The sequence below is a fragment of the Seriola aureovittata genome, chromosome 19, assembly GCF_021018895.1.
Source record: "Seriola aureovittata isolate HTS-2021-v1 ecotype China chromosome 19, ASM2101889v1, whole genome shotgun sequence".
In the NCBI taxonomy this organism is placed as follows: Eukaryota; Metazoa; Chordata; class Actinopteri; order Carangiformes; family Carangidae; genus Seriola; species Seriola aureovittata.
In genome coordinates this window covers 7946231-8015838 of record NC_079382.1, presented here as the reverse complement: position 1 = coordinate 8015838, position 69608 = coordinate 7946231, and the positions used below count along the sequence as shown (strand labels likewise).

The 69608-nt window shown below is 41.4% G+C and overlaps 6 protein-coding genes across 15 annotated transcripts; 4 read left to right on the top strand and 2 right to left on the bottom strand.

Annotated features, from left to right (window-relative positions):
* Nucleotides 1-2238: 2238 nt before the first annotated feature.
* Nucleotides 2239-7681, bottom strand: LOC130187204 (homeobox protein OTX2-like). 4 transcript variants are annotated; one of them, XM_056404609.1, is made up of 4 exons: nt 7584-7681; nt 4796-4893; nt 4246-4397; nt 2239-3719 (listed from the first exon to the last, which is right to left on the bottom strand). In XM_056404609.1, exons 2-4 carry the CDS (start codon nt 4890-4892, stop codon nt 3090-3092), a joined length of 879 nt encoding a protein of 292 aa, XP_056260584.1. In that variant the 5' UTR covers nt 4893; nt 7584-7681; the 3' UTR covers nt 2239-3089. The 4 variants fall into 4 exon arrangements, with proteins under 4 accessions (XP_056260584.1, XP_056260583.1, XP_056260586.1 ...); XM_056404608.1 differs by having other exon boundaries at nt 4796-5005; nt 7584-7674; XM_056404611.1 differs by lacking the exon at nt 7584-7681 and adding an exon at nt 7241-7441.
* A 14638-nt stretch (nt 7682-22319) lies between these two features.
* Nucleotides 22320-30295, top strand: naa30 (N-alpha-acetyltransferase 30, NatC catalytic subunit). Its single transcript, XM_056405515.1, has 4 exons — nt 22320-23453; nt 24308-24431; nt 24704-24759; nt 26337-30295. Exons 1-4 carry the CDS (start codon nt 22587-22589, stop codon nt 26472-26474), a joined length of 1185 nt encoding a protein of 394 aa, XP_056261490.1. The 5' UTR covers nt 22320-22586; the 3' UTR covers nt 26475-30295.
* Nucleotides 30296-30401: 106 nt separating this feature from the next.
* On the bottom strand, nt 30402-39023 carry LOC130187690 (mucin-2-like). 2 transcript variants are annotated; one of them, XM_056405513.1, is made up of 8 exons: nt 38705-39023; nt 36543-37477; nt 34807-35208; nt 33938-34087; nt 33643-33801; nt 33427-33458; nt 32555-32689; nt 30402-32414 (listed from the first exon to the last, which is right to left on the bottom strand). In XM_056405513.1, the coding sequence occupies exons 2-8, from the start codon at nt 37456-37458 to the stop codon at nt 32340-32342; spliced, it is 1869 nt and encodes a 622-aa protein (XP_056261488.1). In that variant the 5' UTR covers nt 37459-37477; nt 38705-39023; the 3' UTR covers nt 30402-32339. The 2 variants fall into 2 exon arrangements, with proteins under 2 accessions (XP_056261488.1, XP_056261487.1); XM_056405512.1 differs by having other exon boundaries at nt 32540-32689; nt 38705-39019.
* Nucleotides 39024-40717: 1694 nt separating this feature from the next.
* actr10 (actin related protein 10) lies at nt 40718-49045 on the top strand. Its single transcript, XM_056363317.1, has 13 exons — nt 40718-40913; nt 42146-42218; nt 42319-42401; nt 42619-42727; nt 43222-43329; nt 43688-43755; nt 43920-43999; nt 44725-44760; nt 45716-45795; nt 45924-45997; nt 46255-46336; nt 47494-47695; nt 47887-49045. The coding sequence occupies exons 1-13, from the start codon at nt 40837-40839 to the stop codon at nt 48066-48068; spliced, it is 1254 nt and encodes a 417-aa protein (XP_056219292.1). The 5' UTR covers nt 40718-40836; the 3' UTR covers nt 48069-49045.
* Nucleotides 49046-52293: 3248 nt separating this feature from the next.
* On the top strand, nt 52294-60316 carry LOC130187215 (vascular endothelial growth factor A-like). 5 transcript variants are annotated; one of them, XM_056404634.1, is made up of 7 exons: nt 52294-52514; nt 55072-55105; nt 55188-55384; nt 55505-55578; nt 55688-55717; nt 55796-55861; nt 59608-60316. In XM_056404634.1, exons 1-7 carry the CDS (start codon nt 52449-52451, stop codon nt 59642-59644), a joined length of 504 nt encoding a protein of 167 aa, XP_056260609.1. In that variant the 5' UTR covers nt 52294-52448; the 3' UTR covers nt 59645-60316. The 5 variants fall into 5 exon arrangements, with proteins under 5 accessions (XP_056260609.1, XP_056260608.1, XP_056260607.1 ...); XM_056404633.1 differs by having other exon boundaries at nt 55793-55861; XM_056404632.1 differs by lacking the exon at nt 59608-60316 and adding an exon at nt 56042-59598.
* A 945-nt stretch (nt 60317-61261) lies between these two features.
* On the top strand, nt 61262-69266 carry cipcb (CLOCK-interacting pacemaker b). 2 transcript variants are annotated; one of them, XM_056405667.1, is made up of 4 exons: nt 61262-61584; nt 62333-62491; nt 62579-62763; nt 63610-69266. In XM_056405667.1, exons 2-4 carry the CDS (start codon nt 62383-62385, stop codon nt 64573-64575), a joined length of 1260 nt encoding a protein of 419 aa, XP_056261642.1. In that variant the 5' UTR covers nt 61262-61584; nt 62333-62382; the 3' UTR covers nt 64576-69266. The 2 variants fall into 2 exon arrangements, with proteins under 2 accessions (XP_056261642.1, XP_056261641.1); XM_056405666.1 differs by having other exon boundaries at nt 62313-62491.
* The last annotated feature ends 342 nt before the right edge of the window (nt 69267-69608 follow it).

The window sequence follows — 69608 nt, the reverse complement described above, 5'->3', positions numbered from 1 at the left end:
CTTTGAGCTCAGTCGGTTAAACACTGATAGACACAGTAGCCTCTTATGTAACTTGTTTTGGCTCGTTATTATGACATAAAAACATATGACTATCTCCTCTCGTTTTATGACTGTATAACCGGCCGGGCAGGAGTACCGAGTGTTGCGGTCTCTGAGTACCGGGTCTATGGCCGTGGAGCAGGAGCGAGACGCCCCTCCAGTGGAGCTTGTGTCCCCTTCTCCGCCGGTGGGGAAACCTGGAAATCCCTGGCCGCGGTGAAGTGGTGCCTCTTGGGGGGGAAGCCCTGCCTCAAGACGGCGGTCGACAAAATGTGCGGTCGCCTCGGCCAAGAAGAAGCTTCCCAGGCCCTTTTTTTTATTATTATTATTGTTTAACATCCTCAAATGCGATGAGAGGATTAATGAAGCGCGTCTGCCGGATCCATATGTCCCCTTTAGTGCCGCTTGTGCTTAATTAAAACCGAATAGATACTCGGGGGCCCCGGGTCCTCATGCAGCAGGACGACTGACTTACTGCTCTCTGCCGACGTTTATTACTGAAGCTCTTGAGGCTTTGAATATGATTCTGGCATCAAGAAAAAGAAAATATTTAGAGGACAAAAAACATGCAAATTAAACAAAAAAAAAATACAGACTTCAGTTTATTTAGGGGCACGTTTTATTTGACTGTCACTGTGATTTTTTCATCCCAGAACTTGTCACGAATAAAATGTAAGAACTGTAATCTTTATGGACACATTGATCTGACTGTGTTATTGTTATTCATCTACAACCACTGGACAGGACTGAAGGATTTCTCCCCATAAATTATAGCCGATCCAACATTGCTCATATATGTAGTTTTTCATATGAATCATTGTATTCTTCTTCAACTGCACATTAGTTTTGCAGCAGCTTTATCGTAAGGGTTTTTATTTTTATTTTTATTTATTCATGTGTCTTATTCTTTTCTTTGTGTTTCTTTAGGTCAAGATTTTAGGTTTTGATTTTCAGCGTGATTTCACATGTTCAGACCTGTGTCAGCTCCGAATCTTCTGATTGAAGCGATTAAAAACGCATCAGGCCCATTCAGTGTTACACATCAAAATAAAAGTACAATAGGCTCAGTTCACACTGGCGTTTAATGGACTGCACCCTTCAGACAATAGTCAGCTGTGTGCTGCTCTGTAATTGTTTGCGTTATTGGTGCTAATTGGGGGTCAAATGCGCAACAAAGCGCTTCAACGGCAGCAAAAAGTCACGGCAGAGTTTTAAGAAGCCTCGTGACATCTCTTGTCACATCCTAATTAGACCGATAGCACGAGCCTCCCTCTTCTTCTTTAATCCATGCACGATCCCCTGGATCATACAGCTGCTCTCGCCTCTTAAATCTCAGAAAGGTGTTTGGTTTTTGGTTTTATGTCCCATTCACAAATCTGTGCCAAACAGGACTGATCACAGATGCCTGGTTCTGACAAACTGATTTTGATAGAGTTTGTTGCGTTGACTCCTTCATCACGCGTGGATTAAAAATAAAGGCTTACAAAAACAATGTGAAGCTGAATATGATTTTAATATCATCAATATATGATCATTGATATAATATTTCATTGATTTTTATATCTGATAGCTGCTGTTTCATCTCAATCACTTCGTGTTGTCTTTATTGACGTTTTCTGAAAATATGTGGCTTTAGCTGTAGTTTTTTTCACACTATATGATCACAAATGTACCCAGCACGTGGGCCTCAGCAGATATTGTTTCAACGTTTTGCCTCTGTGCTGTTTCCTTTTGTATTAACCTGACTTTAAACTCGTGTTTGCCTGTGGACTCTGAAGCAGCAGAGCTCATTTCACATTTTCTCCGTGTGAACCGGCCTCAGTGTGCGCCCTCAGTCAAAGAGCAAAATTTTGGATTATCCTCTTTATGAGGCGGGATTAACATAGCTCTCCCATAATTCACATTCCTGCCGGCCCGGGCACATGTGTCAGAAATCATGCACTTCGCGGGCAGTGATGTAGCGGTTAAACGGGGGGGAAATATAATGACATTTTAGTGATGATCACAAGCGAAATGATTGACCTTTTCTCGCAAAGCATCTAATTTGACACAACCGACACTTTTGATGTAGGGCTGGGTCAAAAAGATTAATGCCGAAGCAAAAACTGTGGAACATGAGGGTGAACTGCAGCAGGCGTGTTGACATGTTGTGTGTAGTGCAGGAATAAACACAGAAGATTTGCAGATGCAGCCACAGAGTTGGGTCAGGTCAAGTGGTCTTTATTGTTATTTAGTGTTTGTGGCCTTCTCACCGCACTTTACAAATGAACTTTGCTTGCTGCTGGCTTAATTTACCCTGCACTCCCTATTCCATTCAACTAATATGTCCTTATAATAATTTATCATTTAACACCCGAGACATGGAAATAAAATGATCAAATTCACAGCTGGGTTTGTGGCGCGAAGCAAAATTGCATACAGGTAGGCTAGTACAAAGAATCACAATAAAAAAAAAAAAAACTAACAGGGGAAAATTAATCATCCAAAAACACATAAGGGACATTTATGAGCACACGCAAACGGACTGATTGTCTCTTATAACTAGTCTTAAACATATTTCTCATAAATTAAATAGTGCATCCACGTTCATGTCAGAGCTGCCCTCTCTCACACACACACACTCTCTCTACAACACACACACTCATGCACAACGCTTTGATCAAAGGGGTCCTTCAGCGTGCCAACAAAATTAAAAAAAAAAGAAAAAGAAGAGAGGGGAGCCTTTAAGGAGCTTAAAAGAAAAACCTGACCTATTCCTCAAACTCAACCAAGTTAGGCTTGGATCTTTTTCTCTCTTGATCCTTTTTTCCTTTTGGTCAACAAATTTGTTCCGTGTCCTTGATCAAAGTTGGGGAGAAGTCAGTCTGAATGTTCAATAAGTTAACCCAACCAGTGAGACAACAGGCTGGCAGCCCTGCTCTGCTCTGCCCGAGGTAGAAGTTTGGGCCTAGTTGTGGAAAAGCGCCGCACTTGCTGCTCCAAACCTCGGGGCTTTTACTTGCCTGTAAAGTCTGCAGTTTATGAAAATTGTCCCTTTTAATTCTTTCCTCTCACAACACTTGAAACTTCCACGCTGCTTGGTCTTTGTAATCCAAACAGTCCGTGTTGAAACTGAGCTTCCACGATGAGGCTGTTTGGTCCTTATAGTCCAGGCAGTCTGCAGCGCCGCTGAAGCCCAGCCCCGCCGCTCCGTAGGCCGACGAGGAGAGGGAGGACGCGGGGCTGAGGTGGCTGGATACCCCGTTGCTGCCCATGGGGCTCATGGCGGTGCCCGCGGCGGATAGCTGGTGGTGCATAGGCGAAAGGTAGGAGCCGCAGTCCATCCCGGTGAAGTACGACGACGAGCCCGTGTAGCCCTGGTTGTAGCCCGAAGCCTGGGTGTAGGTCATGGGGTAAGAGCGCTGCATGCAGGAGGAGGAGGAGGAGGTAGACAGCGGGTCAGAGAGCGGGGAGATGGAGGCCGGGCTCCAGATAGACACCGGCGCCGCGCTGCTGCTCACAGCCGGCAGTGAGGTGCTGGAGGGCGGCGTGAACTGCCCGCTGGCTCCGCTCTCTGAGCTGGCCTCTCTGACCGGAGAGCCTTTCTTTTTCACCGGCCTGCTGACAGTTTTGTTCTGGACTCCACTTTGGGTTTGCTGGGCCTGCTGACGGTGTTTGGCTCGTCGGTTTTTGAACCATACCTGCAACGAAAAAATGCGTTTAGATTAATGTTACTGAGCTGTAAGACAATTTAAGGTTTGTAAATATTATTTTTACTGTTTCTATAATTAAAGATGTAGGGGCCTACTCCACAAACCCTGCAGTGTAGCCGGATGATGAATGGAAAAATAGCTGAGTTAAATATTCCAGTGATAACAAAGCCAAATCAAATAAATATTATTATTGATCTCAGAAAATTATGTTTTTTTTTTTTCAAACTATATTCATTGTTTTACAATTAGTTTACAGGCTACATACAGGCTTTATAGTTTGTCACTCTATGAATATATTCTGAAAGTAGAAAAGTGGGTTATTTATAAAGTGAGTTCATAACCTAATTCACATGGGACTCAATTAAAACGATGAATGATGTGACTGTTATTAACACTTCCCCTGAAGAGGACACTTTGCCCTGAAGTGGACTTCACCTCTCTGCGGGGCAAACTAACAATTAAAGACTTTCCATGAATGGACTGTGTGGTTCAGGTATTTGTGTTGGACCCTCACCTGCACTCTGGATTCCGGCAGGTTGATCTTTAAGGCCACCTCCTCTCTCATGAAGATGTCAGGGTACCGAGTCTTGGCGAACAGATTCTCCAGCACGTCGAGCTGGGCCCGGGTGAAGGTCGTCCTCTCTCTCCTCTGCTTGCGAGGGGTTGCTGAGGAGAAGGAGAAAAAGAAGAGAGATTAAAAAACTGTGATAATGAAAATAAGACATCTTGCAGCGTCAGCTAATTTCAAATATACCAACTTCTGTAACTTGATTCTAAACAATTGTCAGATATAATCTTAAATGTGTGAACCTGCTTTATAAATGACACAAATAAAGGCTCTACAAGTTATAATGAGGCCTTGGTTATGAATAATTTAAGCCCTACAAATAGTCATTTATAATTCAGTAGGCCTGGTTGATGTGATACCTGTGTTGATCATTGCAACTAACTGCATTTCTGCACACCTCCAGGTTATTTACACACATACACTCATAAACTATCCAGACAACCTGGTTTCTGTTTGTATTTGTCTGTTTAGGTGGTTGCAGCCTGCGGTGTATTACCTTGGTATCCGACTGAAGGATGCAGCAGGTCCACTCCTGAGGTAGATAAGCTCAGTCCGTTCACGGTGTACGGCGGCTGCTTCAAATAGGACATCATGCTGGCGGCCGGACGAGGGGGCACCGATGAGAAGAAAGAAGAAAAACAGGGCAGAAAATAGCGTTTTAATCCTCTCGCGTCTCCGTTTGGTGAATCACCTGACCCAGACCGAGCTGAAGCAGGGCACAAAACAGGGAAAAGAAAAAGTGTTGGATTTTCTTTTAAAAGATGTTCAGGTTTATCTCTGTCCGCTGATTTTTACGCGCAGCCTTTACGCACCGCGGTGGGTTTACAGAAGTGGGCGTCCTCTGACTCGCAGGGCTCTTAAAGCCGAGTGGAGACCCCCAGCTGTCCCTGCTGGACTCAGGATGCTCTGTCTGGCTGACAGGCGTTTACGCCATCACCCCCCACCCCCCTCCCCTCACACACACACTAACTGCTACTATAACCCCGCCCCTTCTTACCCCCCAACACACTCCTCTTCTAGTACCACCAAAACAAAACATTGTCGTTAAAATGCGCACACTCGCTGGGCCCCAACCGGGCTCTCAATTAGCATATCCTACCCACAGGTTAGGCGAAGCTAAATAGACAGCTGATTGGGGGGCCATTTGCAGAAACAAAGCCCACTGTTGACGGATAAGTAATGCTGATAACAAAAGACCTTAGGGAACAAACAAAGAAGCCAATACTGCAAACTGAGCGCTCATTCAAATACAACTCAGCATCTTCATTTCTATATCTCGGGCCTTTTGTTTGTTTCCACCGAAACCCTTGTACATTCAAATGTAACGACATTATAATACGAAGGACAACTTTACCAAATAATTAGAAACATGGAGGCATTCCCCCAAAGTGAAGGCTAATGCTGACATATTATTGACACTCCTTGGGGCGATTCCCCCTCCTTCACTAATGAATCGCTCCCGGTAATTAGATTTGGAAGGTGAGACTGTCGAGAAGTGTTGATTAGAGAGGAGCACTTCATCTTAATCTAAACAAACAAGGAGATGGCCACTAAATCTGTCTCCAGGTCCTGACATAAAACTTTACAGGAAAGAAGTCTCAGATTTAACCTGAGAATATATTCTGCTCCATTAGTGAACGCTGTATCTGAACGAGGTGTTATGGACGTCTTATTAAAATAACAGCAACAATTCAAACTTTTACACTGAAAGAAAAATAAGCGATGCAGCCTAAATTACATTTACTAAGACACAGAAAGAAGCGATATTTTGTTCCTATAGAAATATTATAAAACATTTCATCCGTAAATCTAGGACAATCGGGACACTGCAGTAGCAGATGTAGCCTAAATTAATACATCATTTGAGAAGAATGTGTAAGTTTATATAGAAATATTATATAGGCTAAATATATATGTAGCATGTATCATAAGATATTAATCAGTAAATGTTTTACAAGTATAAGTAGGGTAGCTACCAGAATCATACGCAATTTTAAATATACTGAACTAGTTTTCTTCAGAGGATAAGGACATTGTTAGGCACAATAATAGGAGAAAAATAAAACACAAAAAATATGTTTATTTTTTCTTATCTTATTTAGTACTAACCCTTTTTTTGTAATAGCTAATTAGGCTTACTACCATATGCTGCTGTTTGAGGCCTCTCGTAACGTTTTCCAGTGACACCTACCTGTAGAATAAAGTTCCCAGGACCCCAGGGTGCGCCCCTCTCTAGCCTGACCCTTCGTTTTTATAGAGCCAATAACGGACACTCCTATACTCAATCTGTCACTTTTTTCACCCCCGGCTACCGGTTGCTCCACATCCGTTCAATAATAAATACCCTGCCCAGCCATTAATTATTATTGGCTACAAGAGATTTTTTTTTTTTCTTCTTCTTCTTCTTTCTGTAAGAAATTAACGAGATAATCCGGACGGCACGCGCTGGCCTGATTACAGGACGCCAGCCACGACTCCGCATTCAGGCCTCCTTAATTTTCTGCGTCACGAAAATAAAACAAAGACTGGCATTGTATTTATCAGACCAGCTGACTGCCAGACAACCCCCCTCCCCTCCCATCCCACCCCCCAACCCCAACACAACCAACCCCACCACTCACTTTCCTAAACTGACACATGCACACTCATATGGACTATCAAAAATATTATTAGTAGTAGTAGTATTAGTATTATTATTGCGGTCCAGGGACCTATTGTATGTGTGTATTGCATTTGTGAACGTTTAATATTAATTTAAAAAAGATTTTGCTAATTCGTTATCCTCAAAATTCAGCAATGAATAAAAATCGACAAGCTATAAAAAATCAACACTGAACTCATTTGTAAAATAATATTAAAGAATATGAACATTTTTTGAGCCTTTAAACTAATTTAAAATTTAAATACAGGCCACGACTTTATATTAAGCAAATCGGTCAACCTGCAACTTGACTTCAGGTGGATTCACGCCCCTCCTCGACATGCTGAGTCTGTAGTCAAACATCCAGCAGTTAGAGTGTTTTATCTGAACTTGTGGACTGCTCCACTGTCCCGCTATTAGCCGGTTGAATGCACCTCAGCTCCGCTGTGCAGCCCACGGAGGCGAGAGGGAGAAAAGTTTGCTTTTAAACACGCCTCCTCAATTACCTCCCTGTAGGCTATCTGCATTTCCATCTACACAGCTCCCGTTGGCTTCCACAGTCCATAAAAAAAAATCTCCTAAATATAAATCACAGGAAAAGTATCAGAACAATTAAACAGCGAAAGTGAAATAAGTAACTTACTTGCGTTTTTAAAAGCCTTTTTTTTCCACCCAAACGCCTCAGTACGGCAGAGCAGAGAGGTTTTATGAAGCGGCTTTGATTAGTTTCCTCCGGGTAAGCTTGTTGGATGCGGATAATACTAAGAGATGCTCGGTATTTATGGAGAGAGAGAGACTGTGAGGAAGTTTAACAACCAATGGAAATGAGAGGAAATATGATGGGCAGAGGTGTGAGAGGAGGCTGCAGCTGGAGGAAACATCAGCTCCAAAGCATCAGTGGCCCCTCTGATTGTAAAGAGCTAACATGTCTTATTTAGGGACAAGATAAATATTTAAGTCATTATATTCAGCAGCAATTAGGCTATGAGTATGTACATTTTATTTTCATCAGAAGACCAAGTGTTTACAGTCTTCTTACAGGCCAATATGCAGGTGCAGGTGTGTTGCAACAACCAATCACAACCGAGTCTGCAAAATCCAAATAATTATTTTCATTATTGTATTTTGACAATCAACCCAGTAGTTAAGATGAATAATGGGCCCAGGTTTACACCAAGAAAACAGCACGAGTCAAAGGATGTTAATCTGCAGCTATAGCTACGGATTGTTTTTGACAGAATAAGCTGAGCAAGCAAAACTCAAGCAAGAGGTGAAAATAACTTGGAGATCTGTCACGGTTTGATTCTGTGTAACCCTGTAAAGGAGATTTAAGAAGAAAAAAAAAAGTGGCCCGTGAAGCTGTGCACCCCCCACCCCCACCACAAGTAGGCCTGTGTGTAGTTTATCAAAATGTCTGGGCTCCACCATGAACCACTTGAAAAAGTATTTACTTTCATGTAGATTTAGCGACCACTCACCCTTACACCACCTCAATTTGTGTCCAGGGAGCTCTCTCCATTTTGGGATTAAATAAAAAAAAATCTGTTCTGGATTAGCAATAGAGCCAATTCTGCTCTGCTCTTTTCGCTGAAATCATCCCAGTTCAGTGTGAATGTCATTTTCTTACCGGTCTATGACCATTTTTGATGAAACTCTGGCCTCATCAGCCCTGACTGCAGGTTTTGATTGATGCTCCCAAACAAGCAGCAGGTTAGAGACCTAATTAGGAGTCTACATGCCAGATGAACAGACTGTGAGGCTGCTGGGTCGTTAGACAAGCCTGAAATCAATACCAACTATGGACTCCATACCATGGTATTTATGTGGAGGCTACATCTCATTATTGTTACGTGCAAATACATAATTTGATTGCATGAATAGTTGTTTTCGTTAATAAGGACCTTTAATTTTGGTAAGGGGTGGACTAAAAGAGTTTTCTCAAAATAAATAAAAAAAATAAAGATAAAAAAAAAACGATGCAATTTTACTGTAAGTGGAGTTTTCCCATTTTCCCTCAGCGATCATACTAAAACAAACAGCCTGACAGGGCTTAAGTATCTGGTCCCCTTGTTGTCCCACAGCTATGTTCTTGGCTCACGCGGAGTCCTTTCATCTTCAGCTCTGATATATAATTCATCGGAAGATATCTAATAGCCCTGGGGAGCATTTCAGCTAAACGGGGCCGCGGTTGTAAAAAGGTGAAGTGGCTTGTTAATGTCTGTGGCAATATGCCCTCCCCATGTCTCCGGGCCAATTGACGAAGTCACGGTTTCTCCTGCTGCTGCGGAGACGAACTGAAGCCTAAGAATCGTGGGACCGAGACACTTCTCTCTCACAGGACTGGTTAATATGGTTATAGACCACAAATGATAACAAAGATCATAAGAATAATTTGTGGCTATTTGGGATTTTATCTTCAGAATTTTTTCTTAAAAATTCATAATTGGAATCACATATTTATAAGTTATTGACAGTCTGAGTAAACATTCACTCTATTGACTGTCCTTATAATACAGGCTGCAATGCAAAGAATAGCAGCACTATCTATCTATCTATCTATCTATCTATCTATCTATCTATCTATCTATCTATCTATCTATCTATCTATCTATCTATCTATCATCATTTAACATCTAAGCATGTCATTTCTGAGTTTTCCTAGATCCTCATTTCTGTTCAGTTCATCTGTCCATCTCAAGGTCAAATCAATGACTTGGCCCACTCAACCCACCCCATCTGTTACACACTGATACACACATACAAACATGCACAGAACCACACTGAACATTACGACTGTTTTTTGCCATCTGCACTGTAAACCTCACATTGATAGATTTATTGATAGGCTTGGCAGAAGAAGCAATACATGTATTGACGATGCTACAAGATACCAAAGCGAGCGTCCATGGATATTGAACTATTGTGGAGTCTATGAGCTTTGAACAGCAGGTTTTTCTGAGCACAACAACTGAGACAAAGCTGGTGGTTATTTTTGCAAGACACCATAAAAACTCAGTCACACCAGAAAGAAGCACAACGATATAATGCTGGAAGATTTGTGACACAGTGACTAGCAGCTCTGATGATGAACCACTGTAACTGGTTAGTTTTAGCTAGCACACTAACCATCTGCAACTTGCTAAAACTACTCAGTCATAAGCTTCTTTCTGTTTTCTCACTACTGTGTAGTTTAACCCAGGGATAGTTTTTCCTCAGAATTGTACATTTTATTTAACAAGGAGTATTTAAAGAGAGGAAAAACAGTGCTATAGCACTAAGCTCACAAGCTTATTGTAGCTACAATAAGTTACAGTAACACAGTTAATTAAAGGAACTATTTATAAGTTTTGCTATTACTGCATAGCCAGCATTAGCATTAAGTTATTTACTTACCAGTTGAGAAGAAATGTTGCGAGTTCAGTATCAAACTTAATTTCTTTACTCACAAAGAGCTGTCTCAAGCTGTGGAAAGCAACACCATTATTAATTCTTTTCTCTATCACATCTTTTCTTCTGCTGAAGTCATCATGCTGCTAATAGGGCGTTTTATACCCTCTTGTCTTGTAAACGCAACAATGGCTATACATAACAACACAGTTCAATAGCTATAGATTCTTCCTTTTTGAACTCTCAGCTGTCTACAATGAGCCAAAGTAAAAACCAATCTTCCAGTTTCATGTCCAGAAGTAGAAACTTCATGCAAAATCCCACTGACATTTGTAACTTTGCTAATCGCTAGAAATCCAGCCTTGGAACAGAGCTTTTCTCAACAGTATGTTGTGTCACTCTTGATAAAGCTGGTAGTTTTTTGAAAAAATGATCTAATATTGTTTATTTAATATTTATGTTCTTTAGCAGCCGTTAACCCACACCATTTCCCATAAGCCTTAGACCTTCGTGGGCTAAATGTCACAGCTCAACTACAGAGGCAAGTCCATGAGCGAGTCAAAGGGTCACGGTTTATTCAAACAGGTCTGTAACAACAGCTGGAGGAAGAGGAGTGAACATTTTAAAAATTCTTAGATCACGGCTAAAAACTGACTGGAGGAATAACTTTCTGTGATATGGAGAAAACCAAGTTTCAATGACGTAAGCACCCACAGTGCTGGGTGCAGTACTTTTTTTTTTTCTGTGCTCACAAAGACATCTTGAAATCACAGAGGTTTTGATTTTTAGTGGCAACTGCTTTATTGGATGCAGATTTGTCTTGGGATAAGGGAAGTAAACTCCAGGAATATGCTTTATTTTTTCATAAAGACCGATGAAAGATATGCTGAGAGATTCATCATGACTTTGGTTCTCTGTTCCTTCAAAAGTAATCACTGTCCAGATGGCTTGCTATTGCTATTTATCAGTGCAGCCAATGTATTCGCCAAATTTCACCAAGTTAAAGCCAAAAGTTTTTTTGGATCGCAAAGCAAACCGATGATTGTTTTGATTCCATTGAAATTACTTGATTTTGCCGATTGATTTTGCTATTTTAGATGTTGTTTGGCTTTGATAGCTGAGTGTCAGTGTAATGTGTTTTATAATGCACCTGCAGTATTGTTACAGTTTAACCCCCTTTGTGCCCACTACTGCGGGGCTTATATCATATCATATTCATGCCCTTCATTGAGATACATCCACCGCTTGTGGTTTGCCCATGGGAGGGTTGAATGTCTTGTCCCTGCTGGTACCTCGTTAACCTCCCACGGCCTGCGGCTAGTGTTAGCCAAACTGAGAGGACTCATACCTGGGTATTGGTCAGCAGGGACCAGCCCCAGGAGCCCTGGACCCCCCACCAGGCGAGGGGAGGGAGGCAGGCGGGACAGAGGAGGGCCAAACAAAAACACAACCTGGCATCCCCACGGCAAACAGCCCACCTACTGTCAGCCAGCATCTGGGCCACAGCACACAGCCCCTCTATTCACATTCTGATGACTGCAAATACTAAGCAACACACACACACACACACACACACACACACACACAGACACACACAGTGGCTGGGTTCATTCGGTAAGAGGTAACCTTGCACACAAATTCAACAGCTAAAAAGTATTTTGAAATGACCGAGTTGTTACACTGTCTATCATTGCAACATCAATGTTTTGTGAAGAAATTACCAAAAAATCTGATTGATGTTACTTTTTCTAAATGCTTTGAATTGTTTAACTATAATTTGAGATAATGAGGTGCATGTAGAGAACAAAATTCGGAAATTGCAAGATGGAAAGAATGACAGAAAGAGATTGACAGAGAGAGAAAAAGAGAGAAACGGGGAGGAGGAGTGTAAAGTTAATCCTGCCTGAATCGACGGGCCCGGCTGCAGGAGTGACACTGAAAACAGTTTTTCTTTTCTTTCTTTTCTCCGCAAATTTGCTCTCCCCTCTCCCTCTCTCTTTGCTTCCTCCCGTGCCTCTCGCTATTTTTCTGCCTTCTTATCCTTTTTAATTAGAGGGGCTATTCTGCTGCACAGAGGACCTTAATCCCCAACTGACCAACAATGCAAAAAGCCAGCCTTTGAACAGCCGACCTGCACCCTTCTTGGCCCTCAAACTTCCCCACCACCACCAGCACCACCAATCATTGCACTGCCCAAACCCTCCGCTGCTCCCACCATTGGGAACACCAGGCCGTCTCCCTTCTCCATTTTTTTCCAACATCTTGGACAAAGCACTTGAGGAACCACTGCAAAGAGAAAGTGTCTGAAAGAGTATTTCAATATCCGCCATGGTTCTCAGAAAGCTTTTGGTTTGTACTGGGACAAAGTTGAGGTCAAATGGCAGGTGACTCTGACTGAATCAAAGTTATTAAAATGACTGTCTAACAAGGCAGAGAGGCATAATAGGAAAACAGAAACAAGTAGAGTGAAGGTTGCTGGCTATCGTTTTATTGGTAGTGGATACTCACATACGAAAAGGTAAATTCAATTATACAGTGCATGCATACTTACAAATCTTACTTCCTTTTTGAATGAAAAAGAGACTAAAGTCACAGATGTGTTATAGCTGCCATCTCTCCATCCAGTTGGAGAAAATATCTTGTAAAAGGACTGTTCTTCAGCAGAAGAGCAGGTTAGAGTGCAGGGTAAGAAGAGCAGAAGCTGCAAAGTGGATGCTACAAATTCCCCCTCTGGGCCTCATTTCCGTATGTAAGTCCAAAGTGGAGTCTATTAAGACAAACCTGTGTTGTCTTGTTAAATGATTATGTAAAGCCATTATTAGTGGATAACTTGCAGATTGAGGTAATAAGTCAGGGTCAGGGCGGAGAACATACTGAGGGTTTGGGTAAATTACTTATCACAGATAAAAACACAAAACCTGGGTAATAATGACTCACCACTCACATGCACCAGCCTGCAAACCTATGGCTACCTCTGGCAGCATTTAATCATACTGTATTTTCTTTATTTTCCTGTATTAATTCAGGCTGACAGTTGGTAGTCTAGACTGTCTGTCCAGATATGTAAATCATAAGGGGGCAAATAATTTGTCTCATAATGATGTCAGTGCTAATAATAACAATACACCAACTCTGCCTGAAAGTAACTGAACTAATTTTCCTGTAATTTTGTTCAAGTGGATTTTCTATCCACATTTCGCCAACATAGCAGTCTGACAAATTGTCACTGGAACACAATAAAAGTCCTCACACTTTCAACCCTGCCTCGCATGCGAATGAGTTTCCTTTCACCGCCGACGACCGCAGTTTCCTATTTTTACGCCCGGCGTGCTGGCTCGACACTCCCTCACACAGAAAAGGAAAAACACAGGCCAGCCAAGCCTTCTGCCTGGCTAATCACAGGCCCAATATTTCCATAGCAGGCAATTAGCATCTTGCTTTTATGTGTGAAAATGGGTGAGGCGAGAGAAGGAGCGAGTCGGGTAGAGAGGCACAGTAAAAACAGAGAGAGAATAAAAGAGCAATTAAGATGTTGGGTGAGCGGAGGACAGAGACAGGCAGTCTGCTGCCGTGTGATTTGAGGCTTGCAGGCCCAGTAATTAGCCCTTCATTGTGAGATAATGGACTTGGCTGGTCTTCTTGGTTCCCTGGGCTGCCCAGCCCGACTCGACCCATGGAAGGTCAAAGGGCACAATGTGCAGTTTGGCTCCTATATGCTTGTGTGTGCATGTGTGTGTGTGTGACTGTAAATGTTATTGACTAAACCATTTTTCAAGACTTGCATCATCTAATATTAATGTTTGTGTCAGAAAAGCAATGCACAATAAAAGCAAAGACGTCTGCGCATTCAGGTAAATGAATAAGGTTTTGGATAAACCCTCAGTCCACTTTAGCCCTTTTGAAGAAGAGTGTGCCAGTGAAAGCAGCGGCCGGCTTTGAGGCGTTGGAGTCATCACTGTCCTGGCCTATCACTCCCTTCTCCCACCATCTTTAGAAGAGCAGTAATCTGTGAACCCTGAATCATAAGCTTTGGGTAAATCTATGTAATACGGGTAATTCGATGAAGCAGTATTTTCCTGGTGAGAGGCAAAATCCTGTTGACTATTCAAGGATTGAATCATCCAACAGTAATGCCATTAGACCAGTGCCACGGATTCCTCGGAAAATGCTGTTTAATTGCCAGTAACCAGCCATTGTTTGGTGACGGGTAAACACTAGCCGAGAGGGAGTGGGGGGGGGGGGTAGGCGAGTGAGGAAGCGTGTGAAAAAGATGGCCCCTTCGGCTTCAGCCAATCGCCATTGAGAGACGGATTTACTCAGGCTCGATGAAGCCCGCGCTGCAAAGTGGCAGAGGCACTGGCTTAACTAAAGTCTTCAAGAGTATAAATGCAGAGTAACTCTTTCCTTTTAATACAGGATTTGCTCAACAATGCGATTTAGGGGGGTGTCTATTCAAGATAGACATTTTTTTTTTTGAGTGGCGAGGTTTTTAAGGATCAAGCCTTGTTGCTCACGTTTATTAGCACAGGGACACCGCAGCTCAGGGATTGTTGGTTGTTGTAATCGTCGAGCAGTTTATCCATGTTTGTGTTTGGCTTTATGTATATACACCCTGACACTAAGTCCCATTCTTTCCGTATGTATTGAAAATCTTTAAGAACAATAACCCTACCTACACCCAGCCATTTATCATACATCATACTTGTGCCAACTCTTCAACAATAAAAACTGATATTAACTATAGAAAATCAACATGAACTGATATAAAGCTACTTGAAGGGTGTTTTTTTTTTTACTTTTACTAGCTAATCCAATTCTCACTGCACGAGGATTTTTCTATGAGAATTTGACCATTTGAGGTGCATTGTTGTCCCTCCCTGCAGCCTCCTGCTCTCAGGCCTGTCCTGGAGGATGCAGATTGGAAGTGAGAGGTGTGGCGGCCGAGGCTCGCCTCCATTGTGAGCCGGTGCCTCGGAGACGAGCAGCACTGGCAAACCAGACACTGATTGGGTTTGACACTGCGTCCAGGAGGCGAGAAGAAGCTTTTCTTTTGCTCTTTTTTTTTTCCTTCTATAAGTAAAAGAGAGCCTTTTTTGTATGAAAGGCCCCTCCTCTCCTCTCTCCTCTAACTCCCCCCGGTTCTGTTGTGCTGCTCGCCCTCCTCCTCGGTTCTCTTTTTATCACTCCTCTCTTCACGTTCCTATATTGACTCCTTCATTTTTTATTCTCAGATTAAAACCAGTGGACTACTGTTTCTTTTGTCTTCCCCTTTTATTGCCCCTCTCACTTGGACATTGACCAGTAAATTTGCTCCTCTGCATTACACCATCAAAAAATTACTTTTGTCCCCTATTCCTATAAGCAGCAGTAGTTGTTCCAGTAATTGTAATTGCAAACACTGAGGGCTACCAAATCTATCTCATTCAATAAGCCTGTGCATATACTGATTCTAGTGCTACGTCCATGGGTGGACACTTTGCCCCATGCGCACTTAATCACCATGCCTCAGGCTACGATCTCACACTGCTCAACACTTGGCTTTTACACAGGATTTATTTTTCAATTTACTAAGCTCATGATACTTCTTATTCACAGAGGGCCCAAGTACATACATGATAAAAACATTGCAGCCAGCCTTACAATGTCATTTTAAAGGGATAGTTACAGTTACTTTAGCTTAGCGTAAAGACAGGAAACAAGGGGAAACAGCTAGCCTTGCTCTGTCCAAAGGTAAAAACACCTCTAGCGCTCACTAATTAAAGGTTACATTTGGTAAATACGCCTATTTATTTTCTTTTCGATTATTACTAGTGAACACGATATCACGTTTGTCCCATTTGTACACAAACCTGAAGTGTAAAAACAACACGTGATCAGGCACATAACCTTTGTGTAACAGCAACACACTATAATAAACATATAATATACAGACAAGAAATAAAATGTTAATTAGTGATCTTTGGGTGCAGAGCCAGGATAGCTGTCTTCCCCTGTTTCCATTCTTCACGCTAAGCTAAGCTAACATCTCCTGGCTGTAGCTTCATATTCAGCGCACACGATATGTGAGCAGTATCGATCTTCTCATCTAACTCGAGGAAGTGAAGAAGCATATTTTACAAACTCCTATACTATTCCTTTCATGAAAAAAATTTCAAATAAAAACGCAGTACTTTCAACCCAGAGGATTATGGGTAAGTGAGCTCAGATATTGCCACACAACCTCTGCACGAGCGATGAAGAATGTGGGAAGTGAGTTTTGTTGGAATTGATTAATCTTCCGGGCTGATCACCAAAGGAGAGCACAACCCTCTCGATCCGCTTAATGGAGGCACTAATGACGAGCTCCATTAGTTTAATATATGCTTTTATCGCTGTGCCCTTAGATGACTGTAGCGTTTCATTAGACATGTCTGCCTCATATCTCACTTTGCACCCAGAGGAAACTGTGAAGGGATTAATTTTATGATGGACCCCCTGCCTCCTCCTGCCTCCCTCCTCCTCATCCTCCTCCCTCCTTACTCCTTCCCTCCCTCCCTCTCCCCTCAACTCAGCTCCCAGCCACAGCCAGGGGACCCAGGAGGAATAGTGTCTTTGTCGTCCTGCCGTTTTTCGGAGTTGAGGAACAAGAGGAGTTTAATCCTCATTGTCCAGGAGACTGCAGAGGGTGAGGGGGGGTCCTTCGGCTGTAAAATGATCCAACTGGCCTCAGCTAATCCCCTCCTAACCCCCACTCTTGGGCCTGACCCCCCTCCCGGCCTTAATTCATGCCCCCGTACTACCACAGTATCACACTATAAACACAGACCCACGCACGTAGAGCAGGGCTTGAATTTACACCTTAAAAACACAAAAATGGTTGAACAATGACACAAATCACCTACTACATGACTGTCAGGCTTTTTCTCTATCTCACACACATACAGGAGAAAAATGTCATTCATAGTTACGCAGTAAGTGGTTTAGGGGGTATGTTTAAGTGGGATTTAACTTAATCACCTGCACATGAGCTTAATCAACTAGTATCCCATCTTCCACTCTGGGGATCCTCCCCACCAGAAGAGGTGTCTAATCGACTGAGACACCCCCACCCCCCCCACCCTAACACACACTTTTTTGTGGCTTGTGTGTTTTGAAGTGTTTAGAAAATGAAAACAGTAAACAGCCTAAATTTTGTAGCTATCACTGACTATGGTTGACATGTGTGAATATGTGTTTGTAAGTGACAGAAAAAAAACAACAAACAGCCTCATATCATCATTAGCATGAGTAGCCGTGATGATGTGAGTGTGTGTGATGTGTGTCCGTGCAAGACTGCGTGTGTATATGTGTGTACGAGAGACGTGGGTTGACAAAAATAAAAAACAATAAATAGCCTGGTTTTATTGTTCTTCTCATTAGCTGTAGGATTATTTCAAGATTAGGCAGGACAGGGCTGGACATCTATTTGACGTTAAGTCTTTCTCTAACAAGACGGATGCTCTACAGTCTGCGCAAATCTTCTCCTTTGAATTTTCCTACCTTGCACATACCCCTCCCTCCCTCTCCATCTCTCTCCCTCTCCTGTTCTGTCTTTATTTCTCTTCTGTTTCTCTCTCCCCTCCTCTCTTTCTTTTTCTTCGCACCTCCCTGAGTGACAGCTCAATACCCAGCTCTCCCAGGCTTATCTAGCCTCAGCAGATGGTTGACTTGGATCACTGTTCATACGCCACGATCTGGGCTGGTGATAAAGACTGTTACAGAGGGAATATAAACTATCTCTCTCTAGCTTGCTCTTTCTTCCTTTTACTTCTTCTCCTCTCACCTCCTATTGATCTACACTGTCGTTTTCTGCCTCTCCGTCTCCGTCTCTTTTCAACTGTTTTATTCAGCGGCTCTTTCCGTCTCTACCTGGACCTTTCTACCATTCTCCTTGTCGCGTCCTCCACCTTTCTCAACAGCGCTCTTTGTCCCACCACCCACTCCCCCTCAATCTTCCCCTCTGTTTCTCCTCATCTCCCTCCATCCCTCCATCTCCGTGTATTGAATCTGGTGCTGCGTGATTGTCTCTGCTTCCCTGCTGGGCTGGCGCCTGTCTAAAGGGCCCCAGGACCCTCACACACTGAGGGGGCTCCAGCCATGCCAGAGATGCCCTCTCTTCCTCTCCTCTCCTCTCCTCTCTGGCTCCTATCACTTTATCTGGACTCTCTTCATCTCCAAAGGGTAAAAGAAAAGGTCAAAAAGGGTCTTTTTCAGCTCTTTTCTGCTCAAGGTTACACGTGTTGTCTGCATCAATGTACATATTTGACATATGACTACCACTTTAATATGTTTCAAAACTGAAAATATATGCAAAACAACAATAAGTAAACAGGTAACCTTCAAAGTGCTGCTGCCTCAAGCTTTTCTCGACTCACATCTACTGTTTTCATGTGTTTCATTTACGTGATCACCGCATTTAAACAACTGATGTACACTTCACAGACTTGAATTGCGCATTTTATGTATACTTCACTTGTCTGGAGTGGTCATTTGATGTGCTCCTCACATTTGTTTTTTGTTTTTTTTTACTTCACTCTACACAGCCAAACAACAAAGCAAAGCGAAAGGGTATAGCTGCCACTCGTAGATGAAAAAAGGGACTGAGTGCTGGGAGCGATATGAATGAGAACATACAACACATTACCTTGTATGGCAGCGGGGAAACAGACTGGCAAAGACATCACATGCACACACCATACATTAGATCAGCTCTGTGTGATGTGTGCCAGTGTAATATGAGAGGGAAAGGACATGAAAGGAGGCTGTGAGTTGGTTTCTTGTGAAAAATGTAAAGATAAAATGTTCAAATCTATCGAATAATAAGTGCAATGATGCCAGCATGTGAACAAGAAGCTGCCATCCCATATGTGGTGGAAAACCTCCTCCCCTGCAATTCACTAGTGGCTCTCTCTCTCTCTCTCTCTCTCTTTCCAATACTCCAGACAGTTTGCAGCCATCTTAATCTGAACGGTGGAATCTGGCAACCACTCCGGAGCACCTGCATCCGTCCAGCCTGACCCGCTTTTGTTCTGGTCCGACCCCCTAACTTTAGCCCCTAATTAACCCAACAGAAACTAATTAAATACAGCTCTAGTGGACCAGACGCCAGACAAAAAAAAAAAAAAAAAAAAAAAACGAAGAAGGAGGACACAGAGAAGTGAGCAGAGTGCGGGGAACGAGCCAACATGATAGGCAGGAGAAGGAGGGGGGGGTGGGGAGTGGGGGGTGGAGGATGGAGATCCAAAGCTTGGCCTCCAGCCCCTGAGACCAGTTCAGACGGACAGAAAGACAGAGAGAGAGATTCAAAGGAGGAGGGTATTTAGGTGTCAGTGTCAGCCTGGGTCGTCCTGCGCATGTTGTCGCTCTCTACTAAGCTCCATACTGACCTTAAACTTCTTTACATGCCGTCTTTTTCAAGGTATTTTTGGTTCTTCCTCATAGATGGGTATGGGTGCCAACTGCTGTAATCACAAGCACACCAGTCACATGACGCAACTGACGCCCTGGAGATATTTGGAAAAGGGTAGAGACAGGATGGGGAGAACCACGGAGAGACAAGAGCAGTGTAGAATGAAAGGAAAGAGGGAAAAAAAAGGAGGAGGAGAAGGAGGGGGAGAGAAAAGGTATGGGACAGGATTGTGCAAAAGAAGATATATAAATATGGTTTCAAACCAGCCAAGTGTCTCTGGCAAGACACTGCTGCTCCTAGTCCCAGGCACAGCTCGCTAAGTGATAGAGAAAGTAATTAAGAGAAGGCTGTTCAAGTAGATAGGCCTGTAAAGGAGATTTGAAGAGGGGAACTGATTGTGCATGTCTGATTCCAGCTCTTCAGAGAGTTCTCAGCCCCAAGGCTTAGCTTTCAAAGGGCCGTCTCTCTCCCTGTCTATCTCTCCGTCTCTTTCTCTGTGACATATATTTACTAACAAAATATGATGCTCCTTCTATCTGTAGAAAACTCATCATGGTAGTTGAATGTAGGACAGAGAAGAGAAAGCAGAAGGTGTCAGCATCTCACTTACTGTACAGTTTTACAGAGCATCTATCTATCTATCTATCTATCTATCTATCTATCTATCTATCTATCTATCTGACAGATGTGTCATGTTTTCCCTCAGAGCTTGTAGCCATGTAGAGGAAACGAGTCTCTTCCTTGGACTTGAAAGTTCACACAGTGTCTTTTCCAAATAGTGATCAGCCTCTGAGAACATGGTGCATGAACCTGCTTGAGGACATTATAGAGCAACACTGCCACCTAGGATGAACTAGATCATCCTGCAGATACGAAGTCTGTTGGGGGTTCAGTCAAGTCTGACATGAGTTGCATGGTTTACATGTCATATTCAAGTTCCTTTCTCACTGTTGTAAATATTTAACAGAGTAACAGAGTAAATTTGAAATATCCAAAAACATCCATCATTAATTTATTTTTTCCATTAAGAGAAAATTTCCCAGGTAATGCTATGGTAAGCTACGTACACTTTGTAGCTATAGGGGCACAGACAGGCACATCCTTAATAAATATGGGTTTGGTATTATTTATTTATTCTATTTCATGTTGATAATGGGACTCCAGCACTGAGAGGACACAGGTTTCCTCCCTTTTTAAACCTCTATTTTACTGTACATGATCAATACAAAAAATATCAGTAGATGAAAACTGTTCTGTCATCTTTGCAGTTACTACACTGCGAACATTTTTTTTGCATGAAAGATTTCTTTCTTCTTGTTTTATTTTAATGGACAATGTTATTGATAGTAGCCATATATAGCTATGTATTATGATGAAAATATCCTGTTTATTTCACAATGCAAATTCATTTTAATTTAAATTATTACTTGAGAGATTATAAGCTTTTTCACTGAGATCGTCCTTCCGCAGAGCAGCTGCAGGCGAGAGTCCTCCCTCCCAGAATCCATCACTCTCTCTGTTGTTTGTTAAATCCATCATCCAAGGCCAAAACCACACTACACATACTGACCATGTATGTGTCTTTGGGCTGTTGAAAACTTGGATTACTGCAATGATTTTGTCAGAAACCTTGTTAAGACTTGAGGGCAGTTGCCTTTGTTTGCTCTCTGCTGTCTAGCAGTGCTGAAATCATGTAATCCCACTCAATGCAGAGCAGGGGATTAAATGAATTGACTGTTGAGACATGTTTTACACCTCAATCTACAAATAAAACATAGATACAGCTTTCAGATACAGTACGTGGAGAAGTACAGAAGTATTGAGTCTCAGGCTGGATATTACTCAAGATAAACTTACCTTAGACAAATTCATACTACTTTACAGGAGGATGCAGTAAATTGATATGGGGAGGAAAATAATCTACTGGCGACATCTACTGGAGAAACCGCTGTGACGTTGCAAGAGAAAAAAAAGATGTAATCTAATAATAAATGCTCACATTGGTGCCCTCTGCTGGTAAGAAAATAGACAACTACACAGATCTTGGGCATGTAGTTCAATCCAAAATCACCTCTGATTATTTTCATGCACACATTTAAAGTAGTCCAACATGTATTCGGTTGTAACACAAATTCCAATTCAATATGCTCATCTTTCGACAGAACTGAAATTAATCATCTGTCTCCCTTTGACAAGAATTTATTTATCTGAGTAAAATCCTGAAATCATAAACCTGTAACCTGAGACTTTTTTTGAAAATACAGGAAAAAGTTGACAGAAAATAAAAATTAAAGTCTATACATCAATGTAAAAATCGTGTCGTGTCATCATGTGCCGCGTTTGCCTTGCTTTTGTTTGTTTTTCTTTTCTTATTATCACCTGTTAGGCCTAGGCTACATGAAGTTCTAGAGATTTTATTCCCATTCTTGATTTGAAAGTCCTGTAGTACCTATACAAGGGAAAGGAAATAAATGTAAATAAAAACTAAAACGACAGCATACGGAAAATTAGTTGATTTAAATGTAAATTAAATGACAGTACCTAAAATGCGCGTGTCTGAAAAAACCTCTGTCATGCGTTACACCACTGTCGTAAAACGTCTCTGTATGCTGTTGCAATGGCGTTTGCTGCGACAGCACTTTGCGGCAGCAGGGAAACCGAGGAGAAAGCAGCGACAAACGTCGCCAGCGGATACGCTATCGCCTCAAAAATCCTCGGATTTACGCAATATTCGGTGAACTAACTTGTATATTGTTTGTATATCCCTTCGCCTTGTGGATGAGATTGTATTCGAAGTTTTTCAAGCGTGAATCTCCACCTTAATGCGGTGGGATGGCCACAGTGCCGCCTGGGCCTAGTAGCGCACTGCCTGCATCCCCGGCTGAAATTCCTCCTTTCCCCGGGGCTGGAAGCGCGGAGCCGGCGGGGGGAGACGGAGAGGCGGTCTGCCACAGGGAGGACTGTGTACCCACCGCTACAGGGAAGACGTCTCAGCCGGTAAGCGAAGTGAAAAGGTCGGTAAAGAAGAAGCAGAAAAACATGCTAACGCGAGCTAGCCCGGCGGCGTTGCACCTTAAAATGCAAGCGCGAGAGCAGCAGCAGCTAAACGGCTTGGTCAGCCCCTCAGAGGACGCTAACAGCCACCAACACACAGGAAACCGACCTGACAATCCGAGACCGTCCGTGGACAACTGTGACAGCAGCAGCAGCGGCAGCAGTGAGGGGGCTCCGGCCGCTAGAAACAATAATGAGCATTGCCAACACGAAGGCCACAGCCCCTTCTCCAAAAACGGCAGTCACTCTCCCCTGGTTAACAATAGCGTGAACGGGATGCCGGGTTACACAAGAACTGAGGCGGCCCACAGCCACCTTGGGGACGAAGGGAAAGAGGAGTTTGACCACACGGAGCCGCCGAGACCGCCGAGCGACGAGCCGCCGGACGCTGCCGGGCCCGGCGAAGAGGACAACCCTGCTGACCCGGAGCAGCAGCAGCCGCCAGCCGCAGAGCTGGCCCGGCTCGACCTGAACAGCTCCCCGGGGCGAGCGGAAGAGGAGAGTCACGGCATCCGATATGTCCGTTATGAGTCGGAGCTGCAGATGCCGTGGATCATGAGATTGATCACCAAGGACTTGTCTGAGCCTTATTCAATTTATACGTACAGGTACTTCATCCACAACTGGCCGCAGCTCTGCTTTCTGGTGAGTATGACACTGAAACCCTCTCAATGTGAACAAAATGCCTGTATTCACCCAGTAACTTTTTGTCAATCAAGTTAAAATATAGTGTGAGCTACCCCCCTCCCTCCTGTCCCGTGGTCTTTGGTTACCTGAATCTGCATAGCATTGTTGGAGTTGGGTGTGACCACATACTCATAGCTTCCCATCACCTGTCAGTGTGTCTCAAAGGCAGCCAAACATAGTGCTCCCATGTACTGAAGACAAACACGCTCTGCTTAAACACACACATGTAAATATCTCACTGATAGCACGTTGGAGTTTGTATAGTCCTAGCATTTGTGATTGCAAGGTACAACAACCATTTTTCTGTCACGGATCCTTGTTAGTTTTGTAGATTTTAGTCTGAGTTGATAGTTGTCAGATGAAGAAACATTCAGCTAACATGGCACTGTTTATCACTGGTGTTAGGGTCTTTTGTCCAGACATCTGTGTACAGGAATTTAGGCACAGATGGCTCTTTATAACCCTTACTTTTTTAATAGAGACCAATGTGCTTTAAGTCAGTGTTTCCTCTTGCACCTACAGTATCCAGTCAGGATTTTTTTTTTTTTACTTTGAAAAAAATTGTCCTTTTGTTGTTTATCTTCTGAGCCTCAAGGTCGTAAACTTCCCAGTTTCAGTTCGTCTGGTACTCCGCATGTGACATAAGAGGAAGTGCTGTGAAATAAAGGTCAGAGGTCAGCTCAGAGAGCCAGCAGAACTGGCAGGTTGACAGGAACTGCAGAAGAATTGTTGCTAGGCTTTCAGCAGCTACCCCAGTAGACACTCAGAGGACCTAATTGCTGTGTTTGCTTTTGTGTCTGTGTGTGTCACAGGCCATGGTGGAACAGGAGTGTGTTGGAGCCATCGTATGTAAGCTTGACATGCATAAGAAGATGTTCCGTCGTGGCTACATTGCCATGCTGGCCGTGGATTCAAAACACAGAAGGAAAAGCATCGGTGAGTCTGACCCCTCATAATACAGAGCATAGACCAAGTTTTGTGGACACGTCTTTCACGTTTTCTTTGACAACCAAATCTCTTATGCAAATGTGACATTTAGGTAATATATACACTGTGTGATGATGTGTACCTCTATACTTTAAATTTCAGTGACATTGTTTACCCTTTGCCTTACTTACACCATCGGACGTCAGGCTTGAAAAAGAAAAAGAAAGTCTATGTGTTTTGTTTAATCACTGATAGTCACAGACTTCAACTCCCTATTTCAGGTACTAATCTGGTGAAGAAGGCCATTTATGCCATGGTGGAGGGTGACTGTGACGAGGTAAGACCAGTTCCCCCTGGAGGATGCCTCAATCACTTCACTTTTTGATTAAAGCCTAAAACACACTTAATGTATGTGCTCCATGCACAGGCTTCATACCTGACATTGACACACATTTGCAAGCTCTGTGTCAGCTTTTTCAATCGCAATGCTAACATATGCAATAGAGGACAGTCTCACATTTACCAGAAGAGATCGTTAAGAAAAAGAAGAAACCAATAATTCCTATTAAATACAGGTTATACATAAAATGGCGACACGTTGGAAAATGATTAAAATAAACCATATGTGTACTGTTGGCATTTGGTTCTTTGTTTTCCTTTTTTAGGTTTGTGTTGGCCCAACTCCAGTGCTACAGAATGTCTTTCCCTCACAGTTAGTCTCGATGACTCAAGATCGAATGATTGATTTTCCAGGCCACCACAGGTTTATAGCTTTATTGGTGCTCTCAAGCACCTGTAGTCATTCTGGACAAATAATTTCCAATTGTCTTCTGAGTTTGATTTACCAACTGCTTTGCTTGTAAATGCATTTCAACAGCTGACTCTTACAACTCAGATAATGGACCTTCTTTGAGTGCACCAACAAAATACCTCGCTAAACTATCTCTTTTGCATCTGTATTACTACATAAAGACAACATATCTTTGTCTGAAGTTCACTATTGGATGACGTGACGTACATCCATCCATCCATCCATCCATCAATCATCCATCCATCCATCCATCCATCCATCCATCAATCAATCATCCATCCATCCATTCATTCATTCATTAGCTATACCACTTATCCTTTTGAGGGTTGCTGGGGTACACCCTGAACAGGTTACCCACCTATCATAGGATTCATATATAGAGACAAACAACCATTGACGCTCGCATCACCTTACTAAAGCATGTTATCATGTTCTGTCACTGTACAATACTGAGTCACAGTGGTTGTAATACATTTTTTGCATCATTCATTCATTTTGTTAATTTATGAAGTATTGACTTCATAAAGGGTTTTTTTCCACATTGATTGAAGTCTTTCAGTTAATCTTTGTCAAAAAACAGTTTCTGTGTTTTTCAACAAAATCTTTTTTACAGGTAATACATGATTTGTATGTACAAACATACTCCAAACGTTTAGGAAGTTTTGTTATTTGCTATCTTCCTTTTGAGTTTTATTGAGAAGATACATTTCAATTTCATATGTTAAATACAGCTGTTCGCCTACTTTAGCATTAAGACTGGAAGCATGTGGAAACAGTTAGCATTAGCTACCACAAAGATTACATTACAGCAACTTAAAAACTGTCCTGTTTTCCCTCTCTATGTGTGTATTTAACCCACATAGAAATAGAACATGAGATATTGTGATGTTATGAGCAGTTAGCTTACTCACTGGGGCAATTTACTGACCAACAACAGCTGAGCCCCCAAACTACACGCAGCATCTAAGAAGTCAGCTGTCTCAAAGCTAATTTGCTGGCTCACAAACAGACCCGAACAAGCAAATGCAATTTGCAACAGCCCTGAAAAAGCAGGGAATGTTACATCAGTCAGTCTGTTCACTTTTCCATCCATGTGTTCCCAGGTTGTATTGGAGACTGAGATCACCAACAAATCAGCCCTGAAGCTGTACGAGAACTTGGGTTTTGTCAGAGACAAGCGACTGTTCAGATACTACCTGAACGGAGTGGACGCGCTGCGGCTCAAACTGTGGCTCCGCTAAAGGAAAGAAGAGGGGACGGGGGAGGACGGGACAGCGGGTGCTGTTCACCTCCTACAATATCAGCTTGACAGCCTCAGCTCTGCCCTGGTCATTTCACTCTTATCTACACAAACACACACATTCACACGCATTACACACATTACACACACACACACACACACACACACACACACACACACACACACCTGTGTACAACCATAAGGAGTATGCACATAGGTATGCATAGACATGCAGCCACACCCTCTTTTTGTCCTTGACTTCTGAACAACTGTTTAGGCAGAAACGGACTTAAATCCCACCTGATGTTTTCATGAAGGGGCCCCTGATACTTTCTGTGACGAGGAAGGGGTGAGTGAGGGCGGTCTCTGGGATGACCTTGACTAGGGACTAGATGACCTTTTGACCTTCAAGCATGGATGCTGCGAGAGGACCCAGCACCACACCAGATCCTTCTCCAGAACACAGGACAAAACAGGACTTTAAGAAAACAACACCACATGAAACAAGGAAGCGGGGCGGTATAAACAGACTGGGAAGAAAATATTTGTGGAGTTTATTTTTGTGTTTCTTTTTTAACCATGTAAGTTGGACGGGGGATGGAACAAGCTATAGTATGACTGCGTGTTTGTGCCGCCTCATGATTTTTTTTTTTTTTTTTTTTGTAAAGCGAGCGAGTGTTTGGCTTGTTTTTGTGTGCATGTGTATGTGGTGTGTTTGATTTCGCTGTGAGCAAGTGAAGGTGTTTGTGTGACTGTGTGAGCGCATGCTTGGTTGGAATTGTACGTACTGTTGTGTGTTTCTGTTTCCCATCCTGTCCAGTGGGCGCAGCAGCGGCTCCCTGCTGCTGTCTCCATCACCTGCCTCAGCGTCCAGGACTGAAGCCTGTAAAGATATGCATGCATTTATTTTAATGTGAGTGCGGGAATAAGCGTGAAGAGTGTGTGTTGATTAACCAAGTCTGAGGTTAACCCTCCAACCCCTTCCTCTGTTTGGTGTAAGCATGTTGGTGCAGAGCAGTTGATCGAAACAAATCACTCCATTAGCACCTCAACCTTTGCCCAGCCGGTGGATCTGCCACCTTTTTTTGCTTCATTGTCCTTCACTAAATCTCTCATTATCAAACCCTGACAGAATATGGGTTTATTTTTATCTTCCTATTTTTGCAAATCAGAACTTGTTTTCCCCAAATGCACTGCCAGCCACTGCAAAATTCCCAAAAAGGAGAAAATGAAGTCTTTCAAAGACATTTCTTGCCAATGATGGTGCAGTCGAACTTTCCTACCCGTCTCGGTTTACTCCTTTATATTATTTGTCAGATTCTCCTCATTGCAAGTGCCACTCAATCCATCAGAGCTCTCAGCCACAACTGCAGTGATGTGCCTGCTAACAGGCGACACACCGCAGCCTTGGCACACTTCTGGTCTGCCACTCAGCACCAGACCGGAGGCAAAGTGTTACATATGCTGGATTCCTGTTTGAGTATGCTGTGTGCGTGTGTGTGTGTGTGTTTATCTCTCGATAAAAAAGGAAAATAGACAAGTATTCTTAGCAGATTATATTTTATTCTTTTGTTTGCTTTCAGTTCATCTAGATATACTACTATACACCTGTATAACCTCACGCTGCGGTAAGCGGCTGAGTCCACAATGCACTTCCCAGGTGCCCTGACTCGATGCACAACCAACCTCGCTAACATTTTAAGATCTGCAGCCCAGAACACGTCACAGAGGCACCTGGACGTTTCAATCCACACTAAATATGGCAAAGAAAGTTTGCTTCAGTCGCTCTTTTTTTTTTCTTTTTTTCTTAAAAGTAAAATGAACAAAGATCAGATGCACTTCTTTGGAAATTGCTGCAGTGTGTATGTATACGTATGAATGTGTCTGTGCGTGTTGTGTTATTTTGACAACGGTGTGGATCTGTTCTGATAGACTTATATTTCTCTACTTTCAGAGGCCCCCGCACATAAAAATCAGAGCCTTTTATGGTGCTGTGTTTTGTTCCAGCCTAATGAGGACAACAGGACTTGTTAGTAATAGGAGGGAACAAAAGCGCACGTTTTTTTTAATTTTTTTTATGTCCTTTTTTGTTTTTGTAGCTTTCCAGGATTCGAGTTAGTGCTCAGTGTTATACAGACGGCAGGAGACAGAGTAGTTCATAGTTAAAGGGGAATAAACCTTAAATCAGCTTGGACTCTTTTCAAAGTCAAACAGAATGTTTTTGTTTTCCTTGTAGTGTTTCAAATTATGCAATTCGACATCTGTGTGCTTTTATCCAGCCTACAATATTCAGAGTAGACAGCACTACCAAGACACTGCCATGTGGCACAACTGAAAATCAGACTACAATCTGCTACAAATCTTGACTACACAACAAACAAAAGTCTCCAGCTTTATGATGAATGATTTAAGGACAGATGAGCTAGTCTCTATGAATGACACTACAAGACCTTGTTCATGTTTTGGGTTTATTTCCCCTTTCAGCTGAGACATTTCATCCCAGGAGGCCAGGACTGGAAGGGAGAGTAGATGTTTACAGAGTTGCCACCCACATAACAGCCTGTGTATGTAAGTTTGTGTCTGTGTGCATTTGGAACAATGGATCAGATGACCTATTTTCTTTTTTCTTTTTCTTTTTCTTTTTTTTTTTTTCAGATTTGTATACGAGTGTTGTTCTATTCATGGGATATATTGAGAGCATGTTTTCTTTGGTGAATCATCTTTTGGGAAAGGGGGCGATTTGGGTTGATTTATCGGATTTGAGTTTTTATTTTTAATTTCTGTGCTACTTTAGCCCATCCAGAAATGTAACAAGACTGATGAGCATATGAAAACCACCTAGACCTTGAACGCCAATTATTTCCTTTGCTGCTCGTCTTACACCATTTAGGTTTCAGTGATTACCCTGTACAAACTCCTGATTTATTCTGGAGGTTTAAATCTTCTGTTCCTGTCGACACTTGTTTCCACATTCTTCTGTGTCCTCTCACTGTCCCGGCTTTTTCTTCTTTTACACTGACTACTGATGGATGAACAGACTGGATTTGTTACACGATAACAAATTAACCCATTTTGTTCTTTCAGCATGAAGGTGTCTTTAGATTTGGAAGGAAAAGGGTCTGTTAACTTCTTTTCGTTTAAATCCTGTGAAACTCTGGCAGTTCCATTAGGTATATGGGCATTACAGCCTGCCACAATGAGCCAAAGGGCTCCGTTTAGGTCATCACAGACTGAAGGGCTTTGTCATCAATATCAGTTTGCAGCCTTGGCTTGTGGTGCATAGTTTTACCCAGCGCTCTCTGACAATGTCTTCTCTGCATCCGGAATCAATTTTGATTTGACATGCCAGTTCAGTGTTCACAGATCGTCAGAAGCATTTTTTTCCCTTGGCCCTGGACGTCCACCGTGTTATCCAGGTTGCTCGTCCTAACAGTCCCAGCCCCACTTCTATGTCCTCACACAAGGCCACATCTGCTGTTCTACATATACAATTATAAATTCCCCCAGAAACCAGATTGTTGGTCAGATAATTAACATTTGTATTGGTAGTCATACTGCGCCACAAATTGCTATGGTCCCCACAACCAACCACAGGGGTTTCCTGCAGTCTTTTCAGGGTGGCCAGCACCACCTCCACCGCCATCCATGACGTGTGCAAAGGGGAGAGTAAAAGGTTTTTTTGCATGTCGGATTTCTGTTTCCCCTGTTCCTCTTCCCTGTCCCCTCTCTTGATTTTGATCTGGAAATGTCCGATAGCTTTTATTTAATGTGGAAAAAGAACACAGAAATAAATTATTTGATTTTTTTAATGCTGTAAACTGGGTTATCTTGTCTGCTGTCTGTCTTTTTTTTTTTTTTTCCAAAACCTTCCAAGTTCAAAACCTTTACACTTTGAGATTATGACAGGTATAAGAAGACAGAGTCAGAATCAGACATCTAAAAGATTAGTTTATTTGATCACATCAGGTTTCATGTCTACATAAAGAGACAAAAGGTGTCACTATTTTACATCACACTTATCCTAAAACAGTATTATTGCATATAAACAGGCAGTTGTATATTAAGCATATCACATATGAAGATACAGAAAATACTTTTTCTGTAAACAAAAGACAAGACCTAGTTTTTAAGTCATTGGTGTTACAAACATGGCTCATATGACCCGTGTTCTAATATTTCTTGCATCTTTTCTGGACTACAGCAGAGGAGTTTTCTATTAAAGGATTCCTCTTATTTTCCTCCACGAAGTAAGGACTCAAAACTTAATCCGAAAACAACATATTGTGTCTCAGCAACAATGACACTGGGCTACACTTGATGGCCAAAACGTCTCATCTTCTTCATCTGCCATTGTCTGGACCAGATTTACAGACACAAAAACCACTTTGGTCAAATTGAGCTGGTTTAAAAAAAATCTTTGACTTCTTAAAATATTAACCTCTGCCTCAGTGTTTCCAGTGTTTGTGCTTTACCAGCCAACAGAAACACTTTATTAGAAAAATGTCTGCAAGGGGTGTGGTGTATGAATAGACATCATGCACTTAGAAACAAACATTTTACAAGTGGCAGAAAAATGAGTTCATATCAGAGTTGTACTGTACATCAAAATCAGTTTTATGCTACATACTTTTAGGATGATGGTATTTTGTATGTGTTTCTCACAGTAGCTCTTATGAACAAATTACTTTGAATAAAACATTTACATTTCCACAAAATTCACATTTAAACTAAGTATTAATGCAAATGACTTGTACGTGAAGGTTTTCTAAAATGTCTGGAAATCTCGTTCTAAGCAGTAGTTCAGCATTTTGAGAAACACAATCGCTTCGTCGAGAGTTAGATGAAAACACTCGCATCTGTCAGGAAAATATATGAAGCTGGCCAGGAGACACTTAGCTTATTTTAGCTTATCTGAGTTGATCTTTTTTTATCTTAGCTTAGCTTAGTTTAACATAAAATCTGGAAATAGGGAGCTGCTAGGCTTTGTTACTCAACAGCACCTCTAAAGCTCACAAATTCACACGATACAACTTCTTTGTTTAGCAATTAGCAGTTGTAATGTAACAAGTAGAAACTCCGGTCTTTTTTTTGTACAAATTAAATAATTAAGACATAACATGTTTATTAGTGAGGTTTAAAGGTGCTGGTTGGTAGAATTTCTGCCAAGCTAGCTAGCTTTATGCTAAGTTAGCTAACTAGTCAGCTGCTAGCTGTAGCTGAAGGACAAATATGATAGCAGTATATTCATCTTCTAATCTGCCTCCATGCCAAAAAGCAATTAAGTGTCTGCTTTTCACAAAATGCTGAACATGTTTAGCAATAAATAAAACTTTATTTACACTAACATGACTGACCCCAAGTCAGCTACATATACAGTACACATATTTACATTGTTTATGTAATGTCACTCTTCTACAGCCCTTTTATTACTCTACAGAAAACCCGCTGGTCCGCACCACTTTCCCCCTCCACTCCACAAAGCCGAAATCTTTATTTCCCAGCAACACTTTCATCTAGCCAATACACTGCGAATATATTTTTCTTTTTTCAAGCAGCAATTTTTTTTTTTATGTCAAAGTGCATCACACCAGCCCTGCCAAGCCATTTAACTCAACATCACCTGACAACATTCAGAGAGGTGCCCACACTGGTACTTTTAGAAAGGGTGGGGGGGATACAAAGCTGACCTTTGTGGAGCTTGTGCAAATTGTGTCCTATACTCAGTCACACTCTGTGGATCAGATGAGTCACAGCCAAACAGCCCAGGGTGATTGGAGATGCTTTAGTCATAGCAATAGTGATGTTCGCCTCCATTACAGGAGCATCGGGCATTGGTCACCAACCAAAGGACCCCAAAAGAGTCTCATCAGAATTCATCCTCGGAGCTGTCGGCCAGCAGCATGGCCTGGTCCTGACGGCTTGTGCCAGGCTCTCGAGGTTGCTGGGGAGGAAAAGATAAACTTAATGCATTTGAGACCAACGGTAAGTGACCTGTTGGATGCATTGTGACTACAAGATTCAGTGACAAGTGAAACTCTAGGTGATTAATACAAGAAGGGTATTGACCTCTGGCTGTCTGACCTTCCTCCTCTGGTGTTTGAAGCTGTTCCTCCTCTTGCGGTGAATCATCCTGATGCTGTAGAGGGCACCAACGATTAGCAGGGCCCCTGTGATGCCGATGCCCACAGGAGCCAACATTCCAGACACATAACCCGCCTGCCGACAGTGGAGACACAGAGGTCAGAGGTCACAGAGTGGTCAACATATCTAATCCAGGTAAATCCATTTAATCTCTTTTATACCCCAAATTACAAAACGTATCAATGGTTAATTTCCTGCATGAGCAAAGATGACTAATTCTATATTTATGTCATTGTCAACAAATCTTATCCAAAGAATGAGTAAGTTCGTCTCTGAATAACTTCTGACTTCCTGTCTGTGGTACTCACTTCTCTTTCCGTTAATAACTATGAAGACGTAATCTTTACATGTTACGCATACATATTTCAATTTTTAAAAAGACTCACTGATTTCTTAAAACAGCTGGGCACTGTAGTTCTTACAAATTTTTATCCAAAAAGGAATTAATGGTTCCATTGTTATGAACTATTTTTAGCCACGGTTTAATACACATTTGACCCAATGAGTAAATTAGAATAAGTAAGAATAAGTTCCCATGTTTATAGCAATGAAGGAACATGTCTGCCATTGTAACAGCAGAGCTCACTGATCCATCATTTTTTTAACAACAATGAAGACATATCATATAGATAGTAAGATTAATTATATGTTGCTTTTGGTCTTTTAGTGAGATACTGTATGTCGACAGTTAAAAAAAAGAAAACAGAATACTGTCAGCTTGAGTCCAAATGCCACTTAATGAAGGAATGAAGGAAACTGCCATTTTTGATGGACAGATAATGCTTTTCAAGGACAGCAGGTGGCAGTCTTACCTTTTCTCTGATCAGCTCTACCCAGCTCCGCACTGGAAGAAAAAAGCCACAGATTTAACAAGACAACATACGTCAAGACTGTTTATCGGTTGGTTTAAATATTTCTGTTTTAGTGTAGTCTGGTAGACGGCAACGAGTAGTTGTATAAGCATAGAATACATGCTACTATGTTCCAAAGCTGATTAAAAAGCTGATTTAGAAAGCATATGTTCATACTCAGCCCCTGGTTGCGTTGTACCCAGACAGGAGGAGGAGGGATGAGGCTGTATGGAGGCTGCGTCGAGGATGTTTTAGGTATTTCTGTCAGGTCCTCTTCGCTCTCTTCTTCCACTGATTCCTCAGAGTTCTCATCATCCTCATCCTCATCAGGCTCCTCTGTGGGGAAGAAAATTATCTACTCAGCAGCCAAGAAGAAAGGTTCACATTTATGACTGAAAATAAAAAAATATATCAATTTAAATGGCAATTTTAAATTAAATTGTTTTGCCCTGGGTAATAAAACTCATCTTACCCTCAGACTCCATCCCCTCTAACCCTGATCTAGATTTGTGCACAGGCTGATGGGCTGCCATGGTAACTGTTGTCATAGTGTGCTGGAAGGATGAAAGGGAGGGGCCAGTGGTGGGCAAGTTCTCTTCAAGGTTTGGTGTCCTCACAGCAACTACATGTCCCAAATCAAATACCATGGGGAGAAAGCAAGAATAGTGGAGGTTTGTATACATGTTGAAGGGTTGAATCCATGTACAAGGTGCCTCATTACACCTTTGGTGAACTTAGAAATGCATTTGTTCTATTTACAATATCCTAGTGAGGTAATGGTGATGAAAACAGTAGCATCATTTAAGAAATGTAAAGTTCAAAAGCCAAGCAGCACATTGTGTTGGATAAATCAAAACAACAATCAATAAGCAAACGTTGACATGATGAGATTTGTAAAGAGAGTGTGGAAGCTGCATTAATGAGGTTACTATTAAAATCTTTGATTGAGAACAAAATGTTCAGTATGAGAAGTTTTAAAGTCTCCAAAAGTTTAGTGCCGAAGCTGCCTGGAAGGAAAAATACGTTGCTCAAAATGAAACTAAAAAGATTAGTGAATGCCGCGCTATTACTTACTGCACTGTGCACTGTGCCATCAGGATCTGTTTTGGCACCATCATTCCAATGTGTATTCTCATGCAGCTTTAGCATACAGTACTATTTCAAGCTATGACCCCTACTATGGTTTGCTTTGGAAAATGTTTGGAGTACATGTGATATGTAGGAAAGAGGCTAAACTGTGTAAAGCAGCAGTGTGGTTCATTAGGGCATGATTCCATACAGCATCATGTTTGCTTTGAGGCTCATTTGTTTATTCTGGTCCAGCCACATCACCTCTCTCACCTCTCTCTGAACGATCCTCCGGCTCAGTTCCGGCCTGCTGCTGCGAAACAGACGGAACTGAGGAGCCAATTGGTTCCAGGAGCTCGGCGCCGGATGTCTGCCAAGGTGACGTCCAGTCTGGCATCAGCAGAGATGGGGCATGCGAGGGACTGTCACTGTCTGTCTCCACGGTTACCAGCTGGTCCAGGTCCACCTCTGACAGAGGCATTACACCAGTCGCCATGGCAGCGGGAGGCTGAGCGCTACCGGGCACCAGCGTGACCACTGCTGCTGGCGCTGGTGCTGCTGCTGCTGCCCCCTCTGGTGTGACGTCTTCAAAAGGCTCAAAGATGAGAGGGAGAGCCTCTGATGACATGGTGCCCTCTGTGGCCTCATCCTGAGACAGTGGGACCATGGTGTCCACTGCAATTTGTGTTAACACAAACACAGAGGCAGAATGAAGGTCAGGATATACAGCATGGCAATTTAATTTCCAGAGGGCAGAATTGTTTGGACTTTATGGTAAAAGTCAGTGAAATGCTGCAGCCAGTTGATGGATTCAGTAAGTAAACTAGGGCAAATGAATAATGACAAGTTGAGGGTCTTGCAGTTTCTTTAGACCCAGCTGTGCTGACGGATAGAATGAAAAATGTATGTTTTCTGTTGCAAAGCAGCAACTGTATACAGCATATAGCTTCTTCAGTATTTATGACAGATACAGCTTTTTGAAACAGCTACCTCTTTAGACATGCAGTTTTCTCATTAAAAGCACTTGCACTCTCGGAGCTGAGTTCACAGTGCAGCTAAGACACAATGAAAGGAGGATTGGAAAACGGCTCTTTTTAGATAAGAGACTACCACAGAGGGGGCTGTCACAGGAGAAACTGTTACTGAATATCTCTCAGGCATTTCCTTTAGTCCAAAGCATTTCTAAAGTAGGCTGAAAAATGCTTATAAAGACTGCAATCCTTTTACATAATGCCATTTTGAGAATTTAGTTTTTCTTTGTCAGCTTCCTTTTCTGTTGGGAATGAAGCTTCATCAAACATACAATCCCCATACGGACGGCAGGAACACATATTGGCTCAGACAGACTCCTTTAATCCATTTCCCTCTCCTGCCTCACTGAATAATAACCTGCTTGGTTCTTTACAATGGTCTGGATTGGGAGTGTGAAGGGTGGGAAGGAAAAGAGAAGAGTTTTTTTTTTTTGGGGGGGGGGGGTTGATAGCGATAGAGAGAGAGAAGGAAAGAGAGAGAGAGAGGATGAATCCTCCAAAGACTTGTATAACACACCCTGCCACCAACTTTTTGCTGGCAGTTGTGTGTGTTCTCTTTTTCTTTTTTTCCAGACTGGAGTCAGGAATAGAAAGTAATTAGACTGCCACGGGTCCCAGCTGGGGTTCAAAGTGGAGCGTGGAAAAGCGGGCGCCTTCTTTGCCAATCATCAAAGGCAATCTCTGCCACTAGACATGTCGTTTTCATTTCCGCCGCACTTTTTAATGAAGCCTCCTGAAACCCTGCAAAATCCAGCACGCCGGAAAATACAGCTTGTTGTGGAAGGAATTCTTCCAGGGTGACAATGACTGCAGAGCATTATACCTTACAGCACTTTGAAGGCATTCTGTGGCGGTTGAGTTTGAAAATGTGGAATTAATGACCAATAAGGGATTAGAGAAAGTTTTGCCCCAATAAAAACCCACAGATGTCCATTTTTCACCAACATTAGTTATTCATTTTTAACTTTTCTCACTTACCTCCACCAGGTCTCAATGCCTCAGTCCACAGGCTTTCTGGTCCATCCTCTCTGGGCATCAGGTTCGGCCCGATTTCAGGCAACAAGGGGTCAGGCAGTGAGGATACTGTAGCTCCGTCATGGCCCCAAATTGTCAAAGATGTGGAGGTCCGAGGGGAGACAAAGACCGAAGAGGGGATGGGACTGTGAGAGGTCAGTCTCTGGATCCGTGCTGAAGGGTTTGGAGGTTCTGTAGAGGATGGCGTGCTTTTTTCTGGGTCTTTATCCTGAAGGGAGTCACCTCCACCAGGGAGCCTTGTTCTGTCCGCCCCACCTTGGCTGTCTGAAGGCTCCAGCTGTGGTGGCGCTGTAGAGGAGGACAGAAGTCCACCTGGAGTCAGTCTTGAAGTACTCATGTGTACTGTGTCCGACTGCTTTTCCCCACCTGTAGAAGTAGATTCATGCTCATCGAAGACAGGTATGTCCTCTTTGGTACTCTCTGACTCCACAGACCGCACTGAAGTTGCCTCCGACTGTCTGTCAGCATCTCCCGTCTCAGATGAGCTCCCGACATTCTTTACCTTACCGCTTTGGCTCCATGCCTCTCCACCAGCCTCACTCCGCCCAGATCTTCCATCAAGGCTGCCCTCGTTTTCTGTCTGCGTCAATGGAGCTATCCCCTCAGGTTGTCCATGTGGGCCAGCCCCTCCTCCTGCACCTACATTCAGTATCAGGCCAGTCACATGTTCTGTATCAGACGGTTTAGACTTCACATCTGTGGTGTCTGTTGACCTGACGGTTTTTACTGAGCTGGCACACTCTCCATCACAGCCGCTGTCCTGCGTGGGAGTGAAGTCTGAGAGGTGGACAGGGGTTCCATAGACACAGAGACAGGTCCCGGCCAGGAGGAGGCGATGGAGCATCCCAGACATCAGCATCTCTGTCTCGTCTCAGTGCCTGCAGAGAGTGGACGCAAATGACAAATGCTAATAGGTTTAACTGAGGTGTGAACGGTCCCTGCATGCAACGTCTACGCCTTGTCAACCGGCAGACATGTGGACAGAGAGACAAAGAAGAGGTGGAGGTGACTGGGAAGGAAGATAGGTGACAAGGCACATTACAAAGGTGCTCAACTGCAGATTAAAGGGCTAGAATGCAGAGTATATTTCATTTGAGAACTTCATATAGCCCGTGATAACCACAGAGAACAGGATTAACTCTGCATGTATTGCCTGCTTTTGCTTTGATGCTGTAGTTGCACCGTTTTGAATAATTTGGATGAAATTCCCTTTCATCTCAGACTCCTCTGTTCATTTTGAATAAACAGAAAGAACACACACACAGAGAGAGAGAGAGAGAGAGAGAGAGAGAGAGAGAGAGAGAGAGAGAGGAGAGAGAGAGAGAGAGAGAGAGAGAGAGAGAGAGAATGACAAACAGAGAGAGAGAGTGGGAATCTGACACAGCAATCCTTAGCACCCCCCCCCCCCGCACTTCACCTATAAATAGCACCAGGTTTTCTATCCTCTAGGATCCTCTACAGATGAATCCATGAATGTTACGTTTTTACATTACACACAGTTTGCATACAGGATATACCCATGACTAAATAACATGTTAAATGGGATTAAAACAAACTAAACAACTCAGTGTGGCGCATTTGTTGCTCCGCGTGATTGGACAGCAATAATCACCCAATAATCAATCACCTCTGAAAGAGACACGACACGTCTGGTGTTAACAGGGTGACACCCTTACATACTGCCTGAGTCAGACAAGCGTCTGAGAGAAATCATCCTCCAGCCGTGGTGATGCACAGTCCAGCAATGTCACAATACAACCCACTTCTCTGCCTGCGCACCCCCCCCACCCCCCCACAACCTCCCACCCCCCAACCCCCCTACGATCAACACAGTTCATACTCTCAGCCAGTCTGCTCATGCAGCCCGCCACCTGACAACATAATGGCTCGAGCATTTGGACTGTAAACAGATTCACACTGCGGTGTTGAATCACGTTTCTCCAACCTGACCGCGCAGATACCTGAGCTAGTCACAGCCTTACATACACTATAATGCACAAAAAAAAATAAAAAAATCGCATCACCCATCATACCCAGTCACTGAGAGCGAAATTTACATGGTAACAACTGAAGTCGCATATGGCTAAAAATAAAACTGCCTTTACCTTCCAGAGTTCATGTCGGATTTCAGTGCCTGAAGGACGCAGAAGCTTCTCTTTCAGAAATAAGGAAAAAAAAGAAATGCAGTTTGTATGAATGCAAATTCAAGGTAGACTAGAGTGGAAAGCAAGCTGAAGGAGAGGCTTGTTGTTGTGCAGCTCAGCGTCACTGACTGGAGATCTCAGTCTTCTCTACGTATGTCCGCCTGCTCCTGAAGTGCTGCCACCAAATGCTTCAAATCTGCAGCATTTATTCAAACGAACGGCTTCAGCCTGTGATTTAGGATCACCGCGCTGCTGCCCTCCAGTAGATCTGTTCAGTTTTACTCTGTACTGCCTGCTTTTATTGTTTGTTTGTTGTTGTTTTTTTTGTCACCACCAAAGAGTCACTTCAGGGTCTTGATGGTTAAGATCCTTAACCTCCAGTCAAAGGTCCCCTGCTCCTCACACAGAGCAGAGAAGGCTGTGACAGTTTTTCTAATTTTTGTCATTTACTAAACAACTTAAACAGGGAGTCACTTTCCTATGCTGTAACCTTAATATTTTATATAAGACTTTTTTAACGGATTGATTTAAATTTAATCACCTCAATGTATAATGTTTAAAATGAATGTAATGCATAAATTAAATTAAAAGCAGTATTCAATATAAATTAATACTATATTTTAAATGGTTTATTAGGCCTATATTGACAGTAATGTACTGTAGGCTTTATAATGGCTCAGGCCTACTAGATGTGATGGTTGGTTTCAAGTTTGAATTCTTTTGAATCACATTTTGGGTCATACATGTACAAGCTGGCCTTCACAGTTAAGTGTATCTCATATAGGAACCAGATCTTCACTATGTCAAATGTTGAAGTGACTGTGGTCTGTTTGGTGTAAAAGAGCTCTGTGTTATAAAACAAGGAGTGAACACAGAAGATGTCAGTGATTATGCGCGTGTTCTTAATTAATTATGCACTCTGAGCTTTTATATGCCATGTTATTGTGAGCAATTGTGGTAAAGAATTGTTTTGTGGATTTGTACCTGAATGACCTCTTCGCTCCATGCAAGTATCTTAAATAGCATGACATACAAGCAGGTGCATACATGAACAATCAAGCAGTAACAATCACAACAAACGAAATGAAGTTACATATCCAGCAGGTCTGCACAGCTGCATGATCTGAAGTGTGCTCTACTGTCTCCCCAACAAGTCAGCTCTGAAACAGTCTTTGTGACACTGAAAGTTTCAGTGCAAGATACTCGACTCAAATTGTTCACTGCCAAAGAGGATGAATGATGAGGTAATGGTAGCACTATAATTGTATAAGAACTGATATAATGTTGCTTGTATTTGCATCAGAGAAACTGGATACTAGTGGGGGCAGATTAGCTTTAACAAGGACCTTCCATGGACAGCATGGCAAAGGGCAAATCTGGAGTAGGCTTATAGTGATGGCGGTATAGTTTTAGCATACTGAAAAAGTTCCAGTGACCCCCTGTGGTGACACAGTGAGGTTACAACATTAGCATACATGTATGGAATCCTATAGGCACATTCATGGGTTAAACCTATGCATTGTTATTCAGAGGGACAATCACACAAAAATGTTTTAAAAAAAAATAGCAGATAAGTTTAGGGACATTTTTTCCCCTGTTTCTAATCAATTGAATCTAAGGCGTCTCACCTGTTCACTGTTACTTATGTCCCCTAGAGTACAGAGACTGTTAGTGCTTTGAATAAAATGTAAAAACACAACATAACACAGCACAATAATATATCTGCAATATATGAAAGTAAGAAAATGACAGTTGTAAGCTGATAGAAAACGTGCTTTGATCATGGCTGGCAGGTCTATAACTGTAGGCTCTTTCTAAAATGTGTTGTATTTTTTATATTTGAAGAATCTACATTTACTGCATGTGAAATTGAGTGGTTAATTATAAGTTTCCATTCATCTGTTCATTTTGAGCAAATTTTGATCAGGCACCCCCCCACCACCACCACCAACACGTGACGTCATCACGTTTCTGAAGACCCAACCCAACCCAACAGGAAGACAACAGATTTTTGATACGATGCAAAATTGCGACTGTGGCTCAGACTGCTAATTACGGACATCATTTTGCACAAAGACGAACAAATTAGTAAAATGCCATTATTTGATGGGTTGGGAAGTGGAGGAGAGAAGACTGCAATCGTCATTGATTTAGGAGCAGCATACACAAAGTGAGTATCAGTCGTTAGCATGTCTCGTTATCGGTTAGCACAATATGCTAATGTACCTATGTATTTATTTTATCAACCGCCCGTTTCTTGGTACTTAAGCTCTAATACAGACGTGGAAGCGCACAAACACGTGATTTATAACTGTTATACTGGCCACCATGATACTGGTAGTAAATGTTGTAGCGGTGTTAGCTACTTAGCCACTCAGTCAGAGCTAACTAGGCATGTCAATGTTTAGCCAGCGTTAGCTGATGCCAAATTAGAGCTAAGACAAAATCCAGTTCAGAAAAACAGTTGTGTTCAACGGCAGGGACATTACAGTCAGCTACACTGCCAAGTCGCAGTGTCTGAACAGCCCACATGTTCGCATTTGGGTAGATTTTAGACAATGACCTAATTCAAAGCTAAGATTTTTGAGGTTACATGTATTGAGATGCGTTTTATAATATTTTGGGGAAATTAGATGAACCAGGACCAACTGAACATCAAAGCCAAGTTGGTTTCATCAGACCAGACCACCTCCCTGCCAGTTGCCCATTGTGAGATGAAAATTTCCCCTTACAATGACTGCTGGTTTAGTGAACCAAGGAGTTTAATCTTAACATCTGGACATCTGAAAGCTGTCTGGTACTAGAGGTTATTTCACTTATCATTATACCTTACAGATCTCCTCTCTTGCTCCATTTACAGCAACCACTGAGACCACTTTCCTACTCACTTGAATGGGAATGTGGTCTCAGACTTTTGGACCCCAGTGTATGTAATCTGAACAAGATTTTAGTCAAAGGGGTTTTTATAGTAAAGATGAAAAACTGGCCTGAAGCAAGTCACATGAAGATCAAGAGAACAGTTCTCTTCTTTTTTTAATAATGAAGTCTTTGTGTGCAGTTGCAGTACCACAACATTTGACAGAGCTGCACTGTTATCTTATTTATGTGCAACTGTACTAAAAAATGATTTTGCCTTCTCATTAAATGATTATAGGGGCCTTTGAACTAAGCGTCTATCCCTCAAATAAAAACTATAACTCATTTGATTCCTCAAACAACAGATTGCCATGTTGGGATGCATCATGTTTATAATTGTTCTGTTTGTACGCAGTTCACTTGCATTGTTTCTATGATTGTATGTTTAGAGTCTTTAAAAAAAGTTACAGATTGAATTCAGTTGTGCTAGTAGAAGTTCTCTGCGTGGCATCCAGCAGCTCGGCTGACAGTTTTATTTCTCTGCAGATGTGGCTTTGCAGGGGAAACGGGGCCCAGGTTCATAATTCCGAGCGAGATCCGGAAACCAGGACAGCAGCAGGTGAGACGCACCGCTGTGCTTTACTGAGTGTGATCCTTTGGAAGGATGTTTGGAAATTGCAAAATATATCTTAATGTGGTATGTGGTTTCTTACTTTCAGGCCACCAAAGTGGTTCAGTACAACATCAACACAGAAGAGCTTTATGTCATACTCAAAGAGTTTATCCATATACTGTACTTCAGGTGAGACTCTTGCGTTAGTTATTCTTTGTAAGTTAGTGTTAAAAAAAAAAGAAGGTTATTATGGTATGTGTGCAAGAACTAAACAAATGAAACATGGTCAGTAGTGATTTGGCCTCATAAAAAAAAATGCTAAAATTTTGGACCATGTCTCATACAGAACATATACAGCTTTGAGCTTCTTCAAATCAAAAAATGTCCTTCTGTTTGTCTTGATCAGACACCTGCTGGTGAACCCTCGCGACAGAAGAGTGGTTATCATCGAGTCCATCCTTTGCCCGTCTCACTTCAGGGAGACTCTCACCAAGGTTTTCTTCAAACAGTTTGAGGTACCACAGTCAAGCACATCAGTGTTTTATGAAAACTGCAGACCTGTTTTTAAGAGGTGTTAATGTGACGTATTGTTTTAATAACAATAAACTCTTATTTTAAACTGAATGATTACTCCGCTGCTCTAAATATTTAATTGATTTGAAGATATTGAAAATTAATTTGTATGCAGTTAATAAAAAAGGTTTTTAAATATTAACATTCTGCAGGTGATAAAATGATCATTTGGATATTACTTATTATTCAAATGTGTCTCTTACATTTTAACACATAAATCTCAGCCTCATTTTGGTCTTTATTTTGTATTTAAAGGTCTAGTTAAAAATCTACATGTCTTCAGAGATTTTGAAAGTTGTGAAGGACAGCAACAGACCAGTCACACAAAAGTTATACAACACACTTGTAACTTAACAGATATTCTCCTAATGATAAGAGGAAATTGCGGTGTGTAGTGGGTGTTCTGAGTTTGCTCTGTGTTTTTGGTGTTTCCCAGGTGCCCTCTGTGCTGTTTGCCCCAAGTCACCTTATGGCCATCATGACTTTGGGCATCAACTCTGCTCTGGTGATGGACTGTGGCCACACAGAGACACTGGTGTTGCCTGTATCTTTTTTTTGTTATCTTGTAATCTGTAATCTTCTCTATTCCTTTTTCTGCATTTGTAAATGATGCAAAGTGTAATTGTTGGAAGGGACCTGTGGCAGAGGTAGATCAACTGTTTACCCTTTATTAGCTAAACATCCCTTGGACCCCAATCTCTCACTGTGAAGCTTACCTCACCATAGAAGAGAAGAAGTAGCTTCATCGTAGAAAATGACTGAACCACACAAAAAGCTGTCTCACTATTGATAGGTTGCTGATGCCATCTTTTATTTTAGTGTGATATTTCTGAATTTGAACATGCATTGATGCATTAACATTTACTTGGATATTCATTTCTTACCTTAACTGGTGAAATCAGGTTTATGAGTGCACTCCTATTCTGCCAGCTTGGGAGGCTTTGCCTTTGGGAGGGAAAGCCATCCATAAGTAAGTAGCTCTAACAGATTGTAGAGGAGAGTGAGACTTTGCATGTCATTGTACTATTTTGTGACCACTTTGCTTTATATTGAAAATGCTGTGACTGCAAAATGGAACTTTATGTTTGTGCTTGTGTTTTCTCCCATAACTGAACATGTCTATATTTATTGTAGAGAATTAGATGGACTTCTTGTGGAGCAGTGCACTGTGGACACAGACACGACCACTGGGCAGAGTGTACCTGCTGCCATTGGTAATTACAGAAAAATACCATACGCCATCTGTCTTTATCTCTTAAATGGATAAATTTGTAACTCTGATATGGACTGCTGATTCGTTTTACAACGACGCGAGCAAGAGAATATTATGCCTTTGACCTATTATGTGTCATTGACTATTCATAAGAGGAACTTGTTTCTGTGACATTTGAGTGAATCCCTTTCTGGAAGTGTGAATTATACATATGCATACAGTCTATTTTAGAGTTTTCTCTCCACATTATTTCTTGATAGAGGAAACCGAGTTTAAGTGTTGCGCTGTGAGGTTTAGAGCTGCATCAGAGTGAGAGAAGCTACACATATATACATCAATAATTAAGACAGACAGCCGGTTGACTCACAAGACTGGACTGTTGGACGAACTGTATTTCTGCAGTAAGCACTGTGATTAACCCATAACACATGATTCTGAAAATGTGGTGCACAAAATCTGAAGTCCATACAGGATTTGACAAAACACCACAAAATGCTGCTTTTGCAACAATGTTTTTTTCTGAAGAGAATCATAATGATTTGTTTTGGGCTCAATACTTGTCCTTTGCTGCAGTGTCGGCTCATATTTTTCCCAAATGCTGATTCAGCCTCATCATAAATCTAATTTGGAAGTAAAATAGGGGGAAATGGCTGATTATTGCATAAGTTAACCAAAGAAAATTAAGTTTAACTTCATTTATTATATTTCTTTTTATATTTTCCTCAGGGACCATCCCAGAGGAGACTGTGGAGGACATCAAGGGTCGGTTTGATTAAGTTGCTTTTGGATTTAAGATCTAAACCTGTCACTTTGCTCCTGTGAGGGATCATGCTTTTATTTACTGCCAACAGGCAGCATTCCTAAAAGAAAACAACATAAATAATCCAAACTTCGTCTAGAGTTCTGTCACAATATTAGATTTTGAATGAATTCACAATAACGAATTTATCACAATATCTATAGAAAATTTGAATAATAATAACAATTATAGTGATAATGCTATCAGTCAAATTCATCTTAAACTTTGTTTATTGTGTTTTATCTCTTTTTTGACAAATATATTAGACACCAATACAAGTGCAGGGAGGTGGAGACAGAGCCTTTAACCATAACTATGAAAGTGCACAAAAAGAACAATTACACTCAATAGACAGTGAAAAGGCAACTGGGTGAACTGATAAACAAAAGATCCACAAGGTCTGACATCTGCCATCACAATATTATCATATGTGTATTATTAACATTATATCAATATTTAATTTTTTAACCATTATTGTCAATTCTGGTATAACATGACAACCCTAACTCAGACTGTGGCTGCTCTGTCTTCACTATTTCGCCACTGGAATATTATATTTGAACGAACCTGACCTGCCATAATATTATCAATAAGGACATGAAGCGAACCAACTGTGTATAGAGCTCCTGAACACATAGATATGTTCATTTTCTTAAATAAAAGCTTTATATATACTTTACTGTTTTCAGGATACCCGGCAGCCTGTTGTAGTTTTCCACTTGTTAACCCCCATGTGTTGACACAAGGATAGGTTTTTGTTTCTCATTTAATTTCTTGTATAATTAAAAATCCCGTAGGTTTGCACAGAACTATGGTGTGATTGTTGGAATCTTGTTTGGCATGGAGTTTGAATTTATTCTTTTATCATTCCAGTCATTCACTTGTGTTTCATTGTTGATTTTGTCTTGTTTCCTGCAGTCAGGACATGTTTTGTCAGTGACATGCAGAGAGGCCTCAAGATCCAAGAAGCCAAATTTAACCTGGACGGTACAGCTGAGGTGAATTAAATGTTGCTTGTAAACAGGTTACATCAGTTATCCTCAATCTGTAAAGTAATGTTTGCATTTACAATGTACTGCTGTAAATTTTTTTGAAATACTCTTCTTTCTTTCGAATGTGTTTGTAGCGTCCGACCCCTCCTCCAGACGTTGATTATCCTCTGGACGGGGAGAAAATCCTGCACATCAAAGGATCGATCAGGTTTTTCCTCAAAATATGTGCTTTACCTCTGATATTGGCATTCCTAATTCTAATTATATTTGCATATGATCTTGTTTTTTTTTAACATTTAAGTGTAGGCTGCGTTTGAATTTATGAGTCATGTTTCCAACCATAGTACCTTCAGTCGAATGAGCGTCTGATTTTCATGTCTCCCCAGAATCTTTGCTCATCTTTGCTGTACTTTCCCTCCGAGTGAAATTTGGTTGTTATTCATGAGATCTGCTCCTTTTTTCAAGGGACTCTGTGATGGAGATCCTCTTTGAACAGGACAATGAGGAGAAGAGTGTGGCCTCTCTGATGCTTGATGCTCTGGTCAAGGTAGAGAAAAGTTATTCATTCTGTATGTCCTTGCTTGTGTGAGGGCAAGGTGTTATGTTTATGAGCAGTCACTTGGTCCAGTCTGTTTTTGGATGAATTCTGAAAGATTTAAATACTGTAGAGGTGTATACCAAAGGCTTTTCTTTGTCAGGATAAGAGGAACAAACCTTGATAGGAAACAAGAGTCCTCATCCTCTCAACTCCTTCCACCTTTAGAAAGATTTACATTTCACAGTTTGAGTTTTAATTAGACGATCTAATACATGTCCTCACTGGAATCCTACTTCTTTTACACAAATATGACAAAGCCTTGACACCTCCTATATTTAGTAAAATTCAGCTTTTTTTATTTTCACTTATTTATAGGTTTCTTCTGTTTTTGTGCCTGCATGTTGTGGCAATACTGTATGTTCTTACATGATGCCTTGGTTGGTTGGTGCCTTATTTCATTTGGATTTTTCCTCATTTAGTTTATGGCCACATATTTTGCTTTAAACTTTCAGTGTCTTTGGCAGAAGGAACGCAGCAACCCAGTTTCTCTCTCAATATTATACAGCCGTGGAGCTGAGTGGACTGTTTGACTTAGTGTGGTTGCTATGGCGACACTCCACCGTGGCCATTCCATGTAACTGAGAGCAGTTTTGTTGTTTCGTATGGAGATCAAGTCAGACCAGGACTGCCTAATTAATCTCAAACAGTACAGCAGCAGCAGAGATTAGACAGCCTCAGGGTTTGACTGAAACAGCAATATGTTTAAAGCCCTATCAGCACCGCACTCTACACAGGCTGTACTGAAACACAGCGGCTCCCTCGAGGCTTCAGGAGAGCTCTTCACACAGAAGGAGGCACTGCAGTAGAGCTATACACAGCAACTTTCATCCATCACATTTTGTTTTAGTATGCACCTGTCCTGATAACCAGAAAGTACTGGTTCTCCTGGCTCATTTTTTCTCTTACAGAACTGATAGATTCTGAGAGATTGTCTAAACTGTTTTGTTTACTGATATGGAATGATGAAAGAAGTAATTAAAAAAGTAATCATTTGCATATCTGCCTGGAAAAGGCAGATTCTTCATTGCAATTCTCCTCTGAAAATAAGAGGTGATACCTATGCAAATGCTTTAATCTGGTAAATGTGTGTATGTTTTTGGCTTCAGTGCCCCATTGATACCCGTAAAGTGCTTTCTGAGAACCTGGTGGTGATCGGAGGCACGGCCATGCTGCCGGGCTTCCTGCACCGTCTGCTGGCGGAGATACGCCTCCTGGTGGAGAAACCCAAGTACAGCGACGTGCTGGCCAGCAAAAGCTTCCGTATACACGCTCCACCTGCGAAGCCCAACTGCACCGCCTGGCTCGGAGGTCAGATATGAGATTGTATTTAAATATTTATCACTACCTGCTGAAGTGGAGACTGAGCAAAATTTTAAAACCTTCTCCAGCAATCACCACACACCAGCCTTCTTCAGAAGATTTTGAGAAAATATTATTTGTGGCTCCTTTATATCATTTGCAAACCTGTCTTTATATTCATATTGTCCTCTGCTCTGAAGGTGCAATCTTCGGGGCCCTTCAGGACATCCTGGGCAGCAGGTCGGTGTCACGGGACTACTACAACCAGACAGGCCGCATCCCAGACTGGTGCTGCTTGAGCTCCCCTCCTCCTGAGTCTCTGTATGAAGCAGGGAAGACCCCTCCTCCACTAATGAAGAGAGCCTTCTCCACAGAGAAGTAGAATATGCTGTAACATCATTGAAATAATATACTCTCCTTCTGCCTGATAGAACAGTTCAATAATCTTTGATGTAACATCTCAACACACGTCTTGTTAATGTGTTAACTACACAAACAGATCTAGATGTTTTTAATGTCTAGTAGTCACAACAAAGTTTTTGTGTGCATTGATTGTGGGCTGTTTGATGATCAGGTGAGCTGGTTATTGACCTTAACAGACAGAATAGGTAATGGGATTTTTGGCAGTTACATTGATATTCTTCAAGGATTCAAGGAGTGTTAAAATTGCTTCTGTGCTACATGCAGCCATGTCTTCTGGTGAAGTCTGATTCAGCAAGGCACTAAACCTGAGAAGCTTACTGTTGTTGAATAACACATACTCAGCAGAAATGTTTCAGATGACTACAGAGTTGGGTTGTAATCCTTCATTCGTTAGCAAAACCACAGGAAATGCTGTGTAGCATCGGAGAAAACTGTAATTATTTCAGTGTGACGTATGATAAAGTGTTGAAATTTCACTTTGATGGTAATACCCCACAGAGTTTTTCAAAAAAAAAAGAAAAACTGATTTATTTATTATTTGTATTTAGCAATGTAAAGTTGTATTGAAACGCATTAAACGCCCTACACACTCACACAGATGTTCTCAGTTTTTCATGGCAATTAGCATCTTGTCATATTAAAGTTGCAGTTATAGAAGGAAGAATAAAGGTCCAGCAGGGGCATCACATTTAATAGGAGACGTTAGATGTCAGTCATTATATGAACACAACCATACAGTCCTGTAAAGAGATGTAATAAAGGTAAATAATTGAAAGCACTTGTGTGTGTGTGTGTGTGTGTGTATGTATGTGTGTGTGTGTGTGTGTGTGTGTGTGTGTTGTTGTGAACAGGCTTTAAAACATCTTTCAAAAAATGACTTCCTCCTCTGTAACACTCAAATTCAATGACTGCAACAAATAAATATCAAGAACTGAATCTGAATCGAACATGTCATTTTTACCCCTGAATGAAAATGTTTTGTAAAGAAATCCCCAAAACAATAGCTATTTTTATTTGTAGATGCAACCCAACCCTCTGATTCTCAAATGATAATAATACGGACCAATTTAAATAAGTGTACCTTTATTCCCACTGATGCTGCCAAAATCACAGTTTCGTTTTTTTTATCTTAAGTCTCTGAGCTATAAATTTGCAAACTATCATTGGGAAATACCATGTTTTATCAGACTTATCAGAATTTCTTAACATGTAGGAGGAAACTCTGGTGGTTGCCAGCATCATTTTGACTGGAAATACAGTTAACACAAAGGAATGCATATACAGTATCTCACTATATCCATAGTGAGTAGTAAACTGTGGCTATGCAACTGAAACAAGCTTTTTTCTCTTCAGAGCCATACGTATGGTAACAGTGAGACCAAAGTGAATGACGCACTTGTTTTCAGCACAATGTAGGTTATTTCCTTGTTCATCCAGCCCTAATGTGCTGTTAATGTCTGTGTGTGTCCCAGAATGGAGTTGCATCTGTTTGGCCCTTTGGGTCACATTCATTGCTCAGTATTGGTCCGACTGGCTACTGTGGGCTTGGGAACCAGTAGCAACAATACCCACAATGCATCTGCAGCACAAGACTGGCAAAAAAGTCTGGGAAAATGGAAACGGTTTGGATTTTGATCACAGGCATAAAAATAGGCATAAATGTTGAGTGGAGGAGATCCAAAGACCTCAGTGGTGAAACTGTATGTTAATGTAAGGAGGTGTGTTTGTCTTCTCTGTCGTCTTCAGTGGCAACAATATGCCCAGCATGATAGTACACAGTGAACATGATTTTGGTGATTTGTAAGTGTTTCCATGCTAAAACATTGCCATGTGGTTGAAAAGATTACCTTTTATAGATGTTTCTGTTTCACTCATTTATTGAGCCTCTTTCAACTCCAGAGAGATTTTGGAAAGTAAAATTAATCCTTTGTTTACTCATATGAATGCTGATATTGAGGAATTTGAAGAGTACAGGCCTCCTACCTATGGATGCAGGCAAAGTTTGAGCTCATGTACGAACCATGGACATATTCAGGTTCTCCTTTTCAGACCATATAATTAAAGACAGCTATGGCCTTGCCTACATCCGAGGATGTATAGCTGTACAGCCACACCTGCTGTCTCTGCTCCAGCTGAGGGAAACCCCATCCTCCCTTGATCGGGACTGGGACTGGAGCATCAGTGTGGTTCCCAGACACAGGAAGCAGCAGCTGTCCGTCTGAACTCTGGCTATCAGACTGGGACTCTGAGCAGGAAGGGGACTCCCCGGAAAGTGGGTGAGCCGTGTCTGTAAGGAGTGTTTGCCAACTGTTTTCTCTTTGGAAGACTTGGAAGTTCCAAAAAGTTCACACAGCCAAAACCGTTGGTGGACTTGCAATATTTAAGGCTGTGGTGAAATGATTTGTACAAACTAGCTGTATTTTGCATTAGATCAGTTACATGCACCCCAGCTTTCTACACTTTAATGAGCAAAATGTTTTGTCATATTTTTTCTGTTTTTTCCAGGGATATTGCAGAAGATTACATAAGAAAAGATTTTTCCTACATGGCCGGTCCTTCGTCACAGCCTGCATGGAGTGAGAGGTAAATGTGGTGAGAGGGAAGACATCATCCATCTTGGTTATCTCCTCCACGGAGGCTGTTTGTCAAATCACATCAGCCCAATTATCCCATAAATCACACTGGCTGTGAAAACACATCTGAGGCCTCCTAATAAATGTAAGGGCACCTCGGTGCTTGTCGTCCACACTCTGCAGAGTCAGAAAACAAGAATTAGGATTTGGCTGGTGTCGCTGCACCTGCAGGTCACTCTGGGAAGTGAACATAATCAGGAATCACCATTAACTGTAAATTGAAAGCATGTGCAAACCATAAGAAGCCGGCTATTGTGTAATAGCACGGCTAAAGTTATCAAGACGGTTGTTTATAGCATTCATGCCAGACATGATAACAGATATGTCATCAGCAGTAAACATGTGATTGTACATAAACAGGCCAAAATCAGGAATGAAGGAGGCTACCTCTGAGACACTCTGCTTATCGTTGCAGCAGAGCAGCTGCATGTTGGCAGTCAGAACAGAGGTACAGGGAGCTCCTCGTACTGTGGCCTGACACTGCAAGCCACTATCTCTGTATCATAATCAATCAGAGAAAAGAGCAACAGGAGCTAAAGAACTATATCACTGTTTGCAAGTTTTCGCTCTTAATCTGCACATTGTGTAAATTTGGAATACATGCTGTACAATGTTAGATGTTTAAATTTATTTTTCCTTCTGTCCCAGGAATCTGTTGAGATCCATTAATGTCCATGAAGTATAAAATTCAGATAGCTGACTGAACTTGATTGAGCAGTACAGTCCGTCACAGCAGGCATCAAGTCTCTGCTAGTTTTTGTTGCTTTCGTCTTCTATGGATCCATTATTTTTACTTTCTCTGTTATTTGAAGATCTATCAGCAGTTTGTTTAAACATCCTTGCTTATGGAGTTTAAGAGCAGATTGATTTGAAAAGTTTACACTGTGTTACCTCATGACAATTACGTAACTTGGACAAAAGTCAGACTTGATGCTCACTGTCACGGACTCCACATCAAGTTTAAAGTGTTCCCTAATAATTTTTCAAATAAAGCAGAAATGAATGGAAACCACTGGGTGCTTTTGATGGTGGAAATGTAACTAACCCTAACCCAACAAAAGATAAATCAGTCTTGACATTTAATGTTATGAAATACACAACTCAAGCAGGTGTAGACAGTCTGCCAATAGATTTCCATGTTGAATGGAAATTTATTATAGAATGCCTGGTAAAATAATTAAAAACACCAACAACAGTTTGTTGAAAAGTACAGTCTGTGCCATTTGTATTTAACGGGCTAAAACATACAAAAGAGCTTGTATTGTCCTGTAACACACAGTTCTACCACAGAGGTCAGCTTGATACAGCTTTTGAGGTTTTATAACAATTCAATACAATAAAAAATAACCTGTGTAGGGATGATAATTCATAGCCTTTGCTTTGGCTTCCATTAATCATGACTCCTACTAAGTTTTTGTGTTATATGCTACTGAAGCCTGTTATATTATCATGAAGCTTATATATAACCGAATGCTTAGTTCCTTGGACAGACACAAGTGTGTGCAAATTCAGTTGGACTGGCGCGCGCTATTCATCCCACCTCTGCTCGTGCACAGGAGAACGGCGCGCAAATCCAAGCTCCAGCCACTTCTTGACCATCTCTCTCTCTCTTTCTCCGTCTGTCTCTCTCTCTTTTTTTTTTTTTTTACTTTTTCATTTCTTTCTGACTGACTGGACACGACAGGAGGTAACTTCTTCCCGCCAGTATGCAAAGATTCATCGGAATCTCACATCTTCTATTGGTTCTTCTGGTTCAGCTGGTACCTGCGCAGGTAATTCAACCAACACTATGACATGCCTTAATTGTAATGTCACTAATAACGAGCCATGTTTCGCTACTTTCCAAGGTTCGCATGATTTGGGAACGGTTTTGCCATTCATTGATAAAAAATATTTAAATGTAATAATTGAAATTTAGTTTGAAATTTAATACGTGAAGAAGACAGCATTAGGTTTTCCTTTTTTTAGAGACTCACTGTTTTCTCCTCGACTCCAAATGTGACTCCTATTAGCCACTTCACGTGAAGCAAGGAAGCTAAGAGGAGTCACATTTAAATGGCAGACATCCTCAGCCTCGTGTCTCTCTGTGTGGAGGACACATCTGTTCCTCACTCAAGCATTTTCACACACACACACACACACACACACACACACACACACACACACACACACACACACACACTATGTTTTGACTGGCTGTGCCCCACTACGAAGATACTATCTAGAGACATTCAAACAGCGAGCCTCAGATGCAACTGCTGCCTGTTACTGATCCAGGTGAAGATACAGAGGTGTACACAGCTACATACTGTATCTGAGAGTGAGAGAAAAAGGGTGAATCTAGGGGAGAATCTGTAATTTGGAGTTAGTTGCTACCTTACTTGACACAGCAGCTGTGGTTTGGAGACTCTGTAGCTCCCAGTCTTGTTTCCTTGGTTGTGATGAGGGTATAATAATACATGTCTTGATCTGGTTTTGCACAGGTGCTTCCTCTCACTGTAATGAGATGTGACCACAGGCAAGAGACACATTCAGTGTCACCCAGCAGGCAGCTGACTGCACAGTGAATATGCATTGCAGTGTGTGGAGGGAAGCATTAGTGAATGGTGGGAAGATTATTAATGGAATTTGAATTGAGTAGCAAGCTAGAAAATATAAAGGTGGCTCTCATACAGACTGTGGAGTAACATAATCTGTCTCTAATGCATAGTGCAGTCTTACAGGAGTGCTGGTATGAGATCGGTTTGTAAGTATAAAAGTTTAAAGTCATCCGCCAAAGATTGTGAAATGTATTTTTTCCTACTATCCTGAGTACATGTCATTCATGCACAAAGTTCAGCACAAAGTGTTTGTGTGACACAGCAACAGATCATGAATGGAAATCTTTGTACTTGTGGTATGCAGAGTGGCACAAAGAGTGGAAATAACTGTGACTGTTCAAATACCATTGGTTAGGTCATCATTTTTAATAATTCAAGAATTGGCGTCCCCGTGGCTTGAGGTTGAGACACTGACCACGGCACGGACCGTAGTTCGAGTCTGTTTGGGAACCTTTGTGTCCCGTCCTGTCCTCCCTCTGCTGTCACTGTCTAATAAAGTCTATAAATGAATCCATTAAAAATCCATGTGACCACATCAGTGTCTGAGAAAATGACAACAAAGTAATTCTGTCTTTGTAAAATGCATCCAAATTTTGGAAGAGAAAGACATGTGAAGTCAAAGGGTAGAAAAATGCCAAGAACAACTTCTGTCTCATGTCATTTTTTATTTTTATTCAGTTTGATAATAGCTACTGTGGATTTCCCTTGGAAGTTTCTGGTAAGATGCAAAATTAGAGGAACAAAAGGAAAACAAGAGAAAGGACCAGGAAAGAAGCACACAATGTCAGTTTTAGTTACAGTTTGTTATGGCGCTCATTATGTCCAACACGAAGGCACTTCACCATCAAACTGTATTGTTTTGACATGTCTGCCTTTGTTCTATGCTCATTACAGCTGTTGTCATGCATCTGGTTCTATTGTTGGATGGTGCTGTACATTTGAGGACTCTGGGTTTGTGTTGTATTTGGCAGACGTACAAACTCACTTACAGCAAACATAACAAACCGACAATAAAACCTGCTGTCCCAGCTATGAAGCATTGTGTTTGAGTAAGAGCAACATCACTGTTCTCAGGCAGGAGGAGCAGGAGAGAGGTGAGGAGTCAGAAAGATAGATGATATTCAAAAGAAAAGATCAACAAGCCAAGATCAACATTGCGCTTGTGTTTCTGCTCGAATTGTCGTTCAAAAATCGGGAACGTTGCCATTGTGAGTTTGGAGGCAGGGTTGTGAGAACTTAACAAAATTCATGCTGTGTCATGACACTTTTCAGTACTGCCTTTGTTTTAACTGTGTTTATTGTGTGTAAAACTCCCAAGAGACGAGGCAGCAGCTATTCTTTGCTGTTATTCTTCGCATACTTTGAAAGTTTTTGCTTCTTATGATAATAAACGTTCTAGTATTACATCAAATTGTGAAACAAATGCGCTTTTGTGGTTGGCTGGCTCATTTTACTGCATTTTTGCTGATCTGCAAACAGCGGCACAGTGGTACACCCTTGAAACCATGCTTCATCACTGTTTTTACTGGATCATTGTGTGTGCACTACCTTTTCTCTGCCACAGGACGGCACTCTGCAACTTGTTTATGATACTCAGTTTCCTGATTGTCTGTAGGTTCTTTATCATTGCAGATATGTTTGGCATTGATGTCATTACTTTTTTAAATGATTTTGACGGATTAATCACTGTAGATGTCCATTTTCACTTATTTTTCCATGCATTTCGCAGATTTCACCGCCTCCAGAAGAGGGTTCCACCAAAGGTAAGGGCTGTGTCAGACCCCACTAAACAGGCTCTCCCACCTCTTGGGTGGGAATGCTTTAAAGGTTCAACTTCTCCTCTAGGCATGACATTCCAGGAGGTGTGGGCAAAGAGCATATGTCACCCCATGGAGCAGTTGGTGGATGTGGAGCAGGAGTTCCCCGAAGAAGTGGGGTACATCTACATGCCTGCTTGTGTCCCACTAAAGAGATGTGCTGGTTGCTGCGGAGATGAGAATCTGGAGTGTCATCCTACCCTTGAACGCAACATCACTGTGCAGGTGTAAAAAGACGTCTAATCGTAAAAGGACCTAAAGGGAGATGCTGAAAATGCACTTTCTGTTTCCATTACATGTGTGGTCCTGTATTCAGTTTTAGTTTTTCCCTGTCACTTTTCTCAGATGATGAAGATTGCTCCTGTGATATCAAGCCATGTGGAGCTCACATTTGTGGAGCATCAGAAATGTGATTGCAGGTAAATTACTGACAGCCAATTCTTTCTAATAAACACAAGATGCAGATTTAGATTTTTATTGCACAGCTAACTGCCAGTTTTTTCTGCTTTTTTGCCCCCCTGTTTATAGACTCCGGCAGACACTTCTAAAACATAAAAGGTCAGTAGAGGAACATTTTATTTATCAGACTTGAACACACAAGTATCTTCATTGCACTTGGTTCTTCCACCACAGCAGCAGTGAGTCCATCAAGAATAAACCTCGGAGGAGGAAACACAAGAAGACAGCAAACGGCTGTGGCAAGTAAGAGATGGATTGCTCCCCTGTGGCGCTCATACACTCGTACACACACAGTTTCATAATGTTTGGACATTTATGGCTACATTTATCACTGTTTCCCTCAGTCTGTCAGACTACCAAGGACAGATGAGATTAAACAATACAACAATATATTGTCTGCTGTGTTGCTCTTCTCTCTGGCAGGCCTATAATCCACCAACCACTTATGATGAGCTTGCGCTACTGTGTAAGGCCACAGAGCATTTGTTGCACAATAATCCAAGGCTGCTGATAGTTCAAACCAAGGACTGCCAGTGTAAAGGTTTAGTCTGAGAATAACCACATTCACACAAACAGAAAAAAGAATAACAGGAAGAAGAACGTATTGTCTAAGGGACTCAATATGTGAGCTACAGCATTAAATCTCATCATCACCTTGATTTGTGTTCGTCACGTTTTTGTTAGAGGCAGGAGGCCAAGTTATGTACAGTCCCACAGGCACAGCACACATAATTTTATTCACATTTTAACCATTCAGTATGACTCTAATTCAGAGTGCACAACAGAGTTAAACATATAAGGCGCAACTGTGCTGAACTTAAAATTGAAACTCACTAACTGCAGCCAAATGTACTTTGTGCACAAGTGAAAATACATTTTTTGAACAAGAACCGTGTGTACTTTCAAGCTCAAACAATTCAGTTCCAGGACAATATCAGACCCCTTCATTTTGCAGACAGAACCAAGAGTTATATGTACGGTAAGTTTGGCATTTTTTTTGTCTGTGGTCTCTTTTCACATAAAGGTCAAAAGTAATCTCTCTGTGCCCCCTCCCCTCTCAGAAATTGTTGCGTAACCAATTGTGAATAATTGTACAATGAAGACATTATCAAAAAGAATGGCATGCCCAAAATGAAAACTGAAAATCCCACATATGAAAACCAGTACAACTTAACCTGTGTAAGCATTTGTAAAATATCGTCTTTGGCTTTAAAAGAAGCTTTGTAAAGTCAATGAAAATGACCCCTATGATGTCATCATGGTCATCACCAAGCTTGGGCTTGAGACTGCAAAATTTTTTACCAGAAAGAGTTATAAGCTAGAGGTGTGGGATTTGAAAAAAGTAGGTCATGCACAATTTTATCCAGTTGCATTATGGGAATGGTAGGATCCGGGACATTTAGAGCTTGATCCATATAGGGAGTGGATATCAGAATATCTCATCCTCTGTGGTTTACTACATCAGTTTTTAGCATTCTTTCAACATGTAATAATGCATCCAGAAACTCAGGGGAAAGGACCCGAATACAGACACACAGACGCAGGCATATTTAGTGGAGCGGTCTTTAATAATTGAAGATAATCTTACAGGCAGAGAGGTGAACAAAAGTGAGTAGCTGAGCTGGCAGGAAAACCAGTAACCAGAGCAGACAGACTGACAAAGAGTGAGGGGAACACAGTCTAAATACACAAGGGTAATTTGGAATAGGTGAAACCGACAGATGTGGGGCAGGCACAAGGGCAGGAAGTAAATGAACCTACAGACACACAAGGTAAGTAATTTCAAAATAAAACAGGAAATAATAACAGTCTGGGCAGGTTATAACATAATCCATCTCTTCTCAAGTCCTCCAACTTTATGAAAGTGCTATGCTAAATCACTGGATATGATCATCTTTCCAATCTATCTAAAACAATACTCACATTCCCATATGACTGTTGAAACTGTTTTTGGTCTATATAATTATTCCTCCTGTCTATAATGACTGCTAAGAGATCCCTTTCTTTATTTCTCAGTACAAACCGAAACACCAAGCTGACATTTTAAGATTTATACACTTGGGGGGGACTGTTTGGAATAGGATGAAAAAAACCAATGCATTTTTAATCTGGGGTGAAACCAAGATAAAGATGTGTTTACAAATGTAATCAGCTTAGTGTGGACGTACATTGAAGCAATTCCAGTCTAGGTGTTGAAGGACAAACTTTACAGTTCTGTGCGACAATGCATTTCAAAGTTAAGCAAAAGCCAACATGAGGCTCCAGCAGATTCAGTTTGACAAATCAGTTTGGGATCTTCCAAAGTCTTTACGTAATCTCCCTTTTGTGGTTCTTCACCACAACTCAACATGGAAACACTGTCTTTAGATACACAATGCATTTTTGCACAGGCTGTGAATTTTGTTGCCCATCACTTTGGAACCACATTATGAAGAGACCTCTTCACTGCCACTGTATAATTAAGTTGTCTTGTAAGTATTGCTTTAAAACAGATTTGAAAGAATGTGAACCCAGAGATCTGTATCATCACTATTGAAAATGTCACTTCTTGCTCAATCATTGAAGCACATAAACTTTTCCTTCTTTGGGGAAAAAGGAACAATGGGTGACTTTGAGTAGGTGGGATCTGTAGTCTATCTGGTGAAAACTAGGTTAACTGGTTGAGGTGGTGACAATAGAGTTTCACCATGTCCTCTTTTAAGAAGGAGAGTGAGGATATAACTTATCCAGCAGCCTTAACAGAGTTGGAAAGAATCCATCCTCCAAATCAGCCCTGCTAAAAGCCAGATGATGGACTTGAAGTCATTCTGGGAGAAGGTTGTTTTTGGTAGTGGTCTGTAGGATTTTCCCCCACAAGTGTGTTATCAATGGTGTAGCAACCTGTGTGGCAATGCAGCTCTGGCTGTGGTTAAGTCAAACAATACTAATGATTCACCATGACTCGTATTCCTTTGTAAACCATATAGTTTAGAGCCACATGTCCATTATCTCAAGACCCCTCCACCCTATGTTTAGTGGTCAAAGGGCCACACAGTCGCAGAGATTTTAATTTCTTCCAGCTGATTCAGAGGGCCCAAATTGTATGATGCAAGCACTGAACATAAACTAAACTGGAGTTTAACTCCCTACATCAAATCTGAAGGATAAACACTCTATTTGATGTTGTTATGATCACTTCATTCTTGTAACTACCTTATTTGACTGTTGAAAGTGAAATGGCAGACAGAAATCATAGACTTGTGGAGGTTGCATGGACTGTTTGGCTACTGGGGCGCTGCTCTTATGACATCCTTAAAGTAAATGTTTAGGCCTCTACTTTGGTTTTACAGAAGGACAATTTGCCTTCTCAATCTACAATGAGAAATGCCACTTCACACAGATGCTCCGGGACCCCTGACCCCATGGGCCCCTGGACCTGAGCCCTATTGACCTGTTTTGTGATCCATCCATAAATGTTAAAATTATCACTTGGTAGTCTTGAGAATGCATTTTAGCACATTAGTGGGACTCATGATTTTCAGAGTCCTCATGGAACTAGTTGTACTATTGCCTGTAGAGCACTACTAAATCCAGGCTAGGGAGAAAAGACTGGCATGTATTTAATCTTCAAGCTGTGTATAGATGTTATTAAGTGCTATAAGCCATGAAACTGCTATTTCTCAATTGTTCACTAATCTTTGAACAAGCCATTCAGATTCCCTCATGGTGTGATTCCACGCTGAGAACAAATAATGATATTCAGTTACTAGTTATTCCAGTTCGGGGGCTGAATCAGGTTTGTATACTGTATCTGGTCTTGTGTGTGGTTAAATGGCCACATCCGAATTGGTGAAGGGGGAATAGGCAGCAATGAACAAGCTACATTGAACTATGGCTCATGAAAAATTTTGTTAATTAATGAATTAATCAAATGCTCTGCTGCTGAGTTGGTTTAGAAGATTTGATTTACCAATTTGGATCTCTGTGACTGTTTGTTTTTGTCTTTCCAGGTGCCAGTTCCCTCAGAACAAGATAAGTCCTCACTGATTCACACATCTGTGCAAAGTTTCATTTGGATGAGTGACTTTGGTGTGGTGAACAACAGCACATCTGTAAATTAATCACAGCTGACCATTTATCTTCTGTCCCAACATCTGGCGGATCCATCAGAACGTTCAATCTTGTCCAGGACATTATTTTCTTTTTTGGTTAATCGCAGTATCAAAGCAAACAACCATCTCTGCAAACTCACTTGGCTCAGACTGCTGCTTTTAATTGACCAAAATAAATGTCATTTTTGATTTAAAAAATCTAGCTGCTTTTGTTTGAAGTTGTAAAAATAGACAGGGTACAACAGTATATACAGAATAGGTATATAGATAATGGGTGGAATACTTTGAGCTCATCCGTTGCAAGGTGAAAGGATTAAAGCCTCAGTCCATCCTGAAGTGTTCAATGATTAAGTGTCAGATCATCCTGTCAGACCTTCTCCATTACTTCATGTTCATTGTGACTTTTGCAGAGACTTGTGTTATAACTGTTGGGAAACCAATTTTTTTTCTGGTGCAAAGCTATAGACACTGAAAAAAAGACATCATCTATGTTACTTTCTGTATGTAGTGTTATTTTTGTAGAAGTGTCTTCTGATCAACACTGAATCCACTCTGTCTTATCATGGGCCCTGGTAAGTTCATGAAATAAAATGCACTCCAAATACAATGAATCTCTGTGCTATCTACATTTGCATTAGTAGACTATTAGGGTCTGTTACATGTGAGGCCACTGTGTTCTCTTCATCAGGCATGGCTCTGTAGTTAGCACATTGTTAGCAAAGTACAAGGGGATACTGTTGATTCATAGCCTTTCTGACACATGACATGATAGAGGTGCAGTTAGATTGAACACCAAAAGAAATCAATATCAGGCTCCCTCTACAACCTGTTGAATTTATGAAAAGTTAACATGAATTGAATTAATTAATGAATTAATCAAAGTAACAACCCTATTCTAGTTTTGTTATAGATTTCACATGGGTACAGATAAGGTAGTTTTCAATTTTCCAAACTTTCTAATCCTACTTTGTGAAAGCATTTTCTTGCAGCAAGTGAAAAGCCTATTATGCTGCTTGTTCGGTAGCACTGTTTTGAGGTTGTCTTCTCACCCTGGGCATGTGTGCACACTTCAAACAGAAACCTTGCAGAATCCTCCATATTCAGCATAACTACACGTGAGTACGTTTTGTTCTGAGGGGAGGTGTTTTGTTTACTTCTTCAAACATGGAGACTTGCTCAGCTTAGGTTAGCTGTAGGCCAACCAGGCTGTTATGTAATACACCAGAACATTACGCTCCAAACTGTACGTCACTGGATTCCCCGGACGGTACATTTGAGATGCCTGCACTGCACTGTACACTAGACTACACCTAACTGCACAGCGAACACAATGTCCTCAACTTGCCACACATTTAGCAATGGTCACGTTTTTCAGCTGCTGGCTGCGCCGGCCAATCGGAGGCCAGGAAATGAAGCAGGTGGGCGGGCGTAGCAGCCTAAAGTTGTGACATATCTGGTACTCCAGACAAGGCCACACCCTTAACTACCAAATATGGCAGAGTGACTCTAACGAATATCCTGTCCCTTGCATTTTTTTGCCGTCCAGGAACAATTGTCGGTGGGTGAGCAAAACCCCACAGGTCGTCTGCAGCCTACTTTCCGTTTTGCCTGTCGCAGAGGACAATTAAACTGCAACCATTAACGGTTGTTGCCACCGTGCTCCGCATGTGACCGAGCAGACAGGGGAGGGGCGGTGTGTCTCGTGTATAGTGCCGTGGAACACTGAGTTCTAGTCAACGTAGCTGAGCAGCAGCAGCAGCAACGGCCACACCGAGGAAAAGAAGTGGCCGAGACACAGGAGACTCCTCGATCCGGCTGTAAGCTCGTACCCCTCAGCTTTGAAGACAGCGTCGTTGGAACAGCGCCAAGCACAAAGTAAGCATAATCTTTTGTATCTCTCAACCGTCTAGTCGTATTTTTGTACCGACTGTGTAACGTTACTTTGTGCCAATTTACGGTCCTAACGTTAGCTTTGTATTTAAGTCAGTGCGGAACGAAGCTAATCAAAGTGCTAATTTTAACAGCGCATCCGTGTTGTTTGCATTCTTGAATTGCACAGTCGCTTTTAGTTAGCTACATCGTATAGCTACCAAATTATACACCATAATAAAGGACGTCTATCTCTTTCATTGTATGGGATAATAATTGTTGTTAATTGAAGATTTACAAATAAATTTATATCTATTTTACAAGGGTTTGTGTGGGATAGCTATGACTTTTGGTGTTGTCATTTATTTACGTTAATCGTACAAAGCTAGTGAAGGGTAATAGTTATGCTATGATAAAATGCCAACATTATAAGGCTTTCGTTGTTTATTACTATTATTTATTATTATTATTATTATTATTATTTATTCATCTATAGTCCAGTAAAGTAAGAAAAACTAGCTAATGTAGCAACACCAGGAGGAGGCGTCATTTATTTCACGATATTATTATTATTAATATTATAATGTTGACATGCTGGCCTTTCCTAACTGAACATGTTAATGAGGACCTTTTGTATTTTTATGTATGTATATATCAGTACACAACTATTTTTGTATTTAGTAGTTGATATGAAAAGAGTTTCTGCTTAATCCTGTTTGATTAACAAAATGTAGCCTTTGATATGCTGATGTAGTTGTGAGAGCTTGTCGAGCCAAGGACATTGTCAGTACAGCAGGAAAGGAGATGAGCACCAAGAGGAAGGCAGAGAGTCACTCAAGGGCAGGAAGCAGACCACACATCATGAAGTCTGGCAACTCCCGGGCTGATTCAGAGAGAGACTCTGGATTCTCAGGTTCGTCCTTTCTCTTGCCACAGTGTTATGTGCTTTTTCTATAAGGTATTCAACTGAACCCTAGTTACTCTTCTTCCTGGCCTGTAGATGCAAGCTCAGAGCATATGAGTACTATGGATACCACAGACTCTGAGGATTCACCCCACCCCGTTGGACAGCAGGGACCGCAGACTTCTGGGTCAGGGCCCAAGCCCTCTCAGCTGGCTGTGGTGGGAGGTTCCTACTCCAGCCTATCTCCCATGATCATCATGAACAATGTCCTTCTGAAGCAGGTACGCAGCAAGACCTTAACTCTAAAAAGATAAAACCTCATATTATTACATTGTCTGTGTGGATGAATTAGAGTATTAAGCCTTAGTCTTTTAACATTAGGTAGTGGTATAATCAGGTTACAGCGGGAAAGTTGTGGTCCAGTTTTATTGTGACAGTGTATGTGTCTTCAAAGTCCAGTCACAAAAAAAAAAAAAAAACACAATGGGATGTAACATTAATTTAGAGGAAACTTTTTAAGAAGCTGTGTGTACTTGGATGTAAAAGAGATAATATTCATCTTGTAGGGTTGCCACCTTTTATGTGAAAGAAGGTGGCAACTGGTTTGGTTTTACTTGATATTACATTATTCACAGCGAGTTGAGGACATAACATGAACGAAAATACGGGCCAAATTGCGTCCCGTATTGATTCAAATCCACCGAGTACCGAGTAATCAAGTACTCCCGTACTATACGGGACGGGTGGTGGGTGACCGGTGGCATTCACCTGTTTGTAGAGCCGCAAAATCAGGTCGCCGGCAGAAAATCCAGCGCGTTCGTGCACTTTTGGATGGCTCTGCCTGATGCACGGATTACGATATAGCGCCACTATATATTCGTAGTGGTGTACAGCCGCAATTGCATTTACAAACGTCAAATCCACCGAGAAAACAAGTACTAGAATGTTGACAGGAGGCGGAGGCGGCACGAAATTTGACGCAGGCGGCCGCCTCCTAATTCTCTATGGAGGGAAAACCCTGCAATTATATGGTTCATATCATTGTAAAGTGTATAATTTATAGGTGCACATGTGAAATGTGTGTGATGGGTGTGCCTTCCAAAGTCTTGACTCTGTTGCCTTTGCAGCCTGGAGACAATCCTCCTCCTCTGAAACCCTGGGGGTTTAGTCCCACAGTGGAGGTGGTTCAGCCTGTGGTTCAGCCCGTGGTCCAGCAGCCCCAGGTGGTCTTCCTCCAGCCTGTGGTCTCTCGTCAAGCTTCCCCTGCCTCCAAAGAGGGCACCTCCAGACATAGACGCCCCAAGAAGTATCTTCCAATCCTGAAATCTTACCCCAAAATTGCTCCACATCCTGGAGACAGCTCCAGTTCCTCTGGGAGAGGAACTGCTTCCTTATCTTCACCCTCCTCCATGTCTTCCTCCTCCTCTTCTACCTCCTCTTCTTCGGGGTCGAAGAGAGGTAGCAGTCTGACCTCCAACCACCGTGACCACTGTCAGAAAGAGAAACAGCCAAGAAGTCTGTGTGGTAGTGCTAATAACTCTAGCTCAACCATTCCCAGTCTTCCTGGTACCCCTGGCACCATGTCCCCTCTACTCCAGAGCCGACTGTCTTTCCCCACAACAGAAACCAGCGCTAACAGTAGTCCTGCCAGGGAGAGGCCTTCATCAACTATCAGCCAGTCAGAGTTTACCTCCTCCCTTTCTTTCACTCACACCACTGGTTCCAAAAACCAGGCACTGCCTGTTCCCCAGATGGCCACCCTGGAGGAGTTCTCACCAGGAGAACATGACCACATCGACAGTGATGCTGATTCACGGAGGAAGCGCTTCTGCAACACCTACAACATCCTGAACAAATCTGGCCTGCTAGACATCACGCTTCGCACCAAGGAGCTTCTCAGGCAGAACCGACGCACCCAGAATGACCTAGACCGGCTAAAAGAGCACACAGACCTCTTCATTCAGGCTCTGCGGAGCGGTGACCCTAGCATCTGTGTCAAGCTGCAGGCCAGCATTCAGGAGGAAGATGGAGGAAAAGAGAGGGAGAGCTGCTCAAACCAGCTTAAAGGCAGATTAGACCTAGACTATTGCTAGATAATAAGACTTTAGATTGGGATGGGCAAAGGAAAGCCAGGGTTGGGGGTTGGAGTGTACAGGGACAGATGGGCCAAAAGTAATGTGCTCCACTATACAGACCCACCCCCCAGACTCTCACACAGACAGTGTGCTGTGGCCTACATTTTGGCTGTTGCCCGCCTTAGGGCCCTGACACACCAAGCCAGCCTCAAACAATTGGTGCACATATAGACTTTATGTGGCTCACGTCCTCTGTAAAAGTTGAACTTGAAATCAATGTAAGGTGTTAGTTGGTGGCCATCAATATGCACATATATTCTGCACCTGCATGAGAGGAAATATCTTAGTAATTCAGAAACTCATGGAATGAGAAGCAAAACAATTTTTTTGCCAGTTTTTTAAAATTGTCTTATTACATAGTCAGATTATGAATTGATAATATCAGTATGTCTCCTTAAAAAGTTGCCTGTAAACATTACTTTGCCCTACCTGACGGTGTGAAAGGGACCAAAGGTCCAACAAGGCCAAAACCACAGCACACTGCTCTCTTCAATTGAAATGGCCTCTCTGCTGCACAGAAATCTTTTGCTCATTGGCAATCAAGACCCAAAAGCCCAGAGAGATTTGGATGTAAGGCATGAAGGGACGAACTAATTCAAAACTTTTTTATATCGTATGCACAATACAGGCTTGAAAGCTTGATTAAAACCCCTAAGACTGGATATTTCAACTTCAACAGCGTGACAAGGTGTTTTCTTATAAAACTCAAAAATTGTGATGACAATGAATTAGGTCAACATTTCTGTTGTTTTAACAGTCTTGTATCATTCATGGTATTTCTTTAATCTGCGTTCCACTGGTACTGATATACTGCTTAATGGACACCAAGTTAACAATCAGTAAGTGTGGATAGGCTTAAGGAAATGTTCTTGTGTCACATTGAATGTGTTGAGGGCCTCTTGCCAGTCAGCATCTTCGAAACAAAAAAAAGATAAACATATGCCTCAAGTGTCTCTTCAGTTCCTGCTGGGTTTTAAAACTCGATGAGAAACATTTGGCACAGCCCGTTGATGGTTTCAAGTTTGGCATTCCCATCATGTTGATGGCAGCTGTAATACAGGGCAAACTGGCTGAAAGTAAAGCTCTTAGCAGCCGTTTAGATGCTTCCCTGATAACATCCCAGTGTAAAGGGTGCTTCCTGTAGCTTGATGAATTCCCTCATTTGTGTGTGTATGTGGTGTGTTTTTACACACACACACACACACACACACACACACACACACACACACACACACACACACACATATATATACATATATATATATATATATATATATATATATATATATATATATATATGTGTGTGTGTATATGGATGTAATTTAATTCAACATGTATGAAATATTTGTGTGAACTTTTTTCCGCTAAGACAACCATCAAGTCAGATTCCTTGATGAAGACCAGTTATTGTGCATCAACTTTAGTTATGCTCTCACGTCCATTTTGTTATTTTTTATTCAACAAAAACTCTAACAGTTGCAATGTCTAAATTGGGAACAGATGTGTCATTTTTTAATGTTTTATTAGTACCTTTTTGTACGTTTCTAAATTATGGCCTTAATATCCAAACCCTGTATATGTCACAGAACTTTGCATTTGCACTAAAATGATGTAAGAGTAGCTCTGAAGCAATTTCTGTGCAGATTTAAATGGCAGCTATGGTAGCTCATTTGGGGTGGACTGCAAAAGTTTTTTGTTTAAATTACTTGAAGTGCATTGTGAGTCATCATAAGCACACTACACATGTATATGTACTACTCATAGTACAGCAATGCATTTACATTGTCAGATTTTATTATTACTAACTGTTTCTCAGTATTGAACATGCTTTTGTGTAATCATTTTATTCAACCAAAATAATATGTGATGGTGATGTATTTGCTGTGCTTATGTTGACTTAGAATGGCTCACCAGGAACATCTCCAGCAAGAGATATTCCCTAGTCTACTTTTGCCATCTTAACCCATGTACATCTGAACATAAATACTTTTTAAAAAATGCTGTTGTAAGGGTGTATTCTGTAAAAATACATATGTGTTTGAAGGTCTTTGTCACACAAACAAAAACTCAGATATTTTGCCACTTTTGTAAATTAATCGTGGGTGTTCTGATGGTACAAATCTTTTGCGTTTTAACACTGCAAATTAATCAGTATGTTTCAGTTTTAGATGCTCCCAAACGAGATTGGAAGTGTGTTTAGGGTCACTTTCCTGCTGGAAAACTGTGCTGTGTTTAACATTCAGCCCTGTGTTTGATAGTTTGAGGTTGCACTGAAGGAGTTTGAGGTCATCTTATTTACTCCCAATTTTCTTTTCTGCAGTGCACCAGTTCCACTGTTAGCAAAACTGCATTGGTCACTGTTCTGCAGCAAACTTAAGTTGTGTTTCTAAGTTTTTGGTAGATTTTTTTTTTTTTGCACAGTAGATCCTCAGTTCATGGCATTGTAAACAATCTGCATGGTTCCACTTTGTTATAGATTACATAATGGTGGTTCTGGGATTGCGTCTGACTGTGCCGACTAATATTTGTTATATTTTTCCTGACTTTCTAGTCCACTGCTCCAAGTGTTTTGTACTTGAGTTAAATTATTTATACAGTAATTTGGATTATAAGGATGTTTCGCTGCTTCTGCTTTCCCTATATCTGAAATGACCATCTTATATCTTCATATCATAATGAATTTGTTTCAAGCTAATGATTGCAGTGGGACTGTGTCCTTTTGCACAGACACGGATAAGTTTCCAGCAGTATTCAGTAATAAAATCTATTGTAACACTTTATTTGGATAGTCTGTCTATAGAGAGTTTACAGAGTAATTGTAACATTTCAACATGTTATTAGCTGACAACTCAGCTGTTGAGCTAACCCTAACCATTAAATGGTTAACTAATTGTTTATTCAATATTTGTACATTGTTGAAGTAATACTCTGTAAAGTGAACTCTATAGGCGGACTATCAAAATAATGTGTTACCAAAACTAACAAGCTGTTGAGGAGAAGCTTAAAAAAAAAAAACGCATTGAATGTATTGTATAGTTTTAATCCGGGGGATGTTCAGAAGACCCACAATACATTTATGAAGGAACCTAAATATATGTTTTATGTTTGTGTGCCAACGATGCATGTTATTCAAAATGTCAGAAAAAAGTTTCAGCAATAATTTAAATTCTTCGTATCTCTTACAAGTATGTAAACCTTATGATCTCAGTGGTTAATGTTTTTATTAGCTGTCAACTCAAAGTTTTAAAAACCATATGCATAGCTTATAGCAAAACAATTTTTGATGCATGGAAATGGAACATAATCTTTTGACTTTTCATATGGCTGTACTATCTTTGCTTTGTCACTGTAATGGAACAGTAATTTGTTTAAATACCATGTGTCCTTAATGAAGGCCTTATTGAGACATATGAGCCAGGACAGCTGCAAGACTGCTGGCACTATTTTGGTCTTTTGCCTTGGCCAAAAACAAATGCATTTGAGCTACCCTTTCGTTATTTCTTGGACCAACAACACACCCCACATTAACCTAAACTTTCAGAATTAATTTAACTCTTGCAGAGCAATTCCTCCTCAATCAGATACACGGATGCTTAATTCTTGGAATTGATGTTGATGTTGTGCTTGAGTCTTTAAATCTTAAAAATGATTTGATGGCCTTCTGCTGAAATTATATCTTGCTGTCCTGACCCTGGATCACTGCCAGTGGAATAAATGATGGTACTAAAATATCAAAAAGGTCAATTAAGTTTTGGCTGAAAATAGCACAGTGACACTGGTCATGTCTGTCTGTTTTAAGAACTTTTCCTGTCTGCTGCCATCAGCTTTTACTATAGCACATGTATTTATTAGACAACGGTTAGCATCAGTTCACTGTTTGGTTTTGTTTACAGAGGTCCGCACTGGTGTGGTTACTCTTTCGTGGATCCTGTTCATATGACTGACTATTTATTGACTGAAGTTCTATCAAACCATAAGTCTCTAATGCCGCAATTATATATGCTACGTGCTGTGTCATGGATTGTTATCGATGTTGATGTGACATGATCATGCTATATGACCACAATTTTCTGTTTCAGAATTCAGAAGTTCATAGGAGTAAAGTCTGTTTTGCTTGTACAGTTGGACACGGTTAATTTTGTAACACTGGATTTTGAGTTTTTCATATAAATGTTGGCAGCTTTGTTCCCTCAGTGCATTTCAGTCTGCCTTCTTTCATTTTACAGATGCTGAAAATGTTTGTGAAAAGGATTGTGATTATTTTATTTAAGATGTTTCAGTAGTGCACCAGCAGCAGTGATGGAAAATATAAGCCTGAATAATATATATTTTTTTTTATGTGAAAAACATGATGGATTCCATTATGCCGACTAAATGTAGTTGCTGGAAATCTTGTTTCTGTTCAAAAACTGTAAATGCAGGAGGTTTATATAATCCTCATGGGACTTGCCACTATGGAGGATTCACCAAAACATCAGTTTCAACACCTGAGAAGACTTTTTCCAGATAATGACTCTTCAGCTATACCAATCAAAGATGAATAAACTAAGATTGAGAAAGGGGTTTGAATTAATGTGCTGTAGGGCTCATTTTGTACATTTTAAGTTAGAGACGCATTGCTTGTGTAATAAACATCATTCCAAAGAAAATTTTTATGTGTCCAAATTAATGCTATCACTTCTCAGTCCTCCAAAGTCAGTTCAGTCACCATTTTTAGGTTAAATGGCGAGGAAGAGTTAAGCCTTGAATCTTGGATAGAGATGAGAAATAGGAAGATGGAATTTCTATTTTTGGAGTTTTCCACACACCTCACACACTCATCACATTAAACTGAGAAAGAGCAAGCAGTTAAACAGAAATCTGTTCTGCGATCACAGATGGACACCACACACACGGAACAATGTGTGGATTCTGCAGACAAGGATTATATTTCAAGATCCTTAAAGCCTATTGTGCATATTTTACACTGCAGTGAAATGTTATATAGTTTA

Excerpts from the sequence above, each read along its gene's own strand:
- LOC130187204 (XM_056404609.1), bottom strand. The coding sequence starts at position 4,892 with ATGATGTCCTATTTGAAGCAGCCGCCGTACACCGTGAACGGACTGAGC. Across the intron at positions 4,398-4,795 it reads TCCTTCAGTCGGATACCAAG|CAACCCCTCGCAAGCAGAGG; the intron begins GTAATACACCGC and ends CCTTCTCCTCAG. Across the intron at positions 3,720-4,245 it reads TGCCGGAATCCAGAGTGCAG|GTATGGTTCAAAAACCGACG; the intron begins GTGAGGGTCCAA and ends TTTTCGTTGCAG.
- naa30 (XM_056405515.1), top strand. The coding sequence starts at position 22,587 with ATGGCCACAGTGCCGCCTGGGCCTAGTAGCGCACTGCCTGCATCCCCG. Across the intron at positions 24,432-24,703 it reads ACACAGAAGGAAAAGCATCG|GTACTAATCTGGTGAAGAAG; the intron begins GTGAGTCTGACC and ends TCCCTATTTCAG. Across the intron at positions 24,760-26,336 it reads TGGAGGGTGACTGTGACGAG|GTTGTATTGGAGACTGAGAT; the intron begins GTAAGACCAGTT and ends ATGTGTTCCCAG.
- LOC130187690 (XM_056405512.1), bottom strand. The coding sequence starts at position 37,458 with ATGCTGATGTCTGGGATGCTCCATCGCCTCCTCCTGGCCGGGACCTGT. Across the intron at positions 33,459-33,642 it reads ACAACGCAACCAGGGGCTGA|TGCGGAGCTGGGTAGAGCTG; the intron begins GTATGAACATAT and ends TTTTTCTTCCAG. Across the intron at positions 32,415-32,539 it reads GGAAGGTCAGACAGCCAGAG|CAACCTCGAGAGCCTGGCAC; the intron begins GTCAATACCCTT and ends TTTCCTCCCCAG.
- actr10 (XM_056363317.1), top strand. The coding sequence starts at position 40,837 with ATGCCATTATTTGATGGGTTGGGAAGTGGAGGAGAGAAGACTGCAATC. Across the intron at positions 42,402-42,618 it reads ATCCATATACTGTACTTCAG|ACACCTGCTGGTGAACCCTC; the intron begins GTGAGACTCTTG and ends TGTCTTGATCAG. Across the intron at positions 43,756-43,919 it reads GGAGGGAAAGCCATCCATAA|AGAATTAGATGGACTTCTTG; the intron begins GTAAGTAGCTCT and ends TATTTATTGTAG.
- LOC130187215 (XM_056404631.1), top strand. The coding sequence starts at position 52,449 with ATGCAAAGATTCATCGGAATCTCACATCTTCTATTGGTTCTTCTGGTT. Across the intron at positions 55,579-55,687 it reads CATCAGAAATGTGATTGCAG|ACTCCGGCAGACACTTCTAA; the intron begins GTAAATTACTGA and ends CCCTGTTTATAG. Across the intron at positions 55,862-56,041 it reads ACAGCAAACGGCTGTGGCAA|GCCTATAATCCACCAACCAC; the intron begins GTAAGAGATGGA and ends TCTCTCTGGCAG.
- cipcb (XM_056405667.1), top strand. The coding sequence starts at position 62,383 with ATGAGCACCAAGAGGAAGGCAGAGAGTCACTCAAGGGCAGGAAGCAGA. Across the intron at positions 62,492-62,578 it reads GAGAGACTCTGGATTCTCAG|ATGCAAGCTCAGAGCATATG; the intron begins GTTCGTCCTTTC and ends CCTGGCCTGTAG. Across the intron at positions 62,764-63,609 it reads ACAATGTCCTTCTGAAGCAG|CCTGGAGACAATCCTCCTCC; the intron begins GTACGCAGCAAG and ends TTGCCTTTGCAG.